At 36.2% G+C, this 72,089-nt stretch overlaps 2 protein-coding genes, 1 long non-coding RNA gene and 11 other non-coding genes across 15 annotated transcripts; all 14 read right to left on the reverse strand.

The window, feature by feature from the left end:
* Window positions 1-5,352: 5,352 nt before the first annotated feature.
* LOC137830520 (cytosolic sulfotransferase 15) lies at window positions 5,353-6,553 on the reverse strand. The gene is given in 3 exon segments (XM_068637929.2): window positions 5,353-5,568; window positions 5,571-6,131; window positions 6,134-6,553. Coding segments are annotated over 3 exon segments (1,005 nt in total). The 5' UTR covers window positions 6,540-6,553; the 3' UTR covers window positions 5,353-5,530.
* A 15,169-nt stretch (window positions 6,554-21,722) lies between these two features.
* LOC137811716 (small nucleolar RNA Z278) lies at window positions 21,723-21,838 on the reverse strand. Its single transcript, XR_011081128.1, has one exon. It is a non-coding gene; the product is annotated as a small nucleolar RNA Z278 (small nucleolar RNA).
* An 85-nt stretch (window positions 21,839-21,923) lies between these two features.
* On the reverse strand, window positions 21,924-22,037 carry LOC137811705 (small nucleolar RNA Z278). Its single transcript, XR_011081123.1, has one exon. It is a non-coding gene; the product is annotated as a small nucleolar RNA Z278 (small nucleolar RNA).
* A 69-nt stretch (window positions 22,038-22,106) lies between these two features.
* LOC137811652 (small nucleolar RNA Z223) lies at window positions 22,107-22,197 on the reverse strand. The gene has a single exon (XR_011081110.1). It is a non-coding gene; the product is annotated as a small nucleolar RNA Z223 (small nucleolar RNA).
* A 60-nt stretch (window positions 22,198-22,257) lies between these two features.
* On the reverse strand, window positions 22,258-22,345 carry LOC137811823 (small nucleolar RNA U36a). Its single transcript, XR_011081164.1, has one exon. It is a non-coding gene; the product is annotated as a small nucleolar RNA U36a (small nucleolar RNA).
* A 695-nt stretch (window positions 22,346-23,040) lies between these two features.
* LOC137811854 (small nucleolar RNA snoR134) lies at window positions 23,041-23,166 on the reverse strand. The gene has a single exon (XR_011081177.2). It is a non-coding gene; the product is annotated as a small nucleolar RNA snoR134 (small nucleolar RNA).
* A 2,611-nt stretch (window positions 23,167-25,777) lies between these two features.
* Window positions 25,778-27,088, reverse strand: LOC137823643 (uncharacterized). Its single transcript, XR_011083157.2, has 2 exons — window positions 26,838-27,088; window positions 25,778-26,752 (listed from the first exon to the last, which is right to left on the reverse strand). It is a non-coding gene; the product is annotated as an uncharacterized LOC137823643 (long non-coding RNA).
* On the reverse strand, window positions 25,786-25,890 carry LOC137811802 (small nucleolar RNA snoR97). Its single transcript, XR_011081158.1, has one exon. It is a non-coding gene; the product is annotated as a small nucleolar RNA snoR97 (small nucleolar RNA).
* Window positions 25,969-26,084, reverse strand: LOC137811711 (small nucleolar RNA Z278). Its single transcript, XR_011081124.1, has one exon. It is a non-coding gene; the product is annotated as a small nucleolar RNA Z278 (small nucleolar RNA).
* Window positions 26,160-26,273, reverse strand: LOC137811693 (small nucleolar RNA Z278). Its single transcript, XR_011081121.1, has one exon. It is a non-coding gene; the product is annotated as a small nucleolar RNA Z278 (small nucleolar RNA).
* Window positions 26,343-26,434, reverse strand: LOC137811656 (small nucleolar RNA Z223). The gene has a single exon (XR_011081111.1). It is a non-coding gene; the product is annotated as a small nucleolar RNA Z223 (small nucleolar RNA).
* LOC137811833 (small nucleolar RNA U36a) lies at window positions 26,494-26,581 on the reverse strand. Its single transcript, XR_011081166.1, has one exon. It is a non-coding gene; the product is annotated as a small nucleolar RNA U36a (small nucleolar RNA).
* LOC137811846 (small nucleolar RNA snoR134) lies at window positions 26,823-26,958 on the reverse strand. The gene has a single exon (XR_011081175.1). It is a non-coding gene; the product is annotated as a small nucleolar RNA snoR134 (small nucleolar RNA).
* Window positions 27,089-32,466: 5,378 nt separating the features above from the next.
* EMB1923 (embryo defective 1923) lies at window positions 32,467-35,152 on the reverse strand. Of its 2 annotated transcripts, XM_090297198.1 has the most exons (3): window positions 34,673-35,123; window positions 34,398-34,532; window positions 32,467-33,426 (listed from the first exon to the last, which is right to left on the reverse strand). In XM_090297198.1, exon 3 carries the CDS (start codon window positions 33,422-33,424, stop codon window positions 32,729-32,731), a length of 696 nt encoding a protein of 231 aa, XP_090153324.1. In that variant the 5' UTR covers window positions 33,425-33,426; window positions 34,398-34,532; window positions 34,673-35,123; the 3' UTR covers window positions 32,467-32,728. The 2 variants fall into 2 exon arrangements, with proteins under 2 accessions (XP_090153324.1, XP_068485068.1); XM_068628967.2 differs by lacking the exon at window positions 34,398-34,532 and having other exon boundaries at window positions 34,673-35,152.
* Window positions 35,153-72,089: the final 36,937 nt, after the last annotated feature.

Here is a 72,089-nt window from a genome sequence, read left to right on the forward strand (position 1 = left end):
AGCTCAAAGTTGAAGCCTCGCCAGTTCCAGGTCGCCGACCATGTGATGCAGAAGGCCCACCCATATCAGCTAGAGAACAAGTCTTCCAATAGAGTCCTGCTCAGAGGTCTCAGAAGCGGGAAAGGTACGTTCGCAGAGAACACCTCCCCCTCGAGTGAGAACGCCAAGGTCGAACAAAACAGTTCACCAGATAAATCCTCTTCCGCCTTTGAGTGGAGATGAGGTTAGTTTTAAGTTGTCCCTTAGGTTAGAAGTCTCGAGAGTGGGAAAGGTAGGTTCTCAGAGAACACTTCCCCCCTCGAGTGAGAACGCCAAGGCTGAACAACCCAGTTCACAGCTAAATCCTCCCCTGACTTTGAGCAAGGGTGAGGTCAGTTCAGGACCTTCCCCATGGGTTAGAAGCCTCAAGGGTGAGCGGTTTGGTTCGTAGAGAACGCCTCCCCTTCCCTTCGAGTAAGAACACCAGGGAAAAGAAGTAAGGTTCGCCAGTTAAATCCCCCCTTGACTTTGTACAGCAAGGATGAGGTCAGATAGAGGGTCTCACCTTCCCAGGCCTTATAAAGCAAGTTCGAAGAGTGACACTCAGAAGTTCCCTCACCTTTGTGTATGAGGGTGGTTCAGTTACAGGTTAGCATACACACCCTCGCTGCCAAAGGAAGGGCCTATAGTGGGGTCAGGGTGAGTAAGCACGCTACCTATGGTTCAAGTGGTTGCCAAAGGCGTTGTTAAAAGCGTCAGCGCGAGGTACAACAGTTAATAGTCGAAGACGAAGAACACGAGTTAAAGAAAGTCATGTGCAACGCTCAAACAGATAAAGATTGCGAAAGTTAAAGCAGTTAAAGATATGAGGCAGCTAAACGACACAAACAGTTGTAAGTAAATAAAGCATTCATAAACAAGAGAATAATTGTTTGTTTGGAGACCAGATACAAGCTAGGATGGTGGAGCCCTTGGCACAATCTGCCCATCCACGACGTGATTCGATGTCGCGAATGGCAAGGTGTCCGTCTCAGGATGCGCGCAGGCAACCTGAGCAAAGGCGTCCTCGAACCCCGCGTCGTACACGTCAACAACATCTTCAATGAGCTCAGCCTCAGCTTTCTTGAATTTCTCGGCCTGTTGGGTAAGCTCAGCCTCCACACGACCAAGTTGCACCTCTTGATTGGTGGCCCTCTCTTTAAGTTTGGCCATCTTGGCCTTAGTTGCCTCAACCTCTTTCTCCAGCTCCATCACCTTCGTGCGCAAAGGCAGGACCCTTGACTCAAGATCCGTGTACTCTTGACCTTTGTCGAAGAGTCGTTTCTTGGTCTCCTTCTCAAACTAGTGGAGACTGCTTATCTCCTGATCCAGAGCAGTTTCACGGTTAGTGAAGATCAGGACCAGTTGAGTCAACTCCTTTTTCTTCTTTTCCTCCGCCAGTACCAAGTCTTCCTTAACCTTCGCTAGTTCCTCCTTGGCCTTTGCCAGCTTTTCCTTGGCTTGGGCCTCCACCAAGGCCACTTGCTCTTTGACCCTCACCTCAGTCCTGCTTAGGAGGGCGTGAGATTGAGCAAGGAGTTCACCGAAGCTAAGGCCAAGCCTTTCCTTCGCAGTGTCCTCATCCAGGTCCATTGCTGCCCCTTGTTGGAATCCCTTGAGTGCGTGTTGGAGGACAGCGGGTAGCTCGAGTGAGGAGGGAGTTTGCTCAGGGACAGGGGCTCTTTCACCACCACCCTCGAGTGCCAGTATGCCGCAAGGAGAGGAGGCGCTTAGAGGATGCTTCCTGAATGAGGCGGAGCAACCATGGGTCGAGGATTGGGAAGGCGTCTCTGCAAGTTTCCTTCTCCTCTTGAAGACCACCCCTCCCCGGTGTCCTCATCAGACTCTATCGCCACCACGCTCTTGGTGAGAGAAGTTGGCGTGGGCGAAGCGTGGGCAAAAGCATGGGAGGCAGCGACAGTGGGAGCAACAGTTGGGCGAAGCAGGGACTGCGACCAGAAGGATCGCGGCAAGAGGGACCGCAGTAGTAGTCGGCGAGGGGTTAGAGCACCCAGCGTCGCCAGGGGCCCCTTGGCGACGAGCAAGGGCATCAGCTAGCCTTGCCCTCTTCTCCGCGTTAAGTACCATGCCTGCGCCAAAATCAAAGCACAAGAGATCAACACAAAATCAACCATCAGAATACAATAGTAAACACATAGACATGAGCAGAATGTACAAGCATAACAATATGGTAATAAGTATAACAAAGCAGGTCCAGTGAACATCGGTACCAATGTAACCCTTGAGGGTCTTAGAGTCGTACTCATGTTTGATCAGTTGGGCGGTAACACCGCCCCCAGGCTCGAGAGAACCTGGCACACTTCGCGATCGGGAGGGGCCAGCTCCTCGAGAGTCTTGGGCTTCTTCACCTTTAGCTCCCTCGCCCAATATAGAGGGAAACCGTCCAGCAGGGTAGGGTCGTGCACAGAGCAACACACCCTAAGGAACTTCCCTTTGAAGCCTTTGTAAGACTGTTGGAAGAGCGTGAGGAGAATCCCTGCCACGCCGCTGAAGCTCAGCCAAAGGTTCTTCCCGGGACTCTGGGCTTCAAAGAAATGGAGGAAGACGTCCACTGAGGGAGGGTGCCCAAAGTGGTTGCACAGAATTGAGAAGGCCCAATTGTTAGGATGCAGCTGGGCGGAGGCGATGTTGATTTCTGTGAGCAACACCCTCTCGAAGCGGGTGAATGGGAGGGGCAGTTTAATCCGTTTGAAGACGGTTTGATAAAGGAAGAAGAAGGGCTCCCCCTCGTTGGACTGGTCGTCGGCGGGTTCGCCCTTAGTACAGGGTCGAACTGAGACATAAGCATCGCTTTCGTGCCCGAAGACGCGCCCTAAACAGTCGGGTTCCCCGTCCCTGTGTTTCCTCACATCCTCACTAGAGGTGAGAGTAGAGGTCTCGACGAGAAGCTCTGTAGAGGCCTAGGGATACAAGGCTCTGTAATCTACTTGGGGTGGAGGGTTGGATGTTGTTTTCGTTCCAGCCATCTCGAAGAAAGCTAAAAAGTAAGAAAAAGAAAGAAGAAAACAAGGGTTTAGAAGGAGGTGATGGCGTAACTCAACAAAACCAGAAAAACCCCACTCTCGAAGAAAACCCAGAAAAACAGAGGAACGGGGAAAAAGTAGAGAAAGCTTAAAATGCAAGAATTTAAACAGGCCCAGGCAGTTATCAAAGTGCGAAATCAAAGAACGAGGACGATCAATCCGTAAAAATCATACCTTTGTTAGTGAGAGTGGAAGGTTCTGGTTTTTCGCGAAGAGGAATGTGAGCGCTTGAAGAAGAAGAAGATTGAGAGATTGCAAGTGTTTCTGAGAATAATGGAACAGTGAGGGGAAGCGCGCGTTTTCGAAAAACTTAACGTAAACTAAGAAGCGCAAACGACGTTAAGTCCTGGTTGTTGGATCAAGACACATGTGCACATATCAACATGCATAGAGAAATGTCACTTCAGTGCACTGTTCACGTCTTGTCACACAGAGCCACGTAGGTCGCCAGGGGCGAGGACTTAGTCTCTTCGTTGAACAAGTTAACAGCTCGAGACTAGGGGGCTTATGTACCGACCAGTCCTCGGGCGTAGGTGATTGCTAGTGACGTGGGGCCACATAAGCTGGGTCCCACGAGCAGCAGGGGGTCGAGGAGAGGCCAAGCCTCAAAAGTAATCTTGGGCGTTATGTAATTGATTGATATGACAACGTCCATAATCGCCTGTGAAAATGGTTTTGGGTGAGCCCTTAGCTGGACAATCGGGCCTCGCTCCCCTGTGGAGCGTCTGTCAAGTTGTTGTAGACTCCTACGCAATTCCTTATTGGTCTTGTGTAACTCATCATTGCTTGCTCGGGATATGTCTATTTCCGCCATCAACTAGTCTTGTTTGAGTAGATGCTTAGTTCGAGCTTCCGCTGTGAGTCTCTCCTATTCATTCTTGGATGTTGTCATTGCCTCCTTAAGAGCACTCACAATTTCCATAAGCTGTTATAGTGGGGTTGTAATTCCCTTCAGATCCCAATGGACATTGTCTTGTATTCCTCATCATGTCTAGGAACTCGAGCACAACTGCAGGTGGGATCTGGTTTTATCAGGCCCCACGGTGGGCGCCAAATGTTCTTGCCGATTGACTTGCTCGTCGGTTGACTCTTATGACAAGATCTAACTTCGTCAGTCTCTTCACGAATCCATCATATCTCTTGTTGCTCTTAAACGTAGCTCCGTTGAAATAGAGGGGGGCCCTACCTGTTGATTGCACTCTGACGATCAAGTCAGTTATAAGAGTTTAAGAAGTAGTAAGTTTCAGTCTTAGAAACAGCATACCTTAACCTAGGGTCTCAAGCCCCTTTTATAGCTTACCTCTTGTAACAACTTTCTATCACGAAAATATAATCTCAACTGAAAGCACACTCAACAAAAAATATTTTGTTCAGGGGCACACTCTCACGGTGAACATAATCTATAAAATAATAAGAGAATAACCACCAGGGCATTAACTCATGTACCAACATCAAGGGTCCATTCTGCTTACGTAGGCACCCTACTTAGTGCTACGCTATCTTTCATTACCTCTGCGTGCCCTAAAACACATAGGCTTAGGTTTGAAAAGAAAACACTACTTCAACTAGACCCTATGCGCACTAAGTGCACCCCTACAATTACCCCTCGCTAGTCACCTAGGCCTTACGTATAAAGAATTACCTTAATTATACAAAAATGGACTTATACATACAACTAGGGCCCAATTACATGGCCCGTTATTCTGGCCCAAGGGCCGAGCTGACCTGTTTGTGCCATGTACCAAGGTCCGACCACTGAGTTCTAAGCGCTCTGGTCCAGTACATTTTCCTTGAAAAGTTCCTTCGAGAAGAATGAAAAGACTAGATGACGTTGTAAAAGATATCCCTTACTAAGGCAAATTATCATCAACCTGTCACTGCTAAGTTATCATTCACATTCTATAGCTACAGGTTCCAATGGCTTCAACTGAAGGGCCACAAGCATATGAGGAAGAGAAGCATCTTTTGTCCCTTCCAAAAGAAAGGACGATATTCGTGTGTCTCATGTCGGTTTGACTTATGTAATTTGCGTCATTTTTATTGACCGACACAAATTAATTTTGCTTCCATGCTTTTTTGGTTGGTTTCTTGGCGACGCATTACTGACGTTTATTCATCAATTTTCTTTGATTTACATTCGTCTTTTGCCGACGAAAAATGATGTTTCTGTGGTAGTTATTTCACCCTTCTGAAAGAAGTGCTTCTTCTCTGCCACATTGCCTAATATACAACAGTGAACAATTTTTAATACAGAACTCTAGAGTCATGGTTAAAAGAATTGTAAGAGACAAGAAGTTCGAAGCTAGATGATTTTTTTTATTGGCTGGAAGCTATATAAACATAGTTCTTTATTTATCAAAAGCATAAAAATAGTACATCTTTATTTATCAAAAGCAAAGATCACAATATCATTTGTTCTACACAATACAACATGTTGGCTCTTATGGACTCACATATTGCATTGGAATCTAGGAATGCACTTTAAATGATAGACCTGATCCACCTATTTTTCTTCAATGATTTTGGATAACTTTTCTATCATAGAAGGAGAAAAGTAATTTATCCAATCTCCTATTTCACCCTTCCGAAAGAAATCTTTGTTCTCTACAACACTAAATACACATCCTGATTTGTTAACTTCCAAATCCTTCATCGTCTCAAATCTACATAGTTTGATTATGTTTTCAATCACTGTGTCACTCTCTCCTCCTTGAGTGATGGGAGAGTCCAAGAACTCTGCAATTCTTTTCACATGAAATATTGTATCCTCTTTAAGATCTTCATACTTTAAGAACAAAACTTTGTTTGGTCTAGTTATGTTCTCCTTCCAGTAACCTAACATATGACTCCACCATGGACCAAACAACATTATCCCATTGCAATACTTTTCAAATGCTTCCTCGAATGATAAAGGTAAAGACTGTGACTTCATTTTAGTAAAGAATTCCCAAGCTGAAACAAAAATGTCAAATGGATTTCTACATATATAAATGATCTTGCAATTGGATTTTGTGATGGATTCAGGCAATAAAGGGAATGGTAAGTGAGTAGAAAGAAGTCTAGGCTCACCATGTTGGAGAGGGAAATAATTTGGTCATGCAAATTATGAGAATACATAAATTCAGGGAAGGGCACAAGTTGATGAGGATTGGAAGAGAGTAATGGATGGTGGTCGAAAGAGGAAAAACGTTGATGGTTTACAATGCCAAAAGTGAGGGCTTTCAACCACGTAATACCTGATTTTGGAAAGCTGGCAACAAAAACATCATCTTCATTTGCATGAAAATGTTTTTGAAACTTGTTCACGCCTTGAACATGAACTGTTGGGCACCAAAAGTCTTGAAATAGATATATATGGGGAGCTGCACCCAAACCCGTCTCCTTGGGAAGGGAGAGGGTTAGGTCATTTTCTTCGTTTGCTTGTTTGTGACTTGCCAAAGCCATTGGAGTACCTTGAATATGAATGGATGAAAACATAGCTTAGCAAGAGATAGCTTTTATAGAACTTATTAAATTGATTTCTAGATTTCCAGCTTTTTACTTGTATTAATTTATAGATTTTCCAGTTTTTTCGGAGTTACTTTTTATTCTTCCATCCTCGGTATATTCATAATCACAACCAAATATTTATTAAATAATTTTTTCAAAAGAAATATCAAATTAAAAGAAATAAAATATTATAAAAATTGTGAATATATATTAATTTTAAAATGCGAATAATAATATAAAATATTATGTATAAATATTTTAATTTTAAAAGAACGTAAAATAAAGTAATAATTTAAATGTCTTTTATAGAAAATACTTTTTTAAAAAACTTTTGAAATTATCTAACTTTAACTTTTTATTGCGAGTATTGACATTTTATCGTGATTAGTGGACTTTCACTTTTGTGTTCATACAACATAATCAGCAATACAACAAAATGCTAACCCTACAAAAAAAAACTGACCACGTGCAATGTTTATCATAAAAACTGAAACAGCCAAAAACTAAACTGTTTTGAAAATGCAAATTAAATATGGTCCAAAAATTAGTTAAAGAAAGGGGTGGCAGACATATAATTGATAGGTGGGGTAAATGATAAATAATGAACAACACCTGCTGCTACTGTAGGGACACCAAGTTAAGGCTCACACACTTTTTTTTTGTTTTTACTGATAAAAATTAATAAATTAAATAAAATATTTATAAGATGTTAACCTTAGAGATATATATGTTTCTTTCAAATAACAAAATACATCTTCTTCCACTAACATATATTTTTATGAAATCATTTACCACAAAAAAAATCCTCACTATTAACATTATAAAATAAAAACTAATTTTAAATATCAAAATAATTAGTTATTATATAATTAAATTAAAGATCATTATATAAATTAAAAAAATATATTAATATCTAAAATAGTTTTTATTATTAATAAAATTTTATAAAATTATTTAATTATTAATATTTTAGTTACTTACCTTTTTATATTTTAAATTAGTTTTTATTATTAATAAAACTTTATAAATTACTTAATTACTAATATTTTAGTTACTTACTTTTTTATATTTTAAATTAATTTCTATTAATTTTTTTAAAGATTAATTTAAAATTTAAAATATTAGTCGCTAAAAGTTAATTTAGATACAAATTTATAAATTATTTTATTAATTTTTATTAATGATAAAAATCACTTTAGATATAAAAAATAATTAGTTTCTAAATTAATATCTAATTTAATTAATATAACTAAGTAATTTTGATTTTTAAATTTGATTATTATTTCATGATTTTTTATTATATAATAATATAAAAAAATATTACATGATATGTATCAGAAAACAGTTTAGAGACTAACATTGTCATCAAATCATTTATCAGAATCCTCACTATTAATGATATAATAAAGTAAAATATTACTTTAAAATACTATTTATATTAGAAAAGAATTGGAAAAATAGTTAAATTTTAGAGATAGATTATTACAATAAATATTATTATTAATATAAGAATTATAACCTTTTTCATACAATTGAAAGAGAAAATAAAGCCTATAACTCTGTCCATTGTCAAACCAATTTCATTTTAAAGAAAATAAGTCATAATCCCCATGTTAACACGTTTAGCCAACGAATAAGATAGATTTTTTGTGCTTTCTCTTCATCAAACCAATTCATAGCTCCCAGAAAATAAACGTGTATTATTATAATTGCGTACAAATATATTAATAAGACTACTAACAAAGAAAAAATTATCAAAATTCTACACGTAGCATTGGTAAAAAAATGTTAGATATGAAGTCAAGACCAATTGGGTTAGGCTAACTAGATACCATGTTTAGTGAGTGGGCTTAGTCATTGTACACAGTTGAAACGCAGGTGAACATTGTTTCGTGGCTTCAAGTGGGAGATTGTTGGGTATGAAGTCAGGACCAATTGGGTTGGGCTGACTAGACACATGTTTAGTGAGTGGGCTTAATCATTGTGTCCCTTTTATAATATCTATTTAAAGAGATCATTGTACTTGTAATTGGTGTGCAACAGGATATAATGAAAACCTAATAGTTGCCGTGTGGATGTAGGTTGCAGTTGGCGATCGAACCACGTTAAATCTTGTGTTGTTTATTTTCTGCAGTTGATTCGTGATTATGTGTGTTGCTTCCGCGTGCGTTTTTCCCATCAAGTGGCATCAGAGCTTGGTTCGTTTACACATTAGAGATCCGATCAGTAGAAATTAATCAACGAGACGTGAAAATTGCAGCTGTAGTAGCATCCCATAGTTAGGGTTTCACAAGGGTTGTAGTAGTGTCCCAAAGTTAGGGTTTCACATAGCCGACAATAGCGTCCCAAAGCTAGGGTTTTGCAGGGGCTGCAGCGGCGTCCCAAAATTAGGGTTTCACGGCGGCCCAGGATTCGTGACAGCCAGACCTACGACTCGCGGCAGGCGCGTGCAGTAGGCGGTGCAACGTGCAGCGATGTGGGTCGCGACGTTGTGCAGGTGGCTTGCTCGGAGTAGGGTCGTGTCTAGGCAGTGCGACAGAGTGCGCCAGTAAGGCGGCAGATCGTGTTTCACGATGAACAAGTGCAGGTGCTTGAGGTGAGCGAGACAGCACAAAGGTGCAGTGCGATGACAGTGATGGACGACGCAAGGTGGCGCGTGCATTTTTCTGCTGGTGCAGCAGTGACGGTGCAGTGCTAGGCGCGGGGTATGGCTGTTTTTCGCTGCGGCACGAAGTTAAGACAGTTCAGTTACTGAGCACATTAATAAAATGAATTCGATCTTAGCCTGACTTATGTTAGTGGGCATAAGTTTGATGATGAAGGTCAAGCTTTACTACTGCTATTGTCTTTGCCTGACAATTGGTCTGGAACGGTTACAACAGTTACCAGTTCAGCGGGATCCGATGGATTCACTTTTGAGAAGATTCGAGATCTCATTCTTGGCGAGGATGTCCGAAGAAGGAGTTGTGGGGAATTATGTAGTGAATCACTATATGTCTTCATAGGTAAGAAAAATATCAGAGATAGTGGGAGCAAGAACAAAAGGAGTCAGTCAAAGACTCAGGATTGCTCAAGTGTAACATGTTGGAACTACAAGAAGGTGGGGCATTTCAGGAATCAATGCCCAAATGATAAATAAGTCAACATTGCAAAAGACTTCGCGGACGAGGATCTTTTATTCTGTTGCGCGGATAACAGTGTGCATACCTAGGTCATGGATTCTGAAGCATTGCAGAATCTAGTTATTGGAGACTTTGGAAAGGTAAGACTAGCAGACAACAGAACTCTTGATGTTACGGGCATGGGTGACAGTCTTGAAGACACTAGTTGGTTTCTGGACTTTGAAGGATGTCAGAGTTGTTCCAAGCTTAACGAAAATTGTGATTTCTGTTAGGCAGTTGGACGAACAGGGACATGAAGTGAAGTTCGGAAATCAGCAGTGGAAGGTTGTCAAGGGAAATCTTGTCATGGCCTGCGGAAGAAAGAAAGGTTCGTTGTATATGGTCGGATTACCGCGTCTGAGTGAGTGAGCATCCTAGTTTAGAAGATAAACAAAGTCTGGTTCACAGAATCTCGTGGGCAGAAGAGGGTTGTCTTTACAAGAGAGAAACCCAGAGCCATAGGTTAGATTCAGGATGAACAAGCATGGAAAGGTTCAGGTAGACCAGTTAGAGGTACTTATGACAGTGGGAGCACGGGTTGTGCTTCAGCTGAGGTTCCTAGACCACAGTGGGTTAGGAGAACCAGTATTCCAGCAGTTGAAACTTCTCCAGAAAATTTCTTGTTGAATATGGAGAGTGTTTGTTCTCAGGTTGTTCCAGGATCTGGCAGTTCCTGTAAGTGGGAGCCGGTAGGAACAGAGAACGGGTCACTGACTAACGTATTGAAACTCATGGGAGTTTTAACGAAGTCTTCAAAGTGATTAAGAAGGTTGGTGGCAACTAGAGTTGGAACATTGAGTTCCGTCGACAGATTACAGAAGTATATGTACACAGTTGAAGCGCGGGTGAACATTGTTTCGTGACTTCAAGTGGGAGATTGTTGGGTATGAAGTCAAGACCAATTGGGTTGGGCTGACTAGACACCATGTTTAGTGAGTGGGCTTAATCATTGTACACAGTTGAAGCACAGGTGAACATTGTTATGTGGCTTCAAGTGGGAGATTGTTGGGTATGAAGCCAGGACCAATTGGGTTGGGCTAACTAGACACATGTTTAGTGAGTGGGCTTAATCATTGTGTCCCTTTTATAATCTTTATTTAAAGAGATCATTGTACTTGTAATTGGTGTGCAACAGGATATAATGAAAACCTAATAGTTGCTCGTGTGGATGTAAGTTGCAGTTAGCAACCGAACCACGTTAAATCTTGTGTTGTTTATTTTCTACAATTGATTCATGATTATGTATGTTGCTTCCGCGTGCGTTTTTCCCATAAAAAATTATATTACCAATAACTATTATAATTTTATATAAAATTATATAGTAATAATAAGAATAAATCAATATTTTTTACCAACTAAAATAATGAAATATATCATATTTATAATCTTAAAATTCAAACCCTAATGCTACACTGAGATACCTAATTTTAATATTGTTATGCATCTAAGAAGTTTTTTAGAAGCTGGTTTTAAGGAAGTTTAATCCTTCTCATGTATGAAAATATAATATAATATGAAAAAACTGTCCAATAGAAGATATCACATTCGATCTAACATGAGAAAATATAATATGAAATCTTTTTCCTTATTTACTACAAGAAAATTATTAAATAAAAATTAATTTTAGAGATAAAAAATAATTAGTTGCTATAGTGACTAAATTAGAGACCATTTTAGAAATTCAAAAAATTTGTTAGCAAAAACCTTGGTAACTAATTAGATACCAATTTAGAAACTATTTATCAATACGGTACCGATATTTTGACACCCCTATTTGCGTTTCTCTAGAATACAATCATCTGGCATGGCGATTTTAATATTAAACAAATAGTGTGTGGGTCCCAGTTGCTGAGGTGGAAAAATTGAGAAAAAAAATGCATTTGAACGGTGCGTTTCTGGAATGAAAAGCGTTTGAAATGTGTGTTTGAAAGGTAGGATTCGGAAGGAAGAACATTTCGTTTGAGGGTTGTGGATTGCGAAGGGAGATCGTTTGCATTTGAGTGTTGTTGGTTGCGAACGAAGACGTGCGATTTTGTGTGCGTCATCCAGCGAAAGCAGCAGCGGGATTTGGAGGGATTAGGGTTTTCGATTGTGGCGGTTTTTGAAGGGAGAAGGAAGCATAGAAGGTGTATTGTTATCTTGAGGTGTTTAGGGTTTTCGTTTAAGAGTGTGATTTCGATTGAGGTATGTATTTTGCTTCATTTGGTACGGGGTTATTTGTTTTATTGTTTTGCTATTGCTTTGCTTTCCGTTTTTTAGCGTTGAGTGTAGTGTAATTTCGTTTGTTTGTTTGGTGTGTGGTTTTTGAGTTTTGAAGTTTGAATGCATTTGGATTTCATTGTTTTGTGCTCTGCGAATTTGGGACTGGTTTTGAAGTTTTTGTTTGTCCAGAAGGTTAGGGACTGAGTTATTGGTGATAGAATTCAATGTGAATGTTAATGTTCTAAATTAGTAACAATGACATGGGGAAGTGGTGACCCCTTCCTTTTTATGTGGTGACCTATGAAGCAGTTTTTGCACTGTCATGTTGTCTTACCATTATTATGTTTGTATGTCCTATTTTGGTCTTTTATTTTTTATTTTTTTGGTGAGATAGAGATGTTACTATGTTAGATGTAGGTCATAGGATTGTACGACACATGAATATTGAATTGGATTTAATTTGAACTTGAAACCATTATTGTTGCATTATGTATGTTTCTGCAGAGTATAAAATGGCATGGAGTTGTGATAACGACCATCATTGCAGAAATCATCACATAATAGTTTTTTTAAGAAAAATAGTTTCCCACTTTGGATCAATTAAGTGCATGTTTGTATGTAGTTACATTTAAGGTAACTGAATATTCTTCGAAAACACAATATTGTTACTTTTGACAAAAGTTATTTTTCTTGAAAAAACTATGTTAATCTTAATTAAAATGCAAATAAGCCATAACGGATGACATTTCTTATTCTAGGTATATAAAAAAATGATGGAAATTAAAGTGGAGCAATTACGAAAATGGAGAATCGAAAGTTGAATATGAAGTAAATAGGTGAAGTTGTCCCAAGGTTTCTTTTAATAGAAGGGGGAGGGGGTGGGTGGGGGTCATTTTTCCATTGATAATATGCACCCACCAAAATTATATTTTTGTACACACCGTGTGTGTTGCAATGGTGGTGGATGGAAGCAAAGTTTGGTCATATTTGGTTGGTTTGGTGATGGTTTTTATTCCACGGTTTCATCTGTTTCCAGCTTGTAGAATGAATCATTAATTTGCGGTTGAAATATTATATTAACTAATAAAGGAAAATCCAAATTTATTGTTGGTAGTTCATCAATCATCATTGTAGTTATTATTTTGTCCTACCAAATTTTGTTCAAAGTCAAATCCTCATCCTCAAACTTCACATCTAAATTCAAAAAGGTCTACTACTAATTGATTAAATATAGTGATGTGTTCATTCATAGTAGTACCTTGTTGGTAGTCAAATCGGAACAACATTTTCTTCATTAGGAGCTTGTTCTGACCATTCTTTTTTAGAAACCTGTTTTGACCTTTCTCTTCCTCAATAGCAATATCAAGACCCTGCTGAAAAAGAGAGTCCAAGACCTCTCCTTGCCACATGCCGAAATGGCCAATGCCATCAAATATTTCCACCGCCAATTTCAAACTGGACACCGGGAACCTCAACCATGATGACGAGGAGCCCGACACCCTGGATGGAATATTTTAGACATCTTGATCTTTATTTGTCATTACAGACTCAAAATATAGTATTCAATATTACAAACAAAAATTCAGACAACCCAAGGTCGAACCTTCGGCTTTGATACCACTTGTTGGGAAAATCGGGTACTTTCCCCACTAAAACAACACAACTAGTAAATTGAACTAGTTCATAACAAATGAACCAGATAGAACACTATCAGAGCTACCTGATAAATAATATTGAATACTATACTACAACAGAAAAGAAAGTAGCATAATACCAATAAATAGAGCGGAATAATAAAAGAAATAAAGAAGAAAAAAACACACCTGAAACTTGTTAACGGAGTTAAGTCAGTTTAGCCTAATCTCCGAGCACATCTGAAACAACCCAAATTTATTAAGGTGGGAGAAGATATTACAAATTGAGATATATTACAATGAAGGAGGAGAGGTTAGTTTATAACTCTCAAACCTTCTCCCCAAACAATGAACTCACCAATGTAAGATTTGGGATTAAGCCTAAAAAGTCAACAAGATCTCGATAATAAATCATTGAAGTATTGTTCATACCAATCTCCTTGTCGTCTGTATTTGGTTGAGTATCATTTTCAAATACATGTTTTGCAAACAACTGCTAGCAATAGTCTTCTTGTAATTCTTTCTGGTGGTGTTCTTCTTAGTGCATGGAAAAAGCAACTTTGTTACTGCGTGAGGTGACAAAAATCCTACTTCCATGAGCCCCAGAATCAAGAGCTTTCTGCATTTGGTCCCATCAAGACCTTGTGGAGAAGCCAACCTGTGAAATGCAACTTGAAGGAAAGCAGAGAGAAGAGCAGCACCAACCAACACTGCAGCCATGGTAGGAATTCGGAAAGGGAGTAGAGTAGATGAATGAAAATTGCAGCTAGTGGCAATGGCTCAGTGCAGGGTTAATATTCTGACTCAATTCATCTTCTTTAATGCTGCTGAATCAACATAATCATCTTTTTCTTTGATTCCCAATCAATCAATAATAATGGTCAATTTTGGTGGAAACTAGTCAATAAATAAACCCAAATGATATAACATTGCGTTTATATCTGAAAACACCATATTATATATGACAAAGAGATTGATTTTGTAGTAATATAAGTCGTTATCTTTTGGCTCTAAATTATGAGTGTCATGAAAGTGTACAAAAGATAATGTATTAGAAAATATGTAGTGTTAAGTTTAGTTTGATTATTTACCACATAAATGTATTTTAATAAACTGTTTTTAACGACCTTTTGTTATCCTTCTTTTTGTATATAAAAATTATAACCCATTAGAGGTGGCTCTATGTACAAAACTTTTGTTATCCTTTTTTTGTTTTGTATATAAAATACGTGTGGAGTATAAAATATAGAATTGATTATTAAAATAGTAGAGAAAGATAAATGTGATTAAAAAGTGTATCTTTGAGGATTAACGCTCAACTTTCAATAAAAAAACATATTTTTTAAATAAAAACTTCCACATATGATATGATTCCATTTATACCTATTTGAATATTTTTTACTTTTTATCAAATGCAACAACAATTTTACAATTTTACTCCGTAAATGAAGCTATTCAAATAAACCTAAATTAATGTGATTTTTACATTGGATGTTACTTGAAACGTTTTAGAATCGTTTTAGAATGAAATTTTCTTTTTAAACTTTGAAATTGTTAAGAAGTATTGATCTATTAAAATATTCTTATCACATATTTTTCTCATATTTTTAATGATTTTTTAACTTTATATCTATTTTTTTACTTTTATATTGTGATATCGTAAAAAAAAATAAACAAATATGTTTATCTTAATTAATATTAGATAAATTACTTGAATGAATTTTGCATCTAAAAAAATTCATTTTAATTTAAATATTTTATTACTTTATTTATCTTAATTAGTATTTTAATTAATACAGTTTTTTAGTGATTATAGTAATATTTAACTTTTTAAATTAAATATATAGACAATCATATATATACTCATTTTGTTTTAACGTGATTAAGGTATGATTAAGAAAAATAAAGAATTGCTATAGGAGTTTTTTGATATCTTTAGACCATGGGATAACTCTGTCACTAGTGTGGAAGATATGATTAAGGAAAATAAAGAATTGCTATAGGAGTTTTTTGATATCATTAGACCATGGGATAACTCTGTCACGGTTGGAAAACGAAGGGTATGGGTCAGAGTTTGGGGGATACCGTTTCATCTCTGGGAATGGTCAATCTTTGTAAACACAAAAATCAATATCGGAAATCTTCTCGCAATAGATAAAATTACTGAGAACTATGACGAACTACAATACGCACGTCTTCTCGTATCCATACCATTCGTAGCTGAAGCTCGTTCCTCAAAACGTATGATGATCAACGAATCTGTATATCAAATACGCATAGAAGAAGACTTGATCTGCTATGATAATCTCAAACAAATGAATACGGACGAAGTACTCTGGTTTGAATCTTTCATTGGTGAGGAGAAAGATGTATCTGATTACGATAATGGAAAGGAGCTTGAAAAGTTTATGTCTGCAACTCAAAAGTGGTGTCAAAAATGAACCTCGGAATCTCGCTGGAGACAACGCCGGAGGGAAGGTACGACTCACCTACGATGAGAGAAGCTCTGAAAAGTTGTTCTTCTGACACAGTGGTACCAGATTCAGCTTCCCAAGACAATGAATACAAAACCCCAACGGACATGATCCACGTCAACCCTAGAGTTGCCCAAACAAATGGGTCAATTGAGACACAAGCCCAAAGACGGGAACATGCAGAAATTGAAGATGAAATGATCTTGCGGGATGGGCTGGGTTTGTGGCCCATGTGCGCCCCACATAATGATAATATTCATGCCAGCCCTAGCTTTCAAGGGTCACCCATGTGTGCACCTCACAATAAACCATCCAATGTCAACCATATTTCAGATACACTTTGTGGGCCGAATGGGGCGGTAGTGGACAGCAAGGGAGGGGGAGTGAAGATGGAAAAATATCCTTAAAATCTGGATGCACTAGCCAGCCCTAACAGAGATATGAAGCCCAACTAACGAACATTGATCTCAACCCTCACATATTTCAGTGCTTGCACGAGAATGGCCCTAGCGACAGTGAGAGACATCAATGGGAGGACGAAATGACCACAATTAGTGGGACAATGAAAGGCATAGAAACAAAGGATGCAAAGAACGATTGTGTGATAAAAGGAAAGGAGGTTGTGCAACCCACTTTTAATCTTGATATTGTGCATAACCATATGTCCCTTATCAACCAAACTAACATCAATCTCAGCTCCTTGCTCCAGCGGTCCAACATGCTCATTAGTGAATCCAGTAGAAAAAGGGGAAAATCGCCTCATGCACCGAATAAAGGGGTGAAGAGAACATCCAAAAGGTTAGCAAATAAACAACCATCTATTTTTGTCTCTGATTCTGGAATTAGAATTTGTAATAGGATGTTTTGGTTGAAAAATAGCCCTATGGTTGAAAAATTATGGGATCTTGCGAAAAAGTTGGGGTTTACATATTCTGGGGATGAGGACGATGTCATAAAACAAATAAATTTTATGGAAAATAGAGACCAACAGTGTAATTTGTCTAGAAAAGAAGGGAATGAGAATGTTGATTAATGAGAATGTTATGCTTTAATTGTAGAGGGTTAGGCTCACATCACAAACGCACATACATAAAAAAAATATTGTATCAAAGGAAGCTATACAGTTTGCATGCTTACAAGAAACTAAAATGGAAAATATAAAATCTAAGATATGCCAAAACATGTGGGAGAAATCGAATGTAAACTGGGTACATAAAAATACTAACAATGGAGCAAAGGGAATTCTTACCATTTGGGATAATAGTGCTTTTAAATTAGAAGATCATTACCTAGGAAATGGCTTTATTATTGTTCAAGGGATAATGCTTGATAAAAACCAATTAATTGTTGTGGTAAATGTGTACTCTACATGTAGTCTAAGTGAAAAAAGAATAATGTGCAAGGAACATTTAAAATTTAAAGAACAAAACCATATTAAGTTGTGGTGTATACTTGGTGACTTTAATGTCGTGAGAAAACAAGATGAGAGAATAGGTTGTCAAACTCTGGGAAATGAAGGACTTTAATGAGTTCATTGAAAACATGGAACTATTTGACATACCTATGGTAGGAAGGAGATACACTTGGTACAGAACAAATGGGGAGGCAAAATCAAGATTGGATAGAACACTAATGTGGAATTTATGGATGTTTGGCCACAATGTAAACAATACGCTTTAATAGAACAGTATCTGATCATTGTACTTTAATATTATAAAACAATCTCAACAAGATTGGGGACCAAAATCGTTTAGATATTTAAATGTGTGGCAAACCGACAAAAGCTTTAAAGATTGTATTAAGAATGATTTGGAAAATCAAAATTTAGAAAGAAATGAAATATGGAAAATGAAGGAAAAATTGAAATCTTTAAAATTGGAATAAAGAGGTGTTTGGCTCTTTGTAGACAAATTTAATTAACCTAGAACAAATTATCAGCAATCTAGACACAAAAGATGACCAAGGTGGATTAAATGAGGATGAGAGAAAAAAAAAGGAAATCTTTGTTTGCTGATTTGAAAAAATATGTGCCTAAAAATTGAAATGCTTAATAGACAAAATTCAAGAATTAAATGGCGGTAAGAAGGGGATTTAAATACACAATTCTTTCATAAGATTATAAAATGGAGATCACATAAAAACAGATTGAATGGGGTGTTTGTAGAGAATGAATGGTGCGAGAAACCATCAAGGGTCAAGGGGGAAGTTCTAAGGTTCTATAAAGAAAGATTCACGAGCTCACGAGAAATTCAATTGTTTAGATAATGTTCCTTCCTCAAAAATTAGCAGTGAGGATGATAGGGTTTTGATAAAGGCAATCTCTATGGAAGAAGTGAAACAGGCAGTGTGGGACTGTGATAGGAAATCCCCTAGATCAGATGGTTTCAATTTTAGCTTTTTTAAAAAATTATGGGAGATTATAAATATAGAGTTATATAAAGTTGTATAATGCTTTCACAAATGGGGGAAATGGCCAAAAGGATGTAATGCCTCTTTCATCACAATTATTCCTAAAATTACTAATCCTGTTAGATTAGAGGACTTTAGACCAATATCCTTAGTTGGCAATTTTTACAAAATCATAGCAAAAAATTTAGCTAGAAAACTACAAAAACTTATGCATATAATCATTTATCATAAACAATCGGCTTTCATTCAAGGAAGGGGTATCCTTGAGAGCATAATTGTGACAAATGAAGTTATAGACGAGGTAAGAAAGAAGAAGAGTAAGTATATCATTTTTAAGGCTGACTTTGAGAAAGCCTATGACTCTGTGGACAGGAATTTTCTATTTTATATGTTCCAAAGGATGGGGTTTGGAATTACATGGATTAAATGGATTAGAAGTTGCATAGAATCATCATCTATATTCATACTTGATGGCATTTTCATGAAGTTCTTCTTGAATCAATGTAGAGTATGGGGCGGAAGCAATGAATGAGAGTGAGCAAGATCCTCCTAAGAGTGGTGTTGATCTTGTAGGTGCATGATAAGTGTGGGTATTGGGTGGTTCGGCCAGCCCAAAGGAAAAGATGAAGGAATTGAAGTTTAGAGCCTAGGATTCTAGGGAGAAGCAAAGTTGAGCACAAATGGGCAGCATAACTTTACTCACAATAAACTTGAAAATACAAGGTGTAGGCTCCTCCTTTTATAGGCTAAGGAGGACCATAATGCAACCCTAATGCTAGCCAAATGAAATGTAAATGTGAAGCACATGGGTGCACATGGCACATGGGTGCACAAATGAGCACATGGGGAGGGGTGTGTCTAGTTTTTATGCTCACCCCCTCCATGGGCTTTCTAGACCGGCCTTGGTAAATTTAGAGGTTTTTTTAGAAACTCTAAGTTTACCTAGGTTGGTGTTTCAGGTGCCAAAATTAATTCTAAGAAAATTACAAATAAAGTTCCTATGCTAATTTTGACAAGAAATTAAAGTCTATTCTACACTAGAGTTTATGGCATTTGAACATGTAAAAGAACGTCTTCTTGGATCCTCTTGGCCATAACTCTATGGTTGGCCCAAATCTACCCTTTGGTGGGCTTGCATGTGGGCTTGTGCTTGGGCCTCTTCCATCAATACTTGTCAATGGAAGCCCTTCTGAACAATTCCAACCTACAAAGGGCCTAAGGCATGGTGACCCTTTAGCACCATCTCTATTTCTTATAGTGGCTGGTTTGGCTGGAGTCATGATAGTGGCCCAACAAAAAGGACTCTATTATGGGATTAGAGTGGGTTTGGATCAAATTGATGATACTATCTTTTTTTGTGAGGATAATGTGAAAAACATCACAACAATTAAATGTACTATAAGATGTTTTGAACTTGTGTCTAGGTTGAAGGTGAACTTTAGAAAAAGTAAAATCGCAGGTATAGGTGCAGAACATACTAATATTCTAAGATACTCTACAATTTTAAATTGTAATCAAATGTTTACAATGGGAGATGATCATAGGAAAAAAGTGTTTTGGAATGACATGATATCAAAAACTAAAAGCAAGCTTTCTAGTTGGAAAGGAAAACAATTATCTTTTGCTGGAAGAGTTACTTTAATAAAATCTTTCATTTCAGATGTCCCTTTATATAACTTATCTTTGTTCAAAATGTCTGGGTTAAATGGGACTTTCTATGTCAATCCAAATCGGAAGGAGGACTAGGAAATAAGGATGCAAGTCTGTTTAATAAGGAAAATGGAAATGGAGACTTTGGAAATAGGTACTAGAATCTAACTATGGTTCTTGGGGAGGGTTAGATGATATTGTTGTGTCCAAAACTAAATATTGGTGGTGGATATATCAAGAAGGTGTGCGAAGGAAACTCAAATTCTTGGTTTGATGATAATCAGGGAAGGTAGAAGTTCAGTGGAGAGAGTAATATCCTGTTTTGGACTAATTATTGGATAGGGAATTACTCCCATGTATGTGATTCAAATTCGGTTTCAAGATTAATTTTGCAAGAAACAAGAGAATCTATAAATTGATTCCTTAGCCTTCTTAAGCTCTATGATTACAAAAGGATGTGGGTCTAAGAAAAATAAAAGAAAGAATAAGAGGCAATTAGGTCCACCATCCTTGGTTAAACTAGGGTTTAACTCTTATGCACCTTCTTTCCAATTAACTACGGTTTAAATAGGATTCTGAGGTGTTTGGACATCCTACAAGGTCCAAAGGGATGGATGCTCATTAAAGGCCCATATGTGTCTAACAAATTTTACAAAGGAAAACTACAACTATACATCAGGATTCTTATTCTCTTTCCTCTAAGTTAATGGTGTTGTTCCTCTCAGGGCAACCAATCTTAATCTCGCCTAAGATCGACACTTCTTAACAATTAGAAAACCTCTCCAGAACAATTAAAGTTCACGAATCAACATGAAGGATTTGGAGCCAAGACTATTCACTAAGATATGTATGCACAAATCTAAACATGAATGAAAAAGGATTTTCTATACAATTAAATGTTTTTCATATATCATTCGTACCTTTCAGTTTTTATGTAGAATTAGAAAATGTGAACGTTGTAGCTTTAGGATTTTGTAAGTTACTCTGATTGATCTTTGCATGTAAGACTTTTCAAAAAAACATTTTTTTATCTTCTAATATGAATGTTGGCACAATAATCTTCATCGTATCAATTCAATCCGCCACATTATTCTTTTTATTCATAGTGGCAAACTACATTTTGAAAAACCAGTTGTGTTGGTGAACAACCAGTTGAAGAATATTCGCAAGTGGCAAACATGCGCGGGTTAAGATCAATCATAAATTTACTTATTAAATTAATATTACTTAACACGAAACCTTGTGTATCTATTTTATTATTGTTTCTTTGTATATTTTAGGGAAAATGCATTGAACTTTATAATAAGTGTTTTAGTAAAACATATGAGACAATTCATATGGACCAATAACATTGTCATGAGAACAAATATCCAATTTAGTTTGATAAATAAACAAGAACGAAAAACTGCAATTAAAAAAGGTTCACATATACATTTCACTAAAGATGACTAAACTACACATTCTACAACTAAGATAAAAAAATAGAGATAAAAAATGTATGAAGCTGATGACAACACTCAATCTATGAGTTTTTTCAGACCCAGAACCAATTAAATAAGAACAGGAGTTAAACTCAGTATACAAAAAACCCAACAAACAAAAACATGTTATGCAGAAACAAAAATCTCAACTACAAAAGTAACCTCAGAACAAAGGTTGCTGTCATAGGAAGTGTAGTAACACCAAGTAGGTTCTCCCTGAAGCAGGGTCTTGGATCAACTACAACCTCTAGCAAGTTGGATTGGAAAATCATCGGTTACCGTAGCCAAATTTTATAATAAATTATAAAAACTAAAAATAAATTATAAATTCTTTGAAAAGTACACAAAATACACGTATAATGCCTCAGTAAAATCCGATGATGTCATATGAATGAAGCTTCACCAAGTAGGTTCTCCCTTAAAAAGGGTCTTGGCTCCACAGCACCTCATAAAGTTGGATTAAATCATCATCAGCAATCTCAAGCAAAGAAATCCACGCTTTTTCAAACAAACAGAATTACATAAACAAAGAATAATAAAATACTACTGGCTCAGAGATAAACAGCTCTATCAATCACAAATTTTCAGAAGCAGAACTGGCATATAAAGCTGAATAGAAATCCTCATAGCCAATTATTAAAAAAAAAAAAACAAGTTGAATTTGCAATATACCAATATTTAGAACATGAAAAACATGGCTCATATAAAGAAATTCAACCATTTTTAACCAATTTCACTTCATCGAGAAAACTCAGAAGCGCGGATAATGTATAATCATGGCCGAGAAATTCTAAAATAATTAAAGAAATAAATCTACGATCGAGAAAGCTATTTAACGATCATTTCGGAAGGAACGGAGGAAGAACCCTCGGACCAAGTAAAAACGACCGCGCTTAGATTTGCATGTTGGATTAGGATTCCTCAATCATATAATGAAATGATTAAATAATAATGATTAAATAATAATGATTAAATAATACCTGGTAGACCCGTGATCGTATGACTGAGGGACGAAGACATGATCTTAATCGGGTTTCCTGGTAGACCCGTGATCGTATGGCTGAGGGACGAAGACATGATCCTGATCAGGTTCCCTTTATGGTGTATCGCTTAGAATGGAATTTTGTGAGTAGAGAGACAAAGAGATGAGAGGCTTGAAAATCCCTTTAGGAAATGAGTTTCGGTGATCTTGGAATATGAGAGTGTCTCTTTAGTTGTCTGGTAATCTCTATTTGTCTGACCCAAGGGAAACCCTAATTATTTATGTAGTAATTACGTCCATCAAGTAATTACCAATAATATAATAGGATAATTATGGTAATTGATCAATTAATAAGATAAATAATCGTGAGGTGCCACATAATATTCTTTTACATTGCGCCTTTAGAACTAACACCGATTTCAGAGAAGACGTCTGGTGTTCGAAAAGAAGGTATGCCACACAACAATCGTAAATAAGAGATAGAAATTGAAAAGAGGAATTTCACCGTTACTTTGACTGTGGAAAATTGGGGATGAACTGCAACACGAACGGCGATGATTTCGCACGTGCATCGGGGCGTTCACGTCATGTGGATTCAAGATGCCCGGGAGGCACCGTGCGGACAAGAAACTAAAATGGAAAATATAAAATCTGAGATATGCCAAAATATGTGGGGGAAATCGAATGTAAACTGGGTACATAAAAAGACTAACAATGGGGCAGGGGGAATTCTTACCATTTGGGATAATAGTGTTTTTAAATTAGAAGATCATTACCTAGGAAATGGCTTTATTATTGTTCAAGGGATAATGCTTAATGAAAATCAATTAATTGTTGTGGTAAATGTGTACTCTGCATATAGTGTAAGTGAAAAAAAGAATAATGTGCGAGGAACTTTTAAAATTTAAAGAAAAAAACCATATTAAGTTGTGGTGTATACTTGGTGACTTCAATGTCATGAGAAAACAAGATGAGAAAATAGGTTGTCAACCTCTGGATTCATACAAAAACAAAATGAAGGACTTTAGTGAGTTAATTGAAAACATAAATGGGGAGGCAAAATCAAGATTGGATAGGACACTAATGTGGAATGGATGGATGTTTGGCCACAATGTAAATAATAGGCTTTAAATAGAATGGTATCCGATCATTGGGCTTTAATTATAAAACAATCTTAACAAGATTGTATGACTTAGACAGATATCCCTAGTTGACAATTTTTACAAAATCATAGCAAAAATTTTAGCTAGAAGACTACAAAAAATCGTGCATTGATCATAAACTATCAGCTTTCATTTAAGGAAGGAGCATTGATAATTGTGACAAATGAAGTTATAGAGGAGGTAAGAAAGAAGAACTGGCATCATTGTTAAGGCTGGAAACTGGAATTTTCTATTTTATATGTTAAAAAAGTTGGGGTTTAGAAATACATGGATTAAATGGAATAGAAGTTTCTTAGAATCATCATCTATATCCATACTTGTCAATAGAAGCCCTTCTAAACAATTCCAACCTACAAAGGGCCAAAGGCAGGGTGACCCTTTAGCACCATCTCTATTTCTTATAGTGGCTAAAGGTTTAGTTGGAGTCATGAGAGTAACCGAACAAAAAGGACTCTATGATGGCATTAGAGTGGGTTTGGATCAAATTGAGGATAATGTGTACAGTTGTTACAGTTTGTCGATGATATCTTTTTTTGTGAGGATAATGTGTAAAAGATCAAAAGAAATAAATGCACTCGATGTTTCGAATTTGTGTCTAGGTTGAAGGTGAACTTTAGAAAAAGTAAAATCGCATGTATAGATGCACAACATACAAATATTCTAAGATACTCTACGATTTTAAATTGTAATCAAAAGCCCTTTTAAATATTTAGGAGTTCCAATGGGAGATAATCATAGAAAAAAAGTGTTCTGGAATGATGATATCAAAACTTAAAATCAAGCTTTCTAGTTGGAAAAGAAAACAATTATCTTTTGCTGGAAGAGTTACTTTAATAAAATCTTTCATTTCATTTCAGCTGTTCCTTTATATTAGTTATCTCCATTCAAAATGTTTGGGTCTGTTCCTTTATATTAGTTATCTCCATTCAAAATGTTTGGGTTAAATTCAAAATGTTTAGGGGTTAAGTGAGACTTTCTATGTCAATCCAAATGAGATGGACGAAAAGGAAATAAGGATGCAAGTCTGTTTAATACGGAAATTGAGAGTTAGATGATACTGTTGCGTACTCAATCTTAGTGGTGAAGAAGTACTGCAGAGAAAACTCAAATTCTTGTTTTGATAATAAGACAAGTTATGCAGAGAGTAATATCCTGTTTTAGACTAATTATTGAATATCCTGTTTTAGACTAAATATTGGATAGGGAATTACTCCCATGTGATTCAAATTCAGTTTAAAGGATGTGTTTGCAAGAAAGAAGAGGATTTATAAATTGATTCCTTAGCTTCTTAAGATCTATGATTACAAATTTTACAAAGGAAAACTACAACAATACATCAGGATTCTTATTCTCTTTCGTGTTGTTCCTCTCAGGGCAACCAATCTTAACAATTAGAACAATTAGAAAACCTCTCCAGAACAATTAAAGTTCACGAATCAACATAAAGAATTTAGAGTGGACGCTTAAAAATCAATTATCACAAGTTCACTCTTCACTAGTAGATATGTATAAATCTAAACATGAATGAAAAAGGATTTTATATAAAATTAAATGTTTTGATATATCATTCGTATTTACTTCGTTGTTATGTTCCTCACCCTTAAGGATTTTTCAGTTACTCAGATTGATCTTGGCATGTAAAATAAGAATGTTGCCAAAATAATCTTCATAGTATCAGGTCACAATAATCTTCATTACTTTGAGTATCAATTCAATCAGCCACATTATTCTTTTTATTCATAGTGGCAAACTACATTTTGAAAAATCAGTTGTGTTGGTGAACAACCAGTTGAAGAACATTCGCAAGTGGCAAACATGCGCGGATTAATATCAATCATAAATTTACTTATTAAATTAATATTACTTGACACGAAACCTTTGTGTATCTATTTTATAAGTTTCTTGGTATATTTTAAGGAAAATGCATTTGTACTTTATAATAATGGAACAAATATCCAATTTAGTTTGAAAAATATACAAGAACGAAAAACTGCAATTAAGAAAGGTTTACATAAACATTTCACTAAAGATGACTAAACTACACATTCTACAACTAAAAATAGAAAAAAGAAGATGAAAAATGTAGTGCTGTTATTTAACTCCTAACTCGTGGATACAAGAGATGAAGCTGATGACAACACTCAATCTATGAGTTTTTTCAGACCCAGAACCAATTAAATAAGAACAGGGTATAGTTGGATTGGAAAACCCAACAAACAAAAACATGTTACGAAGAAACAAAAATCTTAACTATAAAAGTAACCTCAGAACAAAGGTTGCTGTCATAGGAAGTGTAGTAACACCAAGTAGGTTCTCCCTGAAGCAGGGTCTTGGATCAACTACAACCTCTAGCAAGTTGGATTGGAAAATCATCGGTTATCGTAGCCAAATTTTATAATAAATTATAAAAACTTATAAATTCTTTGAAAAGTACACAAAATACACGTATAATGCCTCAGTAAAATCCGATGATGTCATATGAATGAAGCTTCACCAAGTAGGTTCTCCCTTAAAAAGGGTCTTGGCTCCACAACACCTCATAAAGTTGGATTAAATCATCATCAGCAATCTCAAGCAAAGAAATCCACGCTTTTTCAAACAAATAGAATTACATAAACAAAGAATAATAAAATACCACTGGCTCAGAGATAAACAACAGCTCTATCAATCACAAATTTTCAGAAGCAGAACTGGCATAAAGCTGAATAGAAATCCTCATAGCCAATTATTAAAAAAAAAAAACAAGTTGAATTTGCAATATACCAATATTTAGAACATGAAAAACCTGGCTCATATAAAGAACTTCAACCATTTTTAACCAATTTCACTTCATCGAGAAAACTCAGAAGCGCGGATAATGTATAATCATGGCCGAGAAATTCTAAAATAATTAAAGAAATAAATCTACGATCGAGATAGCTATTTAACGATCATTTCGGAAGGAACGGAGGAAGAACCCTCGGACCAAGTAAAAACGACCGCGCTTAGATTTGCGCCTTTAGGACTAGCTCCGATTTCAGAGAACACGTGGTGTTCGAAAAGAAGCTGAAGGTTTAAGAAGGCAAATTGAGCATTCAACACAACAATCGTAAATAAGAGACAGAATTGAAAAGAGGAATTTTGCCGTTACTTTGACACAGATCAACCGTGGAAAATTGGGATGAACTGCAACACGAACGGCGATGATTTCGCACGTGCATCGGGGCGTTCACGTCATGTGGATTCAGAGCTGCCCGGGAGGCACCGTGCGGACATAAAAATTCACGAAAACTGGTGGAATCTAAACGATGAAAGCTAATTACCCGAAAGGTGTGAAGATTTCTGAATCGGTGCATCAAAACCCTATTCGCTGCGAGGATTATATAGGCGTACCAAAACCCTAAAATTCATCTCTCGCCCAACGGTACTATTTCTGTGAGTGAGACTTACCCGACCCGGTCTGATTAAAAATATTTGGGTTGGGTTTGGGCTTGGTTTAGTCCATTTGTTAATGGTTACAGGGTTTGGATATGTACAATTTAGAAGAAAAAAATTATAATCATGTAAAAGAATTACACTCTTCGGAATTATAACAAGAAAATTGTTGAGTACATAATAAGAATGTGATACAGAGAAGTAGAAAAAAAAATTAGTCCATAAACTTAACGAGTTTTGATTTTGATCTTTTTTTTTAATTTTTGGTTCCTCTTAATTTGAAAATTATCATTTTTAATCTCTAATATTATATTATATTAATCAACTACTTATATATTTAAAAAAATGTTAAATGACTATTTCAAATTGTGAATAGTAGTATTGTAATATAATTTCCTGTTTTTTTTAAATATATAAAGTCAAGGATATTTATTTATCTTAAAACTAATAGTATAAACTATAAATCATAATTAAATATTCTCGAGAGGTGAAAAGCAAATAAAAATATTTCACAGAAACTAAAAGAAAAATTTATATACTTTTATAAAGGTTAAAAGAATTATTTTTATTTAGACCAATAGATCTCATAAGAGTAGAGGTGGATAAAAAATCCAATTTAACAAAACTGTTTATTTGCACTGATGAATCCATTAAAAATCCATTTATCTAAATCAGATTTTTATTTTAATCCATATTTTATCATATTAGATTTCCATTTTACTTAAACGAATTTTAAAAATTCAAATTTCCAATCCAAATTTATTTTCTTCCCCACATCCTGGTGAAACACTTTTGCATGATCTATGAGAGCGTTATATTTACATTCATTGTTATATTAAGTTTATCTCATAGACCTATTTTGATGTACTACAATACGAGTCACTGCATTGCACCTCAAACCTAATTCGATCAACTGTTTATAAACTGATTTAAAGATTTTTACCTTCAAAAATCATTTACAAAATGTATAAATATATTTTTGAAATAAATAACTTATTATGTATGTAGTATAGTTTATTCAATATAGAATATAATAATATCATCACAAGCCATGACAACCTACTGGTTAGACATTTTTTTTCTTACTTTTATTTGATTATCTTTTAATTATTTACGTTTCAAAGTTAAAAGCATTAAGTTAAACTTAGAAATTTATTGTAAATTACGTGATAATAACAATAATAATGAGTGCAGGAAGAAATTTGGACAACGAAGTCCAATAACTTTTTTTAGTGTTAATTTTTTGTATTATTAAAATATAGTTATAGTATATTTCTTTAATATTTATATAATATTAAATTTCTTTTACATATTATTATATTAATATTATGTTAGTTTTTTAAAAAAAATATGGATTTAAATTTAAAATCTAATTTTAATTATAAAAATATAAATTTGGATTGGATTTAAATTTATAAAAATTCAAATTATTTTTATAAAAAATATGGATTTGGATTTAAAATCAAATATTTAGATTTATAAAAATTCAAATTGTTTTTATAAAAAATATATATTTATATTTAAAATTTGATCCAAATATTATATTTGGATTTGATTAAATCCAATCTTTACATAAGAGTTGGTTCTCCCATTTTTTTATTATTTTCAATGGAGATCATTTCTATCTTTTTCACCACAAACTCTTCGTACTTCTTACATGACCAATGAGGAGGATAAAAGCCAACAACAACTCTAGGTTAGGTAATAAATGTACAATTATAGAACTAAAATTACAATAAATATATTTTATTATTATGAAAAAACAATTACCATTATATGATTAAATGTAATTACAATACTTTTTCAGGCAAATATTTAAACATTAATTTATTATAATGAATTTTTTTTTTCTATTTTATTTGGTAAATTTTCAAGATGTAAAGTTTGTAACACCCTGAAAATACATCTAACTATTTAAATACACTTTCCACATATTTCTATACAAACTTAAAGTTTTTCAAAATATTCCTATTACAAGATTATGACTTATAAAAATACAAATATTTACGTATCCATAGCTCAAAATAAAACTATGAAACCCTTAAGGTTCTTCTGCACTTGTATGGTCATCTGCTCGTGTACGTAGTACAGTCATCGCAGTTCAAACACAGCAAGAAAAGCAAGGTAAGCTAATGCAAAGAAAATCCATAACATAATTCATGAAAATGGAACCAATTTAGACTAATAATTTATAAACATTTCTTTAAATGATTTCATGTAAAATTTCAATATCAATCTCATCATTCATATAGACCACACATGGATCTATTTTCAATCACAATCATTGGATTTCATTTCAATCCCACTTCGTCTTCTGTAAGACTCATTAAGTAGGCCCCTATCAGAGACTAACACATGATCCAAAGATTACTAGGGAATCCAATAGAAAGGATCAAGGTAAGTTCAAACATCCAATACCGAGTGTCTACAATGAGACCCGATGTGTATGAACTCCCTCTCAGCTTCTCACCACCTGATATCTTAGTCTATATGACTTAGATCATCAGTGAAGCCAGAAGATCTCCGTTAAACATAGGCTTTTCATACTTAATGTACCATCAAATAACAACTCATACATTATCCCAAATGTATGACATCAATTTCATACAATTTTCATCATTCATATATAATACATATCATTCAATCATAACATTTTAAAAATTTATACCATTCAAGAACTTTTCCAACATCAAAACAATATTTAACTTTCAAATTACCAAAATATAATATTTATAAAGTTTAAATAATATATAAACAAACACACAAGATATAAACAAATAACATCCCTGCAAGAGAAATTGAATATTGGGACAATGTCCCCTCCATATGCAGATCTTCTAGCTTAGGGTACTATTGAGAGTTAAAGTTAGCTTCCCTTACCTTAATTGTTTGTTTTCCAAGCAACTTCTAGAATTTTATTACCCACAGTTTAGATAAGTTTCAAGATTTACAGGCCTAATGCAAATTATCCAAACAAAACAAAAATTCAGTATATAGTAGAATAATTTGAGAGAATTAAACTTCTCAACTGACCCCACCAAGATTGATGACTAAATCCTAAGGAAAAACAAATAACAAGGATCTTTAGAGCAAAAATGAACTCCTCAGCTACAGCGTGGTATGATCAGATTCTAAAATATATGAGGTATGGAGTGAGAAATTAAGAGAGAAGATAGAAGAGAGAGATGAATGGAGAAAGAATAAAGAAAAAGAATGGTGTGTGACAGGGGCAAGGGTTCTGTTGATTTTAAAAAAAAAACGTTGTTACAAAGTTAAAAATAACTCATTTAAATTATTAAGATTTTATGATATATTTTCTATTATAATGATGATATGACATAGTTTCACGTTATTGGTTATACAAATATATTTTTCTTCGTTTATAAAGAGAAGTATATGAATGAGATATTAAGGTCACCTTAGTAATAAACATGTAATGCTCTTGTACATTCTAAATACATGTTAATGAATACTTAAATCATTAATGATATAATGATATGAATAAGTTACTAATATAAGATTAATATCATATATACATTGTTAATTAATTACATCTTTATTACTTCAGTTATTTATAGTTTAATTTTGATGTCAAGGTGTCTTCACACACATACTCGCATGAGTTCAAGTGTTAATGAAAAGATATCTCTCAATTAAGAAAAAAAAAAGTTTAAAACATCTTAATCTTTGTAACGGTCATCTCAACCTTTGTAAGAATATTTTATGTCTACTATTGTATGGGTAAAATTTTCCAAGAACACATAATATGAAAAAAGAAGAAGGAAAAGCTAATGTAAAAGATCCTAGAAGCTTAAGAAAATAATGAAAGTGAAACAATATTACTACTTTGAGATTAAGGAAGAACTTGAAAAAACTTGAGAAAAGAAAAGGAAAAGAAATCAAAGTTATAAGACTTGAAAATATTCAAATACTTTAAAAAAAATTCAAAGAACCTCAAAATGAATATTATAAACTGAACAATGATATAAGGCACCTAGTTAACCCCTACTTGTTCCCATCCCATCACCAGGAGAATAATATATGGATTTAATATCATGTCTTTGCACATACTTTCCTTAAGTATAGGGATCTCCCATTGATATCCCTTTGTTGATAGGATCATGAAAATCCTCCTACTACTTAGTTAGAAGAGTCTTAGTTTGAATAGTTTTGATATTATCTCTAACATTGGTAAATACATAGATATTTATGTGCATTATATAGATATGTATGTTACCAAGAAAGCTATGCACCACACAAAATGTTCTCTTTTTGTTGATTATTTTTTATTTCACACTATTTTAAGAATATATATGTTATGAATCATGCTAGTTCATATAATATAATTGCACATCATTCTTCAATTTATTTTCACCCGAAATTGATTTGACAAATTCAAATTTTTAAACTTATAAGACTTGGTATATTTTTAATTTAATGGATTATATTTTATATATTATATAATCTTTGTGTTTGATAATATTATTTATCTTAACTATATTTTACAAAGTAGAGGTTAAAATACATATTTTTTTTGTGTAACTAAATTTTATTTTTAATACAATATGAAAAAAAATGATGAAATGGATGAAGAGAAAGAAAAGGAAAGCATAAAATATTTTTTATTTTAATCCCTAAATTTAAAAAAGTATTTATTTAGTACTTCAAATAAAAAAAATTGTTTCTAAATAATAAATTTAAGAGACTAAAAACAGTTATAAACTTTAAACATTACATCTTAAATCATAAATTCTAAACCTAAAATAACATATTTTAATTATTTAAATTTAGTATAAAGAAACTAAAATCCATATTTCTTTTAACTTTGAAGGATTTTTTAAACTTAGTGGACTACAAGCACTATTATCCCATTACTAAGATACTTGAAATCATAATTAAACAAAAAATTAAATACTAAAGTATCCCTTCTTTTGTACATTGGAGATATTTATGTCATTATATGCATATATTTTTTATTTTCTTCAACTTTCTATATAAAAAAAGGGGACAAAAATCTTTTACCTCTCTCCTTTCAATTTTTTCTCACTGCCTAACTTAAAAATCATCTCCTACGTTTTTTTTTCTTCCTTTTCTTTCACTTCTTTCTTTTTCTTATTTTGTTTTATATATCAAACAATGCATAAAACATACGAGTTTCTTAAATTATGCATATTAAAGGATCATTGAATAGAAAAATGTTATAAAGAATTAATTGTACTTGACCTAATAATATATATGCCTTGTCAATAATCCAAAATCCTTTCCTAATCCGTCCCTTTTTTTTCTTTCTTGTATTTCATTCCATTAATTCCCTAAAAAATTTCAAACATAAAAATCAATGATGGTAAGACAAAAGATTTAGGCTGCACTGGCCGTAAATCAAAATTGCATGGTACATTCTCTGAAAGTCTGATAAGAAGCTTGTATGCACAGGCACAACACAGGGATTCAATGGTTATTTTAAAGCATGCAAAGAACACTACAATAACTGCATCAAGTAGAACAGAATTACAGCCTCTATCCATCTATATCATACCCTACCTCAACTTTATAGACCACAAAAATTCATTCTTGTTTGGACTGAGATACACTACCAGTTATCAGTAATCATACAATCATCCATGTCAAGTGCCTGTACCCAGCCCACTTAGCAGCAACTCTTAAACCAATAGCTAAAGCTGCAAGAAGAAGTGGAATTGGAAGCCTCATCTCTCTTGTTTCAACTTCTCCAGCTTCTTTCCCTTCTGAAGGCAATTTGGAATATTGATATATGGCTAAGGTCGTGTATGAAATAATTACCAAAACTCTAACCCAAGGCTCCCCAACACCAGCAAGAACGGCTGCAACTGGCATTGCAGCTGAAACATCATCTCTCTTCTTGAGAAATTTTGAAAAGGCATACACCCCAAGCAGAAGGGTCCAGAACAATGGTTCAGAGATATATCCTCTAACGGCAGCATAGCCAATAAGACCAGATACAGTCAAAACATAAGGTTGGCTGTTGATGCAGTTTGGTACAGTAGCTTCACCAATGGCTAAAACAATTGATGATAGCACAATGATGAGGGTAAGGTCTGGTACAGGGGCATTGCCAATAATCCAAGAGTAACAAGCCCGAACTGTGTAAAACAAATCCTCCATGCATCTGATTGAAAACGTGATTGGACTTCCTATGAAATGGTAGACTACAGCAAATGCGTATTTCAAGACATATCCTATAAAACGACCAATTGCGATTGCAGCATTCTTCCAGTTTGACAGTTCAAATAGAACAGCCCTCCAAGCATAGATGAGAAAAGCCATCACTGTACATCACATGGAATCAAATGGTTACATTATCGCATGAAAAAAGAAAACAAGTTGTTAAGAAAAGAAAGCAGTTGGACAAAAGTGTTCTAAATGGAAATTAACACACTAAGTGCATACAAATTTTAACTTAAACATGTAAGGTTAATTTCATATCTGTAAACAACAAAAATGTAGAGTATGGGCATATTCACCGTTTGGTTTGGTTCCCGTTTTTTAAGTTTTAGACATACAGAGAAAAAACTTGATTTGGTTTGGCTGAAATGTGATATCAGATATGAATCAACTAAACCGATCTTCTCCAGTTTGGTTTAACAGTTTTCTTCATATTTTATGACCTTCAAAATGGTTTTAAATTTGACAACCAAAATAAAATAAAATCTAATAACCAGGTAAGATATGATAAACTCTTCAAAATGAATTTATATACACCACGGTGAGCAATAGACCAATAAGGCTACACACATTAAAGACCTTTGGTAAAGAAGTGCACCACAGACCATTCAAGGTAAATTAGTCATGTATTGTTAATGTCATAAACTCATAGTTCAACGTATCCAAAATACACAACACATTGAATCACACGATATCATTATCAAAAGTTCCAAAAGTTACTACATAATGTTACAAATCAATACACCTACATTAAAGATAAGACTCAGCTTGATTCACAAAAGAAGCCGAAAACCAAATATAACCGCAATAAAAAAATGTGATTTTTTCTAGTTTCATCAGATTTCAGATATTTTTGGGATAGATTAGACGGTTTACAACGATTGAGTTTGGTGATTCAGTTTAGTTCAGTTTTGAACACCCTAATGCAAAGGAAAACCCTAAATACACACAAATCACCCACAGAATGCATGACAAATAATAATAACCTCTTCCTATTGATGTTATAAAATCACTACTCCAACAAAATGTATAGAATTACAGCATCACTAAAAAAAAACTAAATTTGGAGCTAAACCTCATCTTGTATGTCAAAGTCCCATCCCTGAATAACTGTGCATGACCAAACGTTTAACCATGACATTAAACGCGAGAACTTCACGAAAATTCATAAAAACGTTAAATTTCCCCAATTCGTACTCGCCCATCAATCCTTAAACCAAAACAAAAACCGAAACATCACTCTTCATTTAAAAAAAAAACATTAACACAATTATTCAGCTGAAAATAAAAAAGTTAAATCTATTAATTTTTGTTTGCCCTTATACAGAGATAGAGGGAAATGAAACTGACCCACAAACCATGGCCACCGAACAGGAGGACTTGGAACTTCTTTGGTGAGGTACCTAAAGCGTTCAGGCATGGTGCTATTCCCTCTCGCCTCTTTCTCTGCTTCATCCAACCCGGTCAAAACGTCGCCATTACTGTCCTTGTCGCTTAGCGCGAAAAGCCTCCCCAGAGTGAAGGTGGGGGATTTGGCGGAAAAGGCGATGGATTTTCGTCTGAATTGGGGCCTGAAGGGTTGGAATTGGGTAGAAGGGATTGAGGGTTTGAAGGAGAGAGTGGGAGACAAGAGGGTTGGGATTGTGGTGGCCATGGCTGTTGGGTTCCTTCGTGTTCGATTAGAGACTACTGATGGTATCGCATTGTGTTGGAATTCAAAGGTGAACGAAAACTTCGATAGGTTGCAGTGGAAGATAAACCTCACTCACTCACCCTATTTGCCTTTTCTTGTGACTTTCATGGAGACAAAACTACTAGTATTAATTAATTTATTTGTTGAAATTGTATCTCTAAATTGAGAGAGTATATTATAAAATTATTGGTTTAAAATTATAATCAAATTATGTATATAGATGAAATATCTTTTCTTCATATCATATGCACTATCTATTTTCATTTTTAGTATATTAACAAATATGATCATTCCTCCTCATATAATATACTTTTTATATAATAAGTACTTTCTATTTTCATTTTTTAGTAGACTTGAAAGAATTTGAGTGGTTTTAATATTTTTAAATTTACTCACATATATTAACTCTATAATCAAATACATGCGTGGAAATTATCATATAAAATTAAAAAAAATTCTGCTTTTAATATAATATATAATTTTATTTAAATTTTACTCGTAGTGAAATACATGTCTCGAGATTGTGAAAAAAATAATGACTTTTTAAATGTATAAAGAAGAGGAATATCTTCTATCAACAATTTTGAGTTTGATTTAAAAGAAAAAGATCTTTAAAAAGTCAAATATATCTAATAATATTTTGGTATTTAAAAAAAATCTAATTTAAATAATAGAAGAAGTGATTTGATAAATTGTTTAAGTATGAGATCACTTTAACTAAGCATTAAATTAACTAATCAACATTTTTTTATTAGTAAAACCTAAATATATGATATTTATAATTATTTAATATTTACCTAATCATTATTTAATATTCTCATGTGATATTTTTATACTATTGTAATTTTTTCTAGAAATAAGTTACGAAATTAAGACTAAAGAAAATTTTATATGAATTTTTTAGATTATTTAAAGATGTTTTAGCAATTTAAAACGAGAACGAATATGAAGCCAAAAATAGATATTGGGACGGGTATAGGGACAAGGACGAGCTAGTTACTACATACACATCCCTGTTTCCGTACCCAATTTAAAAAATTGGATATTATTCATATTCATACTTATACTTAGTTAATATGGAGATCTACTCTAAAAATCAGGACAACAATACACGTAAAGACGAGTTTATTTGGCATCCTTACCTTTTAAATTTTTTTATCTTCTTTTGATTGAACTCCTTGATTATTTCCTAGCCATTCATTAGTTTTTACTTTGTTGAGAAGTTCTATATTAAATTTTGTCCACCATTCAATCTTGATCTATCTTGATAATACCTTTAAATTAACATTTTTATATAGTTGGGTGTATACATAATCCCATGCTACAATCCATGAAATTGACTAAGAAGCCACACAAAAGAGATTAGTCAATGTCTTAATGCAAATGTTGAATTTTGTTCAAAATAGTTGTAAATATCCTGTACAATGACAAAAAATATTGAAGATAAAGGTCCAAAGTCTACAAGCCACTTCATAAACCTTTTTGGGAATTTTAACGATATTCGTATTCTAAACAAGATAAACCATGAATGATTTTTATGTTTAGACAAAAAAAATATAGGACCAATCATAATATATAAAGGCTAAAGGTTCTTGAGAAAGATCTTGTGGTATACCATGGATGGTTCCAATCTTAGCATATATTTTGATTTTTCAGAACTGTATGTTTCCATTACTGTCTTTGTTGTGGGACACTTCTACAAAATCAATGTCTACTAAAATGAATTCATAAAAAAGTTTGGGTTTGTTGGGATGTGTTGGGATGTAATGAAAGGATTGAAGGAATAAGAAAGAAACTAATTGCTTTGGGTTATTTTTATCCCGAGATTTTTCTAAGGTAAGTATATGAATGAGTTGTACTTCGTTCTTCTTCAGGTGCTTGTGTAATAAAATCTTTTGGTCATATCAAAGGATCATAATATTGTAAAGGAACAAACTTATTGGTATTGGAAACTATGTAGAGGGTTTAGGTTGTTTAACAATATTGGCAAGAGTTGTGGGTATTTTTGTTGGAGTTTCTAGGTTAATGGGATGGTAACTATATTGAAGTTGATGATTCTTTAGGTTGAAGGTTCACTTGGCTTCAAAAGGGAGAGAGGGATTGAATGGAGCCTAAACTCACTTTGTGGAGTATCACCAATTAAAATCAATGACTAAACACGAGTAGGGAGAGAGAGGTAAACAGAGATTTATACTAATTCACTCAACAACAAGGGTTACATCTAGTCCCCTCGAGCAACCCAATCAAGAGCCTTTCATTCAGTATTCTTCACCTCTCCAAGTATACAAGTATTCTTCCGGGGTTCTGAAGAACTACCGTAACTCTTGAAATAACAGAGGAATTGGCAAAGACAACGCAAGCAATAATGAAGGGGTTGGTGTTCCTTGGTGAGACAGAGAATCTGCAACTACATTTTGTTTTCCTGGTCGGTATAAAATTTGAAAATCATACCTTAATAGTTTTGCTTGTTGTTCTAGTGTTTGAATTATCTGTGAAAGTAATGTATGCAAGTTTTTCTGATATGTGAATATTTTGAAGTGTTGGCCTAATAAGTACGGACGCCATTTTTTTACTGCCTCTGTTATTGCGTACATTTCTCTCACATACACATATCATGCTTGGAGTCGTGGACACATCTTCATGCTAAAGAACAAAAGTGGTTGGTTCTTCTGGCTAAGCACTGCCCCACGACCACTGAAGATGCATTTATCTTCACTACAAATGGCTGACTGAAATTTAAGAGGTGTAGTTTAGGAACATTTGCAATTTGTAATTTTAATTTGGTGAAAGCCTAATGAGCTATCAAAAGCCACATAAATTTCTAGTTATGTAATAAGTCAATGAGAAGAGCAACGAGAGTGACGCAGTGACAAACAATTTTCTTGTAAAACCTGGTGAAACCGAGAAGGCCCCTTAGTTTCATGAGTGATTGTGGCTGAGGCCACTTATGTATGACAATGACTTTTTTTTTTTGTCAGGGACAACTCCATTACGAGAAATGATATGACCTAAGTAGTTAACTTGAGTAGTTACAAAACCGCACTTAGCTAACTTCACAAAGAATTTCTTAGTATCTAAAAGATCCAGAATAATCTATAAGTCAGCAATATGATCCTGCAATGTAAGACTTTAAATTAAAATATCATAAAAAAAATACTAGGACAAATTGTCTTAAATAGGGTTGAAGAAGTCATTCATAGTTGCTTGAAATGTAGATGGCGCATTAGTCAAGCTGAATGGAATGACTAAAAATTCATAATTCCCATTAGTGGTATGAAAAACTGTCTTATGAGTGTTTATTGGGATGACTCGAATTTGGTGATACCCTAAGTATAAATCGATTTTAGTGAAAATTGTAGTTAAGCCTAGTTCATCAACCAATTCATTGATGGTTGACATTGAGAAGCGATCACGGATAATGGTTAAGACTTTATAGTCAACACAAAAATTCCAGGTACCGTCTTTCTTTTTTATAAGGAGGACAGGGGAGGAAAAAATGTTGTTGTTGGGTTTAATGAAACCATCTTCCAACATTTCATTAATGAGGTTAGTGATAGTTTCCTTGTGGGGGTGTGGATAGCGATACGATTTAACATTAATCGGTGGGGTGTCTGGGAGGAGGGGTATGTGATGGTCATGAGGCCTTGATGGGGGTAACCCATGGTGATGGAGGAGGGCCCAAGCTCACCACACGATGAAAGCCAAGCCTCCAAGACTAGACGGTCTAGCCTATAATGAGGAGCGTCTAGACTCAAAAAGGAGCGTCTAGCCCATGAAGAGGAGCGTCTAGGCCATGATGAGGAGCGGCTACATAAGGAGCGTCTAGGCCATGATGAGGATTCCTTCTAGACCGTCTAGCTTCACATAGACATGGGTCAAAGCTACGGTTTTGGGAAGAGAAGACCTTTGTAATTGTTACATAAAGGCCCATTAGGGGTGCTTAGTAATTAGAGTAGTGTAGAAAGCATATTTGTGTGAAACATTCTAGAAAGACCATGGAGGGGGTGAGCATAAAAACTAGACACACCCCTCCCCATGTGCACCCATGTGCCATGTGCACCCATGTGCTTCACATTTACATTTCATTTGGCTAGCATTAGGGTTGCATTATGGTCCTCCTTAGCCTATAAAAGGAGGAGCCTACACCTTGTATTTTCAAGTTTATTGTGAGTAAAGTTATGCTGCTCATTTGTGCTCAACTTTGCTTCTCCCTAGAATCCTAGGCTCTAAACTTCAATTCTTTCACCTTCTCCCTTGAGCTGGCCGAACCACTCAAACACCATACTCATCATGCACCTACAAGGCCAACACAACTCCTAGGAGGGTCTTGATCATCTCACCCATTGCTTCCGCACCTTATTTTCTACTTTGATGGAGGAGGGCCCAAGCTCACCACACGATGAAAGCCAAGCCTCCAAGACTAGACGGTCTAGCCTATAATGAGGAGCGTCTAGACTCAAAAAGGAGCGTCTAGCCCATGAAGAGGAGCGTCTAGGCCATGATGAGGAGCGGCTACATAAGGAGCGTCTAGGCCATGATGAGGATTCCTTCTAGACCGTCTAGCTTCACATACACATGGGTCAAAGCTACGGTTTTGGGAAGAGAAGACCTTTGTAATTGTTACATAAAGGCCCATTAGGGGTGCTTAGTAATTAGAGTAGTGTAGAAAGCATATTTGTGTGAAACATTCTAGAAAGACCATGGAGAGGGTGAGCATAAAAACTAGACACACCCCTCCCCATGTGCACCCATGTGCCATGTGCACCCATGTGCTTCACATTTACATTTCATTTGGCTAGCATTAGGGTTGCATTATGGTCCTCCTTAGCCTATAAAAGGAGGAGCCTACACCTTGTATTTTCAAGTTTAATTGAGTAAGGTTATGCTGCCATTTTTGTGCACAAGCTTTACTTCTCCTAGAAATCTAGGCTCTAAACTTCAATCCTTTCACCTTCTCCCTTGAGCTGGCCGAACCACTCAAACACCATACTCATCATGCACCTACAAGGCCAACACAACTCCTAGGAGGGTCTTGATCATCTCACCCATTACTTCCGCACCTTATTTTCTACTTTGATTCAAGAAGAACACATGAAAATGCCATCATTTGGTATCATGAGCTTTTGGTTCTTCAAGATGAGTAGCTTGGTCTTTTAATTTCAGTTCTTCTTTTTTTCATCTTTGTCATTTCAATTCCTTACTTGTCTTGCTGTTTTTATATTTTAAATTGTTCTTGGTGTGCTTATGGAAGATCCAACCAAAGCACAATTGTTCAATTGATCTTGAACAAATTCTGTGCAGCTTGTGATAGGATTCCTTACACCATTGTGTGGCTGTTTTTCTTTTAGGAAATTGAGTCCTTATTGCTTTCTTATAATTGCTTCATTTTATGCTTTGAGTCTTTATTTTCTGAATCTATAAATGTTGTGTCAAGTCATGTGAATCCATATTTGTCAACAATTCTTAGTAGTCCTATTATTGGCTTGATTGTTTCTTGCTTGTGGGTCTCTTTATATTGCTTTAATCTGCTGTTATTTTGATCCTTTGGTGCTTTTTATTTTTAGTTTGAGTTCATAATTGTGTCTTAGTTCTTACACAATTTCCATTCTTACATTTCCATTGTGTTAATTTTGGCTATCTTGCTGTTTTCTTCCAGTTTTCCAGATTTCCCCTGTATCATCTCTCTGTTCTGGGCTGTTTTGTTTAACAAAATATTTCCACCCATAGGAAAATTCTGATTTTCTGGAAAATGCAAGTTTAAAGTGTTATAGAAAAGACAAAAAAAGAATGAGGTCAAAAGAAGCAACAGAAAAAAAATGATAAATCTTACAAAATCAGAGTGCAAATCTTGAGCGCTCCAGCTGGCCTAACTGCACACCAAATTTGCAAAAATTATTAAAAAAAAATGGTGCATGCGTTTTAGGTGATTCCAAAGCCAAAATTTAGATAAGATCCTGAATTTTCTTGCATCCAAATTTCAGAAACAAATTTTACAATTACAGCTCAGCATAAATCGGGGAACAAACACGTTTTCTGGCCCACAACATTTTCCAGTGGTGCTGTTTTTTTTATTTGGTCATCTAATCTAGTGCTTTTCTTTAGGAATTCCTTTTGTGTGCCAACTTTTATTGAGTACCTTTAATTGTTTGCTTTAATTTCTTGAATCTCTTTCTAAGTTGTCATATTATAAATCCTTTTGGTAGTACTGTTTTCTTTCAATTAAATTTGTTTCTTGCTTTTGTTCCTTGACCTCTCCTTTTGGGTGCTGGAATTTAATTTCTCCCTTGGTGCTTATGTGCATGGAATTTGACTTGGTTTAAGGTTTAGCCCTTGTGAATAGGTGCTGGAAATTGGAGAATTAAAGCCAACATTCTAAGGAGGAGACAAAGCCAAAGCCGAAACAAGCTTTCTTGAAACAAACACTACAAACACTTAGGAGATCAACAATCAAGACAACAAAGAAGTGCACTAACCAAAAGGAGGAACAACAAAAAGAGTTTTCTCTTATTTCCTTTGCAACTTGGTTTATTGTTAATTACCTCTTAATTACGCTTTAGACGGTGAGTGTGTCTTCAAGGGCTCAAAGTGTCCAAGAAGCCTCACCTAGGGCCGAATAGTATAACATTCTTGTTTAGTAATTGTTACTTGTTTGTAATTGTTTTTCTATTGCTTTAGTAGTGACGTTTGCATGGTTAGTTTTGATTAAATTTGAACCGTCTAGCTTTGTTGATTAGTTAGCATGCATTGTTTTTCTTGCATTAAAATCTGATTTCTCAACTTAATTGTGTTTCAAGTGGTTTACTAAGAGAAAGCTTTGTGTGAAGACATTGAGGGATAGTTTTTGGCTAAGGCAAAGGCTTGGTATTTAAGTAGTCCACTGTGACTCACCTCCCTTACCTGGAAGACTACCTTCTTTGACTTCCCTAAATTTTTCTCAAGGTAAAATACTTCTACACACAAAGCTTTAGTCATGTCTTCTCACTCCTCTAAATCTCTTAAAAGTGAGGTGAAATCCTTGAAATCTCTTTTGAAACAACTTACTAAGGATATTCAATCAATTTCATCTAAACAATTGGAGAATGAGATCAAAACTAATGAATTGACTAAAGCAAAGAATGAGAAGTCTCAATTTTCAAAAAAATTACATTCTCATGCATCTAGCTCTAAACATCATGATTATCTTGGGGAAGAAAATCTTAGGAAAAATGAATATCATCAACAATTCCCTAGGAGAGCTAGGAAAGAGAGACAAGAAAACCTAACCAAGCATATCTCTCACACTCAAGCTAGAGAAATTCCATGTTTAGAATACCTTGGCAATGATCAATTAGCATCTCAATGTTTCAATGAAAGATCTATGATCTTAAGGGACAAAGATGAGAATAGTAGCCAAGAAAAAGAAGCTAGTGAGAGTGAAGAAAATGTAAAAATAGAAAAGCAAGAGAAAACCCTTGGGAAACAAAAGGCGTGGGAGAAGAGTGTTCCTTCCCACAAGGTCATTCAACAAGAAGGAAAAGTTGAAAATACATTTGAAAATATACCTCTTGTTGAACAACCTAGCCTTACCTTTTGTAAAGGAACACTTGCAAGTCTAGAAAAAAAAGAAGAATCCTTAAAAAAGGCTTGCATAGATAAAAATATAGTAGATTATTTTACATACATGCCAAGATATCACCAAGTGAAGGTCAAGTCATCTATAGGCATCTACAAAGACAATTTTTTATGTGAAGTAGTGCCTAAAGAAACTTGTCATGTCTTATGGAGTCAACCTTTGCAACGAATTGAAATTTCCATGAACAAAGGTTGTATCAACGAGAATACCTTCACACATAAAAGAGAAATTCTTCATGAAGGAGAACTCATGGGTCAAATTAGAGTTGATAAAACTCTAGAGCTTTTAAAAGGAAAATTATTGTCACCCATGAGAAAAGATGTTCAAAGACATTACCCTAGATACATTCCGTGTTTTAAAAATACATCTAAGGCGATGTTTCATGAACTCTATACTCCTTCACCTTTTGTAAATGATCCTTGGGAAGACATAAACCTAAATTTCATATTAAAGCTTCCTAGGACAACAAAAGGTCTTGATTCTTTCTTCATGGAAGTGGATAAACTCTTCTTAAGAAAAGTGACAAGCCTCCATGATTTATTTTCAAAAATAAGGGATAGAGCTCCAAAATTTGAAAACATAGCTCTCCCTTCTATGCTTCACGAAATCATGAAGGACACCCACAATTCTTGGGATAAGAATCCTTTTCCTTTTATGCATGCATACAATGGAGTAGTCCACAAGATTACTCATATCTCTCCATTTGAAGTTGTATGTGAACATAGTCCTCTTGTCTTTTTAAAGTTGTCACCATTTCCTAAAGGGATTATGCCTAAGGAAAAAGTAACTACTTTTGGAAATTTTAGAAAACATAAGAGGATTAGAAGGCACCTACAACCATCAAAAGGGAAGCATTGTGAGAAGTTGACCAAAACAAGAGAAAAACAAAGATGGCAACTTCACACAATTAATTGTTCTCCAAATACTCACTCCAACTCCTTTGCTTTGTTTCAAGATTCTCATAGGTTGATATTTGTTCCGGGAGGACACACCTTGACGAAGCAAGAGGCTGCTATCCGAGATCAAGTTAGCAAATCTGAGGATAGATCTTTTCCCGAAGGAGGAGATGATGGACACCATCCAGCCACAACAAGCCCCCTCAAAAGCAAAAGCTTTGGATTTGAGGACAAATCCTTTTCAAAAGGGAGGGGATGATGGAGGAGGGCCCAAGCTCACCACACGATGAAAGCCAAGCCTCCAAGACTAGACGGTCTAGCCTATAATGAGGAGCGTCTAGACTCAAAAAGGAGCGTCTAGCCCATGAAGAGGAGCGTCTAGGCCATGATGAGGAGCGGCTACATAAGGAGCGTCTAGGCCATGATGAGGATTCCTTCTAGACCGTCTAGCTTCACATACACATGGGTCAAAGCTACGGTTTTGGGAAGAGAAGACCTTTGTAATTGTTACATAAAGGCCCATTAGGGGTGCTTAGTAATTAGAGTAGTGTAGAAAGCATATTTGTGTGAAACATTCTAGAACGACCATGGAGGGGGTGAGCATAAAAACTAGACACACCCCTCCCCATGTGCACCCATGTGCCATGTGCACCCATGTGCTTCACATTTACATTTCATTTGGCTAGCATTAGGGTTGCATTATGGTCCTCCTTAGCCTATAAAAGGAGGAGCCTACTGATAAGTGTCTAATTTCAGTAATATTTCATATTAAAATATAGGCACTTATGAGGATTTATTGCTAATTTACATATAAAATAATCCCTAATTTATGAATTTATACCTTTTTACATTTTTTATGATCTTTATTTGAATAAGAGTATTTTATTCCCAAATTTGGTGTTAATTGCAGATTTCTAAGGAAGATTGGAGATTTGGATTAAAGATGAATGATTTGAGCCAAAAAGATAAAGATAGAAGGTCCCAGAATGGAAAAAGATGCAAAGAAAGATTGGGCTTTTTTTATGTTTTATCATTTAGCCCATTAGCGCGACACAATAAACGACCTAACCCTAGAAAACTAGGATAAATAGAGGGCTAGAGGCTCAACCTTAGGGTGCGAGATTGAGAGGAAAACACCATAGAGTGAATTGTAACCCAATTGGGAGAATGGAAGGTGATAGAAGTATGCGTGGCTAATTCTACCCCTTTGGGATTGGGAGTAATCTGCTCAAACTCTTATGTATTGAGGTGATATTTTATATATTAATATTCAGTTCTTGATTGATTATTGGTATTGTTGTTTTACTTTTAATTTTCCGTGACAAATTGAGAATCTTAAATCTGACCGGGAGGTATTTTTAGGGTTCGGACCTAAACAACAATACTTAACATATTTGAGTGCTAGGAATAGACTTGAAATGTTAATTGCTATTAAACGTCTGAGCTTCGTTCTAAGTTGTTCTTATAATTATGCGAGGGATCGATAGTTAGGGAACATTCTTAAGGATTTTATATGCGAGGAATCGATATAAATGATTTTTATACGGGCATCAATTTCAATTAAAAAACTTAATATTGACATGTTAATCAAAATACATGAGAGTGAGAGAGATGAAACCTAATCCCTATTTTTCCAATTGAAACAATTAATTCTTTGTTGTCTGTTTTCTTATTGATCATCGCCAACACAACCACTCTCAATACACTTTTAATTGTTTTGTTCTATATTTAGCGATTATTGTACTTGATAATTCACTGTTCCTTGTGGGATCGATATCCGTCCTTAGGGACAATTATTACTTCTGACAAACGCGGTGCACTTGCCGTAAAAAGTCATCACCTACACCTTGTATTTTCAAGTTTAATTGAGTAAGGTTATGCTGCCATTTTTGTGCACAAGCTTTACTTCTCCTAGAAATCTAGGCTCTAAACTTCAATCCTTTCACCTTCTCCCTTGAGCTGGCCGAACCACTCAAACACCATACTCATCATGCACCTACAAGGCCAACACAACTCCTAGGAGGGTCTTGATCATCTCACCCATTGCTTCCGCACCTTATTTTCTACTTTGATTCAAGAAGAACACATGAAAATGCCATCACATGGGGTATTTGAAAATCTGTGATGTTATAAGAGAATGACTCTGATGGGAAAAGGTAAGGAATACAAATGAAGAAGACGGGGTTTGTTGGTTACTTTCTAATGGGGGCTTGGGGATGATGATGGGCTATCAATTGATAGTAGGTGAAGGGAAGCAATGAACTTAGTAGAGAGATATTGACAAAACTAGTGGTAGGATGTTTGGGTGGGTTTGGTTGTAGTTGTAGCTTGTAGAGTGATAGGTCGGTTTTTGTGGTTGAAGGCGATGTTAGGGATGGAGAAATCTGTCTTATTAGGTCCTAGGGTACACAACCCTTCAATACCCAACATTACATTAGCTCTTTCGATGGGTAACAAGAAAAAATGAATGGTAAAAGTTGAAGTTTGTAGTGAAATGTCAACTGATGGACATATGCATTGGCAATGGATAAAGGTGCCATTGCCAACCATCACTGATAGGGATTGACTAAGTTTAATGGGTAGGTGGAGGTGGTGAGCAATATGGGGTTATAATATATTATGGGAGTTGTCATAGTTAATAAGAATAATTATCGGAAGGTTGTGAATTATTCCAGTGAATTTCAGGGTTTGGAGAGATGTATTACCGTATAGGGTAAGTGGTGATAAATGAAAATGTATGGTAACCGGGAACTCGATAGTGGGGGATGGTTCCTCCAAAGGTTCCAAGGGTGGTTCTGGATCATCCAAAAGTAATAGGAACCGAGAATGTGAGCATTTGTGTCCTGGGATAAACTTTTCATCGCAAATATAACATAAACTTAGTGTGATGCTCTTGTAGTTGAGTTGGTGTGAGGCGTTTAATGGGTAGGGGATTCTGTGGGTGGTAGGTTGGATTGGTTCTTGTGGTTGATGATTGGAAAGAATTATTGGTGGGGTTGGAGTTGTGAGGTTGAAAGTGCGTGGGACTCTGGTTTTGAAATCAGGATGTTTATCTTCAATTATTTTGGCGAGGCTGATGACTTGGGATATTGAGTACGGGTTAAGAATGGACAATTCTTTGCGAATATTTGGGTAAAGACCTTAAGATGAAGCAGTTCATAATAACATCTGGGATGAGACCCACCATGCAGTTACAGAGTTTTTCAAAATGTGATTAATATTCTGTTATCGTGGTGAGCTGTTGTAGTTTGAAGAGTGATGTTTGATGGTTGGTGTATGTTGAAAGCCCAAATTTGGAGTTCAAGGATGCGAGTGAAGGATACCCAATCTATGACAATGTTTTTCTGGTGCAACCATTTAAACAAGTTGAGTGTTTTGCCCTTCATGTGAAAAGTGTCCATAGATATCAGTTAATCAATGAGAATATGATAAAATGAGAAGTATTGTTCGACTTGAAATAACCATTTGAAGGGATCTAAGCCCTCAAAAGAAGGCCAATTGCAACTTAGGTGGTTTAATATGGGGAAATGATGGTTGTTGGTATTAGTGATGTTTGTTAGGGTTAAGAATGGTCTGTGAATGGGTAGGGAAGGGCGTTGTAGTTGTGGGTGTTGGGATAAAAGGGATTTCTTCGTTCGGGAAAAATGGTGAGGGTGGACTGGATGGAGTTGTTTCTAGCTTCCATGGTGGTTTGACCGTTCTAGTTTTCAACCAGTTGGAATTTAATTGCCGAGAGACATTTCTGGATGGAATTCAGTGTGTCCTCTAGATTTTTTGTTTGGAATTTGGGAGACATGGTAAGGGCAAAAGAAAACACCAATGATAAGTTTTTGCCACAATCAGACTAAAACCTAAAAGCTAAGGAAGATAACATTATAGGGTAACAAAATTCTTATATCCTATTCATTAAAGGTAACAATACTGAAATAGGGTTTGAAAGAGTCATAATGAGCTTTATCTTTGTACACAACATTACATTAAAAATTAAAAATTGAAAACAATTAAATCAAACAATCACATAGGCCATTAAACTAGGACGTCTGTCATTCATTTAGACTTATTAATATGACGTTTTGGCTTATTGGTAGATCGTGTATTTAGGAGCTGTTACTGAACCTTGGCTTGCACACATAGCACTTTAAAAGAAAGAGAAGCCTAAGGTCTAAAGGGGTTATTCACCAACCTTTAATGCATGGAATGTTATAATGAAACTCCTATTTTGATTGATGAACATCCAAAATATTTATGCTATTTCACCTAAAATTATTTCTGTTTTCTTACTTGTTAACAAAGACAAGTAGAATTTAAGTTGGATTATTGGCTATAATAAAATATAAGTTACCTTAGGCTGATGATTTTAAAGTTAATTGTTCAATTATTTTTATATATTTAAATATATAATACTTGTATTAAGTAAAAAGATTGAAAATATCAAAAGCACAGACTGCACAACCAATGAATGAAAGTTTGAAGAATGTTGGAGCCAACATATGCACATGTTGGAAACAATTTTGGCGACGAGGGAAGATGTTGAACGGGCAATTATTCAGTAACAATTTTGGTGATGACAACCTTAATTATTCTTTAAACAGAAACTTAATTAGGTGCACTACATGGGAACTTTTGGTTAATCAAAAATCAAGTTTCTATGCCAACCTCTAATGCATCAATTATTAGAATTAACTCCAACTTTAATTAATGAACAACACCCGAAGCAGTTATGACACTTAAATTTATCCTGCTAATGGATGTAAGAGTGTCAATTACCGTATATTCAATATATATATATATATATATATATGATTAACTAGGAAGATAAGATTCATGCAGTAAAAAGAAAAAGAAATTTGCTACATGAAAAAACAAGTTGAAAAAAGAATATTAATAAATATATCAAGCAAAATTTTAAGGTAATGTAAAATAAGAGATAATGTAAAGTTTGTAAACAAAATTACGGTGAAACTACTTTCAAAATAAAAGTCTTCGAGATTCATCTCAAGTGTTTAAGAGTTTCAATGAAATGATTGATAATAATTTCTCTCATAACATGTTAATAAATAAAATTTTAACATTTTTATTTAATCTTATTTAATGTTTATATTTATACAAATCTCAATAATGTTTTATATAAAATTAAAAAAAGGTGTGGACGATAAAAAAAATATATTTAACATGAAAGACTTACGGTTGCGGTACGTTTTTTTATATTAACATTTAATTACTGTTAATATAATTTAATAAATATGTATAACGGATGAAGCTATTCATGCTGCTACACGAGTTATTTACAAGTTAAAACTAAAAATAAAAATCCAAAAACATGTTGTCATGAAATTTATAAAATATAATTTTCAAAAATAAATTTCATAAAATATTAAGAATATATTAAATTTCTCTAGGTAAATTTAGTATTATGTTCAAAATATTACCTATATCAGTAGGTAAATTCATAATTATCTTCAAATTATCACTCACAAATCCACAAATTTTACACAAATATTTTTTATTTTATCATAAATTTATATGTATTTACTATTTAATATATAATAATAATAAAAATAACAAAGTATGAAAGTCTCTGTGTTTTCTATAAGTAATTCTCTTATTTTAAGTGAAAATCATATATTTTCAAATAAACATATGCCTTAAAATACGAGACATACATTTTAATAATATTTAACAGTATAAAGTTAATTTTATTATTATCTATACCTATACATAATTTTTTTTGATTATAATTGTTTTTATTACACAAATATTTTTTTATTTTATTATAAATTTATATGTATTTATTATTTAATGTACTACCAGATGGCCGAGAAGTCACTAGCCGACAAGGTTAACAACCAAATACGTAATTAGACGAGAATAAACTAGGTTAAGTGCAAAACATGATTATGGTGCAATTGGGCCTCCAACTGGACTCAAAAGTAGGCTCATAACAGTCAGAGCCCATCCATAGTAGTATAGATAGAGGAAGAGGCACAACACTCGAGGTAACTATTCACTCCCTATTCCTTTGATACTTAACTCTCGAACTGACTTGATCGTCGAAGTGTCTTCGCAGGCACACCCCCCATCGTGTTCAAATTAAAGCCCAACTGAGAGACCGGAAAGACGAGAAGACTGCAACAAGAAGAAGTGTTTTGCAAGGTTCTAGCTTTGTATGAACATTCTGGCACCCACCGTGGGGCCAAAAGGAAACCCGCGAAATATCCACATGGTAACTACGAGAAACATGACGGGCAACGACAAGAATGCGCAAGAGGAAACTAGTCACCCAGATCCTATGACACTAATCTTTAAGATACAGAAGGAGATGGAATTGTTAAAAAAGAAAAGCAAAGAAAAGATTAGAGGAATAAAGCGAAGGAGTGAAGAAGAGATGGAAGCTTTGAGAAAGGAGAATGCCCGAATGAAACAAAGGCTCGCTGAGAAGTTAGACATCCCGGAAGCAGTGGGTGACATCCCCCCGGGTGATAACGCGAACACGGATGTACATGAGGTTGGGAGTTCATATCAAGAAAATATCAGGCCGACCTCAACTAACGCATTAGGAACGGCTCCCCGAAGAAACCCCTTTGTCGAAACCATCCTTGAAGTTCCTTTTCCGGGAACTTGGAACAATCCAACGTTGGATAAATATGATGGAACCACGAACCTAGATGAACATGTGAACGCGTACCTGACCCAGGTTGGCTTGCACACAGCAGAAGACGCGCTATGGTGTCGAATATTTCCCACCTCTCTTAAGGGAGCTGCCTTAAGCTGGTTCACCCGACTACCGGCTCAGTCCATAGATTGTTTTGACACACTTGCAACTAAGTTCGGAGCTCAGTTCACTACCACCTGACCACACCACCTCACTTCGATCGCCTTAGTGAACATTCGACAAGAAAAGTCGGAGTCCTTGAGAGCCTTTATGGACAGATTTAGCAAGACGGCTTTGGACATACGGAACCTAAGTCCCGAAGTGGCGATGCACCAAATGGTAACCGCACTAAAGCCGAGATTGTTTTCAGATAGTTTATGCATGCAGCCGGCTGCGACAGAAAGAATTCTGAAACAAATCTCGGACACCTGATGAACCCGAAAGGAGGAGAGATAGGAACAAACCGACGCAATTCGGGAAGCCTAGAGACTTTCCCAAAGAACCACGTTTTACCTGTTACACTCCCCTGACAGCCGAAAGATCAAGAGTCATGGAAGAAGCACTCAATGTCGATCTTCTTAGAGCACCGAGCAGAACCCCCACCTCGCAGAGTGCGGATCAGACCAAGCATTGTCGGTACCATCGCAATTTTGGGCACACTACGGAAGATTGCTGGACCCTGAAAGAAAAGATCGAAGAACTCATACAAGCGGGCCATTTGCGATGTTTCGTCCAAACAAGTCATGAAGATGGAAAAATCGGGACAAATGTCGGAAAGAAGAAAGAAGTACGTAGGAACACCACAAGGAACGAACAACGGGACCGAGAAGACCGAGAAAGAAGAGACCGTCGAGGAGCCATGCCCATATGGGGGTAATAAACACAATTGTCGGGGGTTTCGCATGGGGAGGTACGACATCGTCCTCCCAAAAAATGCACCTCCGAGCAGTCATCTCTGTATACTCAATCAACAGGAGTAATAAGTGAGACCTACCGCCCATGCTTTTCACAAATGCAGACTTCAGAAATATAAACCCAAGACACGACGACCCCATGGTGGTCACTATTGAAGTAGCCAACTTTGTCATCATGAAAACTCTAATAGACCAAGGAAGCTCGGTGGATATCTTGTATTGGAAAACCTTCAGGAAAATGGGCATATCAGATGACGACATTGTCCAATATGATGAGCAAGTTATTGGTTTTGCAGGACAGAAGGTCAACACTAGAGGATACATCGACTTAGACACCAAATTCGGAGAAGGAAACCGAGACTGTTGGATAATCAAGATTAGGTACTTATTAGTCGATGCCGAAACATCTTATAATATCTTAATCGGACGATCCTCCCTCAATAAGTTGGGGGCCACAGTCTCGACCCCTCACTTGGCCATGAAGTTCCCAACCGACAATCCAAGTCGAGGCCGAGAGGTGGTCACCCTACACGCTGACCAGAAAACTGCAAGAGAATATTACGCTGCAAGTTTGAAGATTCTTCCACTGTCGAGACCTGCCCAGAGGGCCGAGGTTCATCATATGTTCCTAGGTGATGACTTGGACCCAAGATTAAACGACGAACCTCAGGTGGAGTCGAAGGAAGAGGTGGTTCCATATCAGGTAGGACGGGAAGGGCAAAATACGCAATTAAGATCGACCTTAGGAGATGAGGAGAAGAACATCACCACAACTGTTCTATTTAAAAACATAGACCTGTTCGCATGGTCGGCGGCCAACATGCCGGGTATAGACCCTCAAATAATTTCTCACAAATTATCGATCTGTAAAGAAGCCAGACCAATAGCCTAGAAAAAGATAAAGTTGGTTGGAGAAAAGGGGCAGATAGCCAAGGAGGAAACCCGAAAACTCCTAGATGCTGGTTTCATCCGAGAAGTACATTACACTACGTGGCTGACAAACATAGTTTTGGTTCAAAAGAATAATGGAAAATGGTGGATGTGCACTGATTATACTCATCTTAACTGAGCCTTCCCTAAGGATGCCTACCCACTACCAAGCATTGACTGATTGGTGGACGGGGCGACCGACCATAAAGTGTTAAGTTTTCTTGACGCATACTCCGGATACAACCAAACACGCATGAATCCGGCAGTACGGGAAAAGACAGCTTTCATTACCGACAAAGCCAACTTCTGCTATGAAGTCATGCCTTTCGGCCTAAAGAACGCTGGAGCAACCTATCAAAGGTTGATGGACCGAATGTTCTGAGATCAGATTGGGAGAACTACGGAAGTGTATGTTGATGACATAATCATAAAATCCGATAGCGTTGAGCAACACGCGAATGACTTAGCCGAGGTTTTCCAACAGATAAGGAAATACAATATGCGTCTTAACCTAGAGAAATGTGTGTTCGGAGTTGAAGGAGGCAAGTTCCTAGGCTTTATGTTGACAAGCCGAGGAATCAAGGCAAATCCGGATAAGTGTCGAGCCCTAGAGACTATGAGAAGTCCGGGTAACCTGAAAGAGGTCCAATGGTTAGTAGGAAGGTTGACATCATTGTCCAGGTTCATGCCTAGATTAACAGACAAGATCAGACGAATTTTGAAGCTTATGAAGAAAGCAGAGAGGTTCACATGGAACGAAAGTTGTGAAGAGGCTTTCCAAGCCGTAAAGCGGACATTACCACAACCGCCCATTCTGAGCAAACCTGCCCAGGGGATACCTTTGCTGGTTTACTTGGCCGCATCGTCGGAAGCCGTAATCGCCGCTGTTGTACAAGGCAAAACAGAGCAAAAACCAGTTTACTTCGTAAGTCGAGTGTTGCAAGATGCCGAAACTAGATATCAAGTAATTGAGAAAGTAGTTTTAGCTCTCGTTCACGCTTCCAGAAGACTCTGGCAATACTTTCAAAGCCACGAGATCATAGTGCGAACTCTTCCCAATCAATAAGATACTACAGAAACCCGAGTTGGCCGGAAGGATGATTGGTTGGTCAGTCGAGTTATCTGAGTTCAGTATCAAGTATGAACCACAAGGACCTATCAAGTCCCAATGCTTGGTAGATTTCACCTCAGAGTTGCAACAATGCCAAGAGCCCGAAACCACATGGACACTGCATGTCGATGGCTCTTCGAGGAAGAAAGGAGGAAGAGCCGGAATCGTTCTAGAAGGACCATAGAACATACAAATTGAGCAGTCGTTACGTTTCAGATTCCAAACATCCAACAACCAAGCAGAATACGAAGCACTCATCGCTGGATTATTATTGGCTAAAGACGTGGGAGCCCGAAAGGTGGAATGTAAGACAAATTCACAGCTTATGGTCGGACTATCAATGGAAATTACCAAATTAAGGATCCCTTACTCTTGAAGTACTATCACAAAGTTGTTAACATCATTAGCCAGTTCCAAAGTGTCGTCGTAAGCCATGTGAAACGACAAGACAACCTCAGGGCCGGCACTCTGTCAAAACTGGCTACCGCTAAGACGAAAGGTCGACATGCCACCGTCATCCTGCAAACTTTATAAACTTCATCAGTCCCCGTCGGAGAATGCATGGTAACAGAGCAAGGAGAGGAAGATTGGGTATCCGACATGAAAAAAGTAGTTAAAGACCGGGAAGAAGGGAAAGAAAACCATGATCTGTCTCTTGCAAAAAAAGCTTCCCGTTTTGTCATGATAGGGGAAGATTTATATAAAAGAGGGTTCTCTACCACACTACTCAAGTGCGTTTCGAAAGTAGAGGCCGAATACGTTTTGCAAGAATTGCATCAAGGAGCATGCGGCTTAAATTCCGGAGCACGAACAATGGCAACTGGAGTCCTGAGGGTTGGATACTACTGGCCGACACTAAGAACCGATTGCGCTGATTTTGTGAAAAAATACGTAAGTTGCCAAGAGCACAACCCACTAATCCACCTTCACCCCCACAATCTCCAAAGCATTAACTCTCCCTGGCCGTTTGCTTTATGGGGGATGGATATAGTAGGCCCCTTCCCGCCAGCAACTGGACAAAGGAAGTTCTTGTTGGTAGTAGTCGATTATTTTACAATGTGGATAGAAGCATAACCCCTCGCAAGTATCACGGCTCGACAAGTCTAGAGATTTGTATGGAAAGACATCGTTTGCAGGTTTGGAATCCCACATACCATCATCACGGACAACGGAAGACAGTTCACATATCGAAAGTTGGCCGAATTCTATGAAAGCTTGGGCATTCGCCACAAGACAAGCTCTGTAGAACACCCACAAACTAATGGCCAAGCTAAATCCGCCAACAAAGTCAACTTGAATGAATTGAAGAAAAGACTCAGCAGTGCAAAAGGTAAGTGAGTAGAAGAGCTCGTAGAAGTTCTCTGGGCCTATCAGTGTACTCCCCATTCGGCAACTGGGGAAACCCTATACAACCTCACTTACAGCACAGAGGACATGCTTCCAGTAGAATTCGGAGAACCGACAATCTGAAGAGGACTCCATGACCTGAAGGTGAACGAAGAGTTCCTCAGAACAGAGTTGGACTTACTCCAGAAATCGTGTGACAAGGCCAAGATAAGAGAAGAAGCTTGTAAATGGATAGTACCAAGAAGGTAAAATTCAAAGACTAAACCTGAAGCATTCCAAAAGGGAGATCTGGTCTGGAGGATGAAGGAGAAGCCCGCAAGATCCCAGTAGAAGCAAAGTTCAACACAAATTGGGAGGGTCCCTTCAAAATCAAAGAAAACCTCTAGAACGACGCGTATCACTTAGAATAGTTGAATGGCTGAGAGGTTCCAAGGACGTGGAACGCCAAACATTTGAAAATGCATTTTAGCTGATATGTATCATAGGTGTACTCTTTCCTACCTTCAATCTTTTTTCCCGAAGGTTCTTCTTTCCCAAGGGGTTTGTGATTGAAGAAGGTTTTAACGAGGCACCACATTTAACGGAATCAAACTTATCAGCTATACCTTCCAGTAAATCACTAACACAAGCATCTGAAACCTCTCGGCTAAGGACGAATTCACCCAAGTGAATCCCTGCCAAGAGTACGTTAAAAAACCTCTCGGCCAAGGAAGAATTCACCCAAGTGAATCCCTACCGAGAGTACGTTAAAAAACCTCTCGACCAAGGACGAATTCACCCACGTGAATCCCTGCCAAAAGTACGTTAAAAAACCTCTCGACCAAGGACGAATTCACCAAAGTGAATCCTTGCCAAGAGTACGTTAAAAAACCTCTCTGCCAAGCATGAATTCACCCAAGTGAATCCCTGCCGAGAGTACGTTAAAAAACCTCTCGACCAAGGACGAATTCACCCAAGTGAATCCTTGCCGAGAGTACGTTAAAAAACCTCTCGGCCAAGTAAGAATTCACCCAAGTGAATCCCTGCCGAGAGTATGTTAAAAAACCTCTCGGCCAAGGAAGAATTCACCCAAGTGAATCCCTGGCGAGATTACATTAAAAAACTTCTCAGCCAAGGAAGAATTCACCTAAGTGAATCCCTGTCGAGAGTACATTAAAAAACCTCTCGGCCAATGAAGAATTCACCCAAGTAAATCCCTGCCGAGAGTACGTTAAAAAACCACTCGGCCAAGGAAGAATTCACCAAAGTGAATCCCTGCCGATAGTACGTTAAAAAACCTCTCGGCTAGAGGAAAATTCACTAAAGTGAAGCCTTGCCGAGAGTATCATAGAAAACCTCTCGGCTCGAGTACTGTCGAGAGCAGTCAGAAACTAAACATGCATGCGCTACCGAGAAATAGAGAGAGAAGAATAACCAGAAGTAGTACTAAAAATTAAAATAACTTGTCATTTCATCCAAAAGAACCGACAAGCCGTATTGTTTACACAAAAGGGGGTCATTTTACAAAACCAAAAAATCAATCACATAACCTATACATAAAGAGTACATCTAATTATCAGAGTCAATGTTCTCAACATCAGAAGCCTTCGAGGAAGCCGAGACCGCAACTTGAATAGAACTCGAAATCTGCTCTAACGGCATCAGCTGACACTCGTGGAAGTCCTTATCCCCATGACGACGAGAGGACTTCTCGCGGTCCCTCCCGTGATCTTCCTTCCTTCTTTTCGGGTTAGAGAGACAAATAGCCTCAACAACCAACACTGTAGTAATGGGAACAACCACCTCCACGTTCGGTATATCAGATGCTCCCGACATCTCTCCCATCGTGGCCATTTGAGCTTGCCTTTTCAGGCGAAGCTCTCGAAAGTAGTCCTTCTTCCTAGGCGGCACTAGGTTTACCATAATACCTACACAAGGAGAAAGGATTAAGTCAATCAAAGTAAGAGAAACACTGAGACGAGTAAAAACACATACCGTCCACATCAGCACATTTATCAGACAACAAGTAGTCACGAACGAGAGGTCGGGTCGGAATCTTGCGTGGAAGTCGGTCCAATATTGACAACACTTTTAGGTCGTCATCGTTCATTAGGAACCTCGACCATACATTGAAGCGCGTTGGATCTATCGTCCAACAAAATGGGAACCTAAGAGTCTCGCCATCAAAGAAGAACGACCGACCTTCCTCCTCGATGACAACCTTAAAGAAACCACCTTTAAAGTTCTTATAAGAAGTCAAGTAAGGAGCAAAGAGGCTATTCTTCGCTTGACCAACCAAAGACATCCACCCTATTCGGTCACCCGGCCTCGTACCAAAAAAGTGTAAAAAGGACCTGGAGGTTGCCTTAACACCTAACACCTCACACAACAATCGAAAGGCCGGGAGCGAAGTCCAGCTATTCGGATGCAGTTGTGAAGGTGCTACGTTCAAGATACGCAACACTTCCATGGTGAAGTTATCAAAAGGAAAGCGGACATGAATGTCCGAAGTCAAACAAGAGTAAAAATAAAAGAAATCTTTACGCTCTTTCCCTCTACCCAAACAAACGGTCTCGAATTCCCGACACCTACGAAGTGCGAAAGAACCATTAGGCACGCCTTCTAACACAATATCTACACTATCGACAAAGTTTTGGAGCATGGAGACCTCTGTGAACACAAAAAAACCTCACGGACCCTCTCATGAACCCACATGTATTCGGCCTCTCGGGTCTCCTCACCTTCATACCCACTCAACGATGAGGACATTGTCGGTTCCAAATGCTCTATACTCAAAGGACCGACAACATGGGAAGAATCCTCAACCCTCTCAGCCTCACTGGAAACGACATCTACGGCCAATGGCCTCCTACTCGGACCTCCGGACACTGATGAAAATAAGCTGGTAACCGAAAGGGAAGACATTGTTACCTCCAAAGACTCTTCAACCGAAATGAAAAGATTGTAGGGGTAGGTTACTCGACTCTCAAACTCTCGGAGCAATTCACGGACCACGCGAGCAAATCGAAGCCCACCATCACCCCGATTTATAGGCAAAGGAAAACCCAGAATATGAACCATAACAACTATTCTCCACCGTTGGATTGACTCCCAATTAATGGTCCAGATCACGCCAGATCTCCCCCTACACTGTACCACGCTCACGCGTCTTGAGTATAGCGGCCATCCCTCGCATTAGCTACCGGCTACGCGACCTGTCTGCCTTAGAAACCCTCTAAAGACACTACAAAATTCAGCAGACTCTACATTACGTTGACTGCATTTGAGCCTGGGGGGCATATGTACTACCGGGTGGCCGAGAAGCCGACTAGCCGACAAGGTTAACAACCAAACACGTAATTAGACGAGAATAAACCAGGTTAAGCGCAAAGCATGATTATGGCGCAATTGAGCCTCCAACTGGACTCAAAAGCAGGCCCATAACAGTCATAGCCCATCCATAGTAGCATAAGGAAGAGGCACAACACTCGAGGTAACTATTCACTCCCTACTCCTCTGATACTTAACTCTCGAACTGACTTGATCGCCAGAGTCCCTTCGCAGGCACACCCCCTATCGTATTCAGATCAAAGCCCAACTGAAAGACCGGAAAGACAAGAAGACTGCAACAAGAAGAAGTGTTTTGCAAGGTTCTAACTTTGGAGGAACATTTAATATAGAGAACTCTAACAAGAGTGAAAGATGGAAAAGAACAACATGGATGACAATTTCTTTTCCATTTATTTTATGTTAGATATTTGGTCATTATTATTGAACTGTGTAGAACAGTTTTTATGATGTGGAGTAGTTCTTAAAGAATTATAGGTAATGGATAGTTTTATTTTGTAAACCGTTTTGTTTACAAAATAGGTATTGAATGGTTTTTAGAACGTGTTGGGTGTTTTGGGCGTTTTTAAATGTACACATTACAGTTGCATGCTCACCAAATACTTATATAGATTCTTTTTTTTATGTGAAGAAAAGAGAAATTGATAAAAGTGGGAGCGAAAATGGAGAACCCTAACAACCGTGAAAGATGAAAAAGAACAGGTAATTTTTTTTATCGACAATAAGCAATTAAATTAAATCGGTCCACTTAAGGGGTGGTTCAATCCTCATACAGAGAATAAAAGATATAAGTTTCTTTCCACTTCGTATCTAAAATCTACATATTAATTCTCTACTTCATTTCCAAGACTACTAACTGAAGAATAAAACAACGCAAAGGATGATAACATGTTGACCATGTTTTATGCTTCAGAAACTAAGGATACTCATATGCCCTTGATGAGAAAATACATTTTTTTATTTATTTTTCATTTAATAGTTATATTTTATTTTCTTGATGTTGTTTTGTGCTCCTATTTTTTTCTTCTTCTATTTTTGTTTTGCTTTTGATTTTGATAAAGCGAGTGGATGTTGAAAATGAAGAATATTGAGAAGTCGATGTAGGCGAAACCAACTGGATCTGCACCCTACGGCAGGACTTCAACTGGATCAAAGTGTGGTACTTCAATTAATTAAATATATATATTAACTTTAATTGTTTTACATTTTTTTTATTTAATACATTTAATAATATTTATAACTAAACATAAATTATTCTATTAAAACTAAATACATCCTTTAAATATAAAATGAAAAATAATTTTTTAATAATGTGATCAAATTTCAAATACTACGATTAATATAAATGTTTGTAATAAAATCAAAGTTTATTATAATATTTAAAAATACAAATACACAATTTATAATAAATTCAAAATATTACAATATAATTTTATATATAATTATATAACTATTAATACACATATTCACAATTGTGTTTATAACATCATATACAAATAATATGTTATATATTTACTAAATCCATCCATTAAAATTATTATATTACTTATTTAATTTATAATATTAAATATAACTATATATAAATAATAAAAATAAAGAATATAAATATAAAAAAACTGGCATTAATATTCATAATATTAATACTATTTAATAATATTAATACTATTTAATAATATTAACAATATTAATAATAAAAAATATTAATAATATTAATATTATTAATTATTAATATATCTTAATATAAATTATATTAATAATATTAATAATATTAATAATTAATAATATCGAAAATGTTAATAATGTCAACAATTTTGTAGAACAAAATTTGTTTATGATTAAAGTTTAATAATATTAACAATATTAATAATATCAACAATATCAACAATATCAACAATACTGATAATATTATTAATTACTAGTAGGAACACAAACATTCATGTGTCTATGTATCCGTATTTTTTATTTTTATTATTTATATATTCATGTAATTTTATTAAATATTAAATTACATAAGAAGAAATCTAAATTATCTAAATGCACCAGTGATAATAATTTTATTAAAATTTTATATTAATTTTTTATATTTTCATTTTATATTTTGTAAGGTTATCAAGATTAAGATTAAGGCTTAAAAAAATTGGAGCAGCAAACAATGTCAAAACATAATGCATATGGTAATGTTCTTCAAGATCTTTTCATTTCAAGTTTAGAGTAACTTTCATGTTCAAAGGCCTTATGCAAGGGTTGTATATTGGAAGTTGTAGAATCTATCACCTTATCAATTGAATTCGCGTCTTCCATGACAAAGAAGTTGAAATAAAATAAAATAATAAACTAAATACAAATGATCAAACTTCCAACTTATGTAATATCTAATAGATCGAAGCAACAGTAATCATAAAAGCTTTGCCTACAAACTGGGCTTAGGATTCACTAAATTTAACATCTTATTTAAAAAGTATTATTCACCAAATTATCCATTATTAATTTTTTTACAATATCTTTGGCGGCTTGATTGATCACTAAGATTTTCAAGAACACTACTAAATACATAAATTTGACATGAAAACAAAATAACTTGCCAAAAATAATTCAAGATCCAAAAATTTCATGTAAAAAAAAAAAACTCAAAAATCTTTCATTGCTTTGGTAGGTTGTACTTTTGGAGTGCAATGTCAAGGAAATAGCTCAAATTAAACCAGAATTGAGAGAGAATTCAATGGTAAATAAAAACTCAAATCTGCATTGAATAAACATTTTCATACAAAAATTAAAAAAAAAATTAAGAAAGCAATAGAAACAAAAATGTTCAAATCCTAAAACAGTGAATGAAATGAAACTTTGAAACTTCTTTTATAAAACTCTGAATCTGTACTAATTATCCCGTTCATTTACATCTCAAACCTTAAGAGCCATTGAAACATTTCACCGATTTTATTCCCAAACGGTTGGCTTCCACATCATAATCTCCACCTAAGCGACGTGACTTCAGTGACTACTGCCAGCGAAGAACCTTCCAAACCTCAAAACGACACCGAGAGCCATTGAAACATTTCACCAATTTTATCCCCAAACGATTGGCTTCCACATCGTAATCTCCACCTAAGCGATGTGGCTTCGGCGTCTATTGCCAAAGAAGAACCTTCCAGAACTTCAAAACGACATAGTATTTGAAACAACCTTTTATTAAATAGTATTACTTTTAAATAATAAAAATTAAAAAGTAACCAAATATGAATAAAAAACGGGCATAATTTGCTCATATCCTTTTCTTTCTCTCGCACTTGCAACCATTTGTTCTGGTAGTTCCTCTCTCTTTGGGTATTGTTGATTCTCTTTAACTTTAGGTGTTCTCTAAGGGACCCTGCTAAACTCTGAGGGACACTGCTAAACTCTTTGGTGAGTATTTGTGGTTTCAATTTGATTGCTTCCATGTCGAACTCGCAATGCCTCCTTGCGTCCTGGATCTCTCATTGGCTTCCTCTCCTCTTAGTTGCCTTATAAAATGAGACGCGTTTCTGCTTCGAACGCTTTGGGAAGTGTGAGGAGGAGGAAGCAATGGTGGTTGTTGTTGCTCTTGTACAATGGTGATTGAAGAGGGACTGAGACGGGTGAGAGTAGGAGAAGAACATGGAGTGTGAAGGAAGAGGGTTCAAGATGTGTCAAAATTTATGAGCATTTTTTTTTCTTTGGAGTCGAAATATAAAAGAGAAAAGGAAGTCGATGTAACGGGTGAAAACAACTCCTTCTAAGGAAGTGGATATTGCTCACGTTTGGCCACGTTTGGCTACTCATGTTTCCTAATATTTATTTTTGTCTCATAAAACAACAGACACTTGCTCTAATTATGCAATTAATTTTCAAAATAAATTATCTCTTTCAATTCAAAACGGTTGCTGCATTTATTTCAAATATTTTTTAAATTTATTTATCTCTCATAAAACAGACACTCCTTCACATTATGCAATTAATTTTCAAAATAAATTATTTCTTTCAATTCAAAACTGTACCGTCCTGTACCTGTTAGGTGTACAACCGACCATGCATTCCCCTAGGAGGGGCATGGACCCGACCATGCATTCCTCTAGGAAGGGCATGGACCCGACCATACATCCCTTAAGGAAGAGCATGAGCCCGACCAAGTTGTTGTGACTGTGACACCTTCAAAGGGCCCGACCAGGTGACAGGATGAGCCCAGTGGACCTCATCCTCAGGACCTGCAAACACGCTACATAACGTGGCCCTCACCTACCACAAATATCCGCTTAATATCCCTGATTACATCTCATAAATGTGATATTTACCTGCACAATATTTCGGTTATGTCACATAAATACTCTAATTTATTTGCATGATATCCCTTATTATATTACATAAATGCTTTGATTATATGACGTGATATTCAGATCTTATGTAAAGTTACCATAATATGACACATTGATGGCGGGAAGAAGTAGAGAAAGAATCCAAGCCCTTAAAGCCTTATAAATAGACAACCACCCACAAGGAGTATCTCAACTTGCATCTTTGCAATATATTCCACTATATACACGATATTTTATGCTCTCACTGACTTGAGCATCAGAGTGTAATCGCAGGTGGAGCCCCCCCTCGTCCCCAGAAGATCGGTTTGCTAAAGCCTAAGGCAATAACTAGCACCTCATTCAGTTGGCCGACCAAGCACCAGGAGGGAATCCGAGAAGAGCCCATCCATACTCCCCTCCGACCGACCTCGAGCCGGCGAGAACATTGGCGCCCACCGTGGAGCCCGTTAAAAACTGCCCCATAACCCAAGTTTGCTATAGAAAAAAAAAACCTACGCTCAAGTTATGAGGACCAGACAGACATCAATGTCAGAGAATGGCGAGGACCTCACATTGCAACAAGTAGTCGAGGCTATGCAGGCTTTGCAACGCGAAAACTAAGAGTCCAGGAGGCAAGCACAAGAGTTCCAAGCCGACTAGGAGCGTTTTCGTGTTGAAACCCAAGCCGGACAGGAGCGCCTTCGTACGGAATCCCTGGTTGAACAACAAAGGCTAAGGGATGATGCTGAAGCGTCTAGGCGACCGGTGGAAGAGGCCCTCAGAGCAAACGAAGAATTGCAAAGGGCAAACGAAGATCTTAGAAGAATGTTTCGGGATCAACCGAGACAAGAGTCTGGCAGCCGTGCAGGAAGAAGAAGGGGGGCGGATCCCCGACCTTTCAGCCCGGCCATCATGGAAGAACCTATTCCACCAAATATTGTAATGCCCAAGATGCCCCCATTTTCCAGGGTAGAAGACCCGAAGACGTACCTCAAGATTTTCCAGACCCAGATGTTGATCTTAGGGGGGCTCAGATGCAGTCAAATGTAAATTGTTGCAGGCAACCTTTTTGGGAACAGCTCTGCGATGGTTTACTAGGATCCTGGACGACACAATAAGCTCATTCAGGAGTCCTCCCAGCGAGTCCAGAACCACAGCGAGAGAAGTTCAGATGAGGACTGATGTGTCGATCAGGACACCATTGACGAACTTCGTGAGGGTGCCCGAATATACTCAGAAGCCAGGAGAGTGGAAAGGCAACATAAAACAAAGGTGCTCCCCAGGCAGAGTCTCAGACCTGGTGCTCTGAAAGTCTCACCCGTACCAGATGGAGAACAAATTATCCCTCAAATGGTACGGACCATACAAAATATAAGAAGTCATCGGCAATGGAGCCTACCGCTTAGAGAACTTGGACAGAGGTACCATCCCGCAAACATGGAACGCCTCAAATTTAAAGTTTTATTTTAGTTAGCTTCTTTAAAGACATTTATGTAGTAGCAGTGCGACACTCTTTTCCTTTGAGTTTTTGAAAAATTTTCTCAAGGATTTTTAATGATGTCACCCCTTTTAAAACGAATAAAGCTGCTAGTTTCTAATATGAACCCGAGTTTTTAATCTGGGTAGATAAAATACGAACTTCGGTGGTTCGGTCGCCATGAACCAGAGTTTTTAATCTGGGTAGATAAAATACGAACCTTGGTGGTTCGATCGCCATGAACCAGAGTTTTTAATCTGGGTAGATAAAATACGAACCTCGTTGGTTCGGTCGTCATGAACCAGAGTTTTTAATCTGGGTAGTTAAAATACGAACCTCAATTGTTCGGTCACCATGAACCAGAGTTTTTAATCTGAGTAGTTAAAATACGAGTTTCAAGTTGTTTGGTCACCATGAACCAGAGTTTTTAATCTAGGTAGATAAAATACGAACCTCGGTGGTTCGGTCGCCATGAACCAGAGTTTTTAATCTGGGTAGTTAAAATACGAACCCCAGTTGTTCGGTTACCATGAACCAGAGTTTTTAATCTGGGTAGTTAAAATACGAGTTTCAAGTTGTTCGATCACCATGAACCAGAGTTTTTAATCAGGGTAGTTAAAGTATGAACCCGAGTCGGTCACCACAATCCAATCAGTACAAACCACGAATCAGAATCGCTTGGTCGGCACCAACCAGGATCTCAAAGCATTGGGTTTATAGACGAATCCGATCAGTTCGGTTAAAGTCCTCAACCTCGATAACAAACTTCATATGTTCGAAAAAGAAGGCCTATGAACGCTCGTGCATAAGAAGACCGACCGACCTAGGACCCATGCGTAACTGACTGAAAACGCAAGGATTCATAAAGAAGGTGCAGATATTGACTAAGTTAATGCAAAGGTCACAACATACAAAGAAAATCAGGAAAAGGTCTTACACAGTTCAAAGTTAGAGCGATAGTTAAAATGATACATCAAAATAAACAAACATTCAAAGAGTCTCGTACTTTCTTGACTAGCTTGCCATCAACCACCGCATAACACGGGTTGACCTCATAGAAATCCACCCTGGGTGAACAATGTACGCTTGCTCTAGCGCAGCTTCAAATCCCACAACATAGGAGTTGGCTATGTCATTTTTCATGGACTCCGAGCCACTGGCGCTCTCAGCTTCCCTACGGGCAATTTTTCCCTTTAGTTCTCGAATCTCCTCTTCATTCGCTCTCACTTGTTTCTCAAGTTGGCGAATATGAGAAAACAGGTCGGCTTTCTCCTGAGTCCAGCGGCCTTCTTCAGCACGATGGCGGTCGATCTCAACGATTTCCACATGAAGGCGGCTAATTTTGCCTTGAAGTTCTGCCACTTGGCGCTGCAACACACCTATCTGCTAAAGGTTTTTCTGAGTTTTCACGTTGGCCATACTAACCAAGGTGGTGGCTTGGGTAAGCAAACCCTCGGCATCGACACATAAGGCGTCAACACTTACTTCCTGGTGTTAGAATATGAGGGTGTCTCTTTAGTTGTCTGGTAATCTCTATTTATAATACACCCAAGGGGAAACCCTAATTATTTATGGTAATAGTAATTACGTCCATCAAGTAATTACCAATAATATAATAGGATAATTATGGTAATTGATCAATTAATAAGATAAATAATCGTGAGGTGCCACATAATATTCTTACATTCTCCCACTTGGCCAAAGGATTATTTATTATGAGCATTAGATAAGTCTGGCCAGATTTTAATACTCATTTTAGTCCTAAACTGTAATTGTAGCAGAGAAATACAGTCTTTGAATCACTATTCAACTCAAGACCCCCATTAATCATACTACAATACAAATTTAAAACTTAAAGTAAATTTTAGGATCAATTGATAAGTAAGCCCTTTAGACTTTGATTTGTACAGTTAGTGTCTATGTATATTTAGGCATGCATAAACATATTTAAGGACACACAAATCAAGGTAAATGAGGAAATTTTATTAAACATAAGTAAGTACAAATATGCTAAATAAGGTCTTTAGATAATCCCATTTTCGAAACATGTTCTTCGAATACTTTAGGTGGGAGACCTTTAGTCATCGGATCCGCAAGCATATTTTTAGTACTAATATACTCAACACAAAGCTTATTTTCCTCAACTCGCTCACGTACGAACAAGTACTTTGTATCAAGATATAATCCAGCGCCACTCGAACTGTTATTGTTCGAAAAACTAACGACAGCTGAGTTATCACAATAAAGCTTCAATGGCCTAGAAATGGAGTTAATGACTTTGAGTCCAACGATAAGATTTCGCAACAACATTCCATGACAAGTTGCATTGTACACTGCAACATATTCTGCCATCATTGTTGAGGTTGTTGTTAATTGCTGCTTATGACTCTTCCATGAGATAGGCCCGCCTGCTAACATAAAGATATACCCAGAAGTGGATTTCTTGTCATCTTTGCATTTTGCAAAATCAGAGTTAGAATAACCCACCACCTTCTAAACTGTTACTTCTCCTGTAGGTCAACTTATAGTCTTTTGTGCCTTGTAGATATCGAAGTACTTTCTTAGCTGCTTTCCAGTGATCTAGACCAGGATTAGATTGATATCGGCCTAGCATTCCAGCAATGTACACGATATCTGGATGAGTACAGACTTGAGCATACATAATGCTTCCAACTACAGATGCATAAGGTATCATCGCCATTTGCTCTTTTTCAGCCTCTGTTTTCGGACATTGAAAAGAACCAAAAACATCTCCCTTAATTACTGGAGCCACAGAAGGAGAGCAATGATGCATGTTATAACGAGTGAGGACACGGTCAAGGTAGGCCCTTTGGGATAATCCCAAAATCCCCTTAGCTCTATCTCGGTATATTTCGATGCTAATAACATAAGCGGCCTCTCCGAGATCCTTCATGTCAAAATTATGCGAAAGTATGCGCTTTGACTCATGCAACATGTCTATACTATTACTTGTCAATAGAATGTCATCTACGTAAAGGACAAGTATAGTAAAGTTGCTCCCACTCATCTTGAGGTAGGTGCATTGATCCACTTGATTATTAAGGAAACCTTGTTTCTTCATGACTTCATCAAACTTTATGTACCACTGCCGTGAGGCTTGCTTCAGCCCGTAAATGGATTTCTTCAGCTTGCAGACTAGGTGTTCTTGACCTTCAGGTTTAAAACCTTCTGGTTGTTGCATGTACACGTCGTCATACAAGTCGCTGTTAAGGAAAGCGGTCTTGACGTCCATCTGATGTAGCTCTATATCAAAGTGAGCTACGAGGGCCATTACGATCCTTAAGGAATCTTTCCGAGAGACAGGTGAAAAGGTCTCTTGATAATCAATTCCCTCTTTCTGAGTGAACCCTTTTGCAACCAATCTTGTTTTGAAGCGTTCAATGTTTCCATTTTGATCTAGCTTGGTTTTGAACACCCATTTAGATCCTACGGGTTTTACTCCGTCGGGTAATTCTACTAGATCCCAAACATTGTTTTTCTTCATGGAGTCAAGCTCATCGAGCATGGCATTATTCCATTCAGAAGACTGATCACTAGTAATGGCTTCATTGTAAAAGGTAGGATCAGTATACCTTCCGGCATCCATTTCTGCTTCAGTCAGGTAGGTTACATAATCATCAAAATTAGTAGCAGTTTTAGTTCTAGATGTCCTCCTGAGCTGATTAGAGGGTTCTGCATTGTACTGATGTTTGTCGTTCAGGGTGCCTTCATTCTCGGATGGATTCAGAGTAGCATCAGGTTCTGAGCGTGGAGTAGGTGGTGCAGTGACGCGCGGAGTGGGTACAAGAGGAGTGATTAGAGGCAAATTAGTAGTCGATGTAGATCTCCCCCCCGCCTCTTGTACTTCTAGTAAATCCAGGTAAGGATTGTCATTGCTCCCACTGATCTTGAAATCCTCTAGGAAATGAGCATGCTTGGTTTCTACAATGTGGGTGACGTGGGAAGGACAATAAAATCTATAACCCTTTGAGTGATCGGGATACCCAATGAAGTGACAAGTTACTGTTTTCATGTCAAGCTTCTTTAAGAAAGGGTTACAAACTTTAGCTTTAGCAAGGCAGCCTCATACTTTCATATATCTAAGACTCGGTTTCCTTCCAGTCCAAAGTTCATAAGGAGTTTTAGGGACAAATTTGGAAGGAACTCTATTGAGTATATGAACTGTTGCTTTTAATGCCTCGGTCCAGAGGAATAAGGGCAAATTGGAGTTGGCTAACATACTACGCATCATGTTCATTAGAGTCTTGTTTCTCCTTTCAGCAACACCGTTTTGTTGAGGAGTTTCGGGCATGGTGTATTGGTTCACAATCCCCTGGCTTTTACAAAACTCATAAAATGGACCAGGGGCTTGTCCCAAATCAGTATGTCTACCATAGTATTCACCCCATCTATCTGATCGCACAACTTTTATTTGAAGATCAAGTTGTTTTTCAACTTCAGTTTTATAATCTTTAAAAGTTGTAAGTGATTCAGATTTTTCCTTAATGAGATACAAGTACATGTAACGAGAATAATCATCTACAAAAGTGATAAATGAATTATGTCCTGTTATTCCAGCGATGCTGTAAGGGCCACTAATGTCAGTATGAATAAGTTCTAATAATTTTGAACTCCTAGTGGCACCTTTCTTAGTCGTGGATGTCATTTTGCCTTTGAGGCATTTGACACATGTTCCAAAATCAGTGAAATCGAGAGATGGTAAGACTTCATCCTTCACAAGTCGAGATAAGCGATCTCGTGAAATATGGCCTAAACGTTGATGCCACAACATGGATGAAGTTTCTAAGTCTCGTTTTCTCTTGGTCTTTGTTAAGTTCTCATTAATATTATATGATAACAAAGATTTGGAGAAGCTATCATCTAGTTCTAACTTATAGAGACCGTTATCTAGAAAACCAGTACCAAAACAATTGAGAATTTAAAGAAATAGTAAGTTTGCCATGACCATGGGAAACATAAAAACCATCAATGTCTAACTTTGGTCCTGATACAAGATTCCGAGTAATTTCGGGAATATATAAGGTATCAAAATTTTTAATACATTTTACAGTTTTCATAAGTAATTCTAAGGTTCCCACAGCTTCGACAAATAGTTCTTGTCCATTCCCCATCTTAAGTGTTCTTTGGTTTCTTTCCAGCTTCCGGATTGTAAGGAATCCCAAGATTGAATTGGTCACATGAACCATAGAACCAGAGTCAAACCACCAAGTATTAGTTGGAACATTTAAATTAAAGGACTCAATTATCATATTTAGATGATTACCTTTCTTAGCTAGTCACTCCTTAAAGCTTGAGCACTTAGACTGCTTATGTCCTACCTTGCGGCAGAACTTGCAGTAGGACTTGCTAGTGGATTTGTTAGAGCTGGAGGGTGCACTTGCATCAGTTTTAGGGACCTTATTAGATTCCTTTTCAATGGAATTTGCCCTTCCGCTTCTTTGATTCAGTAGCCACGAGGTAAGCAACATCTGGTTTCTCCAACTTCAGGCGCTCTTCTTCTTGAACAGTCATAGCAATCAACTCACTCATGGACCATTTGTCCTTCTGAGTATTATAGTTGACTTTGAAGGCTTCAAACGCAGAAGGAAGAGAAGTCATAATGAAGTGGACTAGGAAACCTTCACTGATTTTCACCAGTCAAGGTCTCAATTTCCATATTAGGGGTTGGTTAGACGACGAATTAAGATACTTAGGCTAAGGAAAAAGTTAGAGTGACATAGGGAAACTTATATCTAAAGCAGACATAAGTAAGAACCATTATGATAATGAAGTCGTGATAAAATCTATTATAACATCAAAATAATAGACTAGATTAGGTTCTACTTAAATAATCAGCTTTCACTTTGGTTAATTACCAATTATTTAAGCATAATGAACAATTATAAGTAAGGTATGTGCAATAAGAATGTGACACATCATCTTTGGACAGAAGTGAACATTTAAGCTTATGCACATATTAAGTTTGCAAAACACAAGTGCAACAAACATCGTTGGACATAATAGAAGTAATTGTGTTTTTAGGCAAATGTCATGTGAATATTTAATAATTAAGTGTACTCACAAGTGAAGGTGCTTAATTAGACTCAAATAACAAGACATAACCCATCATCGTTGGACAGAAGGGAGACTCCTGTTATTAAGTTTAAGCAAAAATTTTAATTTTAATTTTGTCAAACTTAATATATATATATATATATATTATATTTTTTTTAAGAGTTTAACAAAATAAGTATTTTTTTAAACATAATTACGGTATCATGAGATTTATCATATTTAATTCGATAAATAAAAGGAAACGCGTAAATATGTTACTCGTAAACCCGATAAGGTGAGTAGCGGAATATTAAGGATTTGATTTTAGATTTGGTCTTCAAAATTTTAATTAGATTGATATGTTTCCAAGTTTGACACGACTGCTATTTTCGAAAATAGTAATAATAATAATAATACCCGAAAATTAATAAGGCAAGAATATACTATCCTAAATAAGGAAAAACTTGGAGACTAAGATATCAATTTTTATTTATTTTTTTTAGGAAAACACAATCAAATCAAATCCATTCCTAATTAAGGGAATCAATTGTATTTCGAAAATTTGAATTAAGGAAAAATATTATTTTCAAAATTTCCTAATTAAGGGAATAATTAATTTCCAAAAATTCTTTATTCCTAATTTTCAAAAATTCATACGAACAACAAATAATGATGATGAACATAGAATCAAAATTAATTCCATTCAAAATAAGAGAATACTCACGAAAATTATGAAGAACACATAACATTCATATTAAATTTTAATTTTCAAAATCTTAAAATAATTATGGATCTCGAAAAAATTAAAATTTATTTTTATGATATCAAGGTGGATTTTCGAAAATAAGTGGTTCAATAATATACCAAAATAAAAACATCGAAAATCAATAGGTTGAGTCAAAATCTTCGTTTCTTCCAAATTTAGGGAAAACGAAAGAAGAATCGATTAAGCAACATAAACGCTCTGATACCACATGTTGGATTAGGATTCCTCAATCATATAATGAAACGAGAAATGATGATTAAATAATACCTGGTAGACCCGTGATCGTATGGCTAAGGGACGAAGACATGATCTTGATCGGGTTCCCTGGTAGACCTGTGATCGTATGGCTGAGGGACGAAGACATGATCTTGATCGGGTTCCCCTTTAGGGTGTATCGCTTAGAATGGAATTATGTGAGTAGAGAGACAAAGAGATGAGAGGCTCGAAAATCGCTTTAGGGAATGAGTTTCGGCCGTGTGATGTTAGAATATGAGGGTGTCTCTTTAGTTGTCTGGTAATCTCTATTTATAATACACCCAAGGGGAAACCCTAATTATTTATGGTAATAGTAATTACGTCCATCAAGTAATTACCAATAATATAATAGGATAATTATGGTAATTGATCAATTAATAAGATAAATAATCGTGAGGTGCCACATAATATTCTTACACCTGGAATATATTCCACTATATACACGATATTTTATGTTCTCACTGACTTGAGCGTCAGAGTGTAATCGCAGGTGGAACCCCCTCGTCCCCAGAAGATCGGTTTGCTAAAGTCTGAGACAATAACTAGCGCCTCATCTAGTTGGCCGACCGAGCACCAGGAGGGAATCCAAGAAGAGCCCATCCATACTCCGACTGACCTCGAGCCGACGAAAACAAAAATGGTTGCTCCATTTATTTCAAATAATTTTTAAATTTATTTCTCTCTTATACAACAGACACTCCCTCTCATTATGCAATTAATTTTCAAAATAAATTATCTCTTTCAATTTAAAACGGTTGCTCCATTTATTTCAAATATTTTTAAAAAAATAAGAAATGACACAATGCCAAAAATACTGAAATAAAATCAAATATTAATCTAAGGATAAAATAGGAAAAAAATTTGAGATCAGTTAAAGTGGAGAATTCTCTTTATATATAGGTATATATTAATCATTAATATAATTTAATATATAATAATATTGAAAATGTTAATAATGTCAACAATTGTAATAACAAAATTGGTCTGTGGTTAAAGTTTTTTTTTTTCACTTAAAAGACTGGTCTAAATTGTTTTTCTATTTTATCCTTACTTAATATTTTGTTTTATTAATTTATTTTGGTTATTTGAACATTTTATAATTTTAGAAGTTAATAAAGCAGTTTTTTAATTTTAAAATTTTATTTTATTTGTTTCCACTTAACTGACAGGAGAGTAGAGAGATTTGTACGTTTATTTTATTTTGTTGTCACCTAACTGACAGAAGAGTGGAGAAATTGATACATTAATTTTATTTTGTTGTCACCTAACTGACAGAAGAGTAGAGAGATTGGTTACTTTGATATTCTTCTTTATTAAATAAGCAGTTTTTTAATTTTAAAATTTTATTTTATTTGTTCTCACTTAACTGGCAGAAAAGTGAAAAAATTGATAAGTTAATTTTATTTTATTTTGTGGTCACTTAATTTGC

The sequence above is a fragment of the Phaseolus vulgaris genome, chromosome 11 (genome assembly GCF_051622355.1).
Source record: "Phaseolus vulgaris cultivar YP4 chromosome 11, ASM5162235v1, whole genome shotgun sequence".
NCBI classification, from domain to species: domain Eukaryota; kingdom Viridiplantae; phylum Streptophyta; class Magnoliopsida; order Fabales; family Fabaceae; genus Phaseolus; species Phaseolus vulgaris.

Coding starts and splice junctions, on each gene's coding strand:
- EMB1923 (XM_068628967.2), bottom strand. CDS start 34,976: ATGGCCACCACAATCCCAACCCTCTTGTCTCCCACTCTCTCCTTCAAA. Junction 33,427..34,672: donor TCGGTGGCCATGGTTTGTGG/GTCAGTTTCATT, acceptor TGTGATGTACAG/TGATGGCTTTTCTCATCTAT.